Source organism: Setaria italica, chromosome IX (genome assembly GCF_000263155.2).
Source record: "Setaria italica strain Yugu1 chromosome IX, Setaria_italica_v2.0, whole genome shotgun sequence".
Lineage (NCBI taxonomy): Eukaryota > Viridiplantae > Streptophyta > Magnoliopsida > Poales > Poaceae > Setaria > Setaria italica.
Window position 1 is genome coordinate 39,103,284 of NC_028458.1, and position 66,981 is coordinate 39,170,264.

At 46.7% G+C, this 66,981-nt stretch overlaps 9 protein-coding genes and 1 long non-coding RNA gene across 16 annotated transcripts; 3 read left to right on the forward strand and 7 right to left on the reverse strand.

The window, feature by feature from the left end:
* The first annotated feature begins 17,361 nt into the window (after positions 1-17,361).
* On the forward strand, positions 17,362-18,540 carry LOC101781594 (expansin-B9). Its single transcript, XM_004983677.3, has 3 exons — positions 17,362-17,655; positions 17,789-17,973; positions 18,067-18,540. The coding sequence occupies exons 1-3, from the start codon at positions 17,362-17,364 to the stop codon at positions 18,389-18,391; spliced, it is 804 nt and encodes a 267-aa protein (XP_004983734.1). The 3' UTR covers positions 18,392-18,540.
* A 162-nt stretch (positions 18,541-18,702) lies between these two features.
* On the reverse strand, positions 18,703-24,275 carry LOC101758536 (U-box domain-containing protein 33). 2 transcript variants are annotated; one of them, XM_004986771.4, is made up of 9 exons: positions 23,967-24,275; positions 23,035-23,156; positions 22,815-22,936; positions 22,612-22,716; positions 21,939-22,365; positions 21,721-21,861; positions 21,106-21,654; positions 20,266-21,030; positions 18,703-19,276 (listed from the first exon to the last, which is right to left on the reverse strand). In XM_004986771.4, the coding sequence occupies exons 1-9, from the start codon at positions 24,226-24,228 to the stop codon at positions 19,079-19,081; spliced, it is 2,691 nt and encodes an 896-aa protein (XP_004986828.1). In that variant the 5' UTR covers positions 24,229-24,275; the 3' UTR covers positions 18,703-19,078. The 2 variants fall into 2 exon arrangements, with proteins under 2 accessions (XP_004986828.1, XP_022678590.1); XM_022822855.1 differs by lacking the exon at positions 23,967-24,275 and adding an exon at positions 23,650-23,929.
* A 663-nt stretch (positions 24,276-24,938) lies between these two features.
* On the reverse strand, positions 24,939-26,113 carry LOC111255825 (U-box domain-containing protein 70-like). The gene is made up of 2 exons (XM_022823190.1): positions 25,362-26,113; positions 24,939-25,255 (listed from the first exon to the last, which is right to left on the reverse strand). The coding sequence occupies exons 1-2, from the start codon at positions 25,788-25,790 to the stop codon at positions 25,073-25,075; spliced, it is 612 nt and encodes a 203-aa protein (XP_022678925.1). The 5' UTR covers positions 25,791-26,113; the 3' UTR covers positions 24,939-25,072.
* Positions 26,037-27,156, reverse strand: LOC111258467 (U-box domain-containing protein 70-like). The gene is made up of 3 exons (XM_022829747.1): positions 27,022-27,156; positions 26,222-26,848; positions 26,037-26,123 (listed from the first exon to the last, which is right to left on the reverse strand). Exons 1-3 carry the CDS (start codon positions 27,154-27,156, stop codon positions 26,037-26,039), a joined length of 849 nt encoding a protein of 282 aa, XP_022685482.1.
* An 8,951-nt stretch (positions 27,157-36,107) lies between these two features.
* On the reverse strand, positions 36,108-39,700 carry LOC101782006 (translocase of chloroplast 120, chloroplastic). Its single transcript, XM_004983678.3, has 2 exons — positions 39,506-39,700; positions 36,108-39,342 (listed from the first exon to the last, which is right to left on the reverse strand). Exon 2 carries the CDS (start codon positions 39,308-39,310, stop codon positions 36,395-36,397), a length of 2,916 nt encoding a protein of 971 aa, XP_004983735.1. The 5' UTR covers positions 39,311-39,342; positions 39,506-39,700; the 3' UTR covers positions 36,108-36,394.
* A 493-nt stretch (positions 39,701-40,193) lies between these two features.
* Positions 40,194-43,142, reverse strand: LOC105913607. Of its 4 annotated transcripts, none has more exons than XR_001163013.2 (4): positions 42,556-43,142; positions 42,047-42,288; positions 41,160-41,966; positions 40,194-40,484 (listed from the first exon to the last, which is right to left on the reverse strand). It is a non-coding gene; the product is annotated as an uncharacterized LOC105913607 (long non-coding RNA). The 4 variants fall into 4 exon arrangements; XR_002675878.1 differs by having other exon boundaries at positions 41,160-41,210; positions 41,292-42,288; XR_002675877.1 differs by having other exon boundaries at positions 41,160-42,288.
* A 396-nt stretch (positions 43,143-43,538) lies between these two features.
* LOC101783103 (U-box domain-containing protein 33) lies at positions 43,539-46,994 on the reverse strand. 2 transcript variants are annotated; one of them, XM_012842717.2, is made up of 8 exons: positions 46,112-46,244; positions 45,525-45,646; positions 45,224-45,345; positions 45,001-45,105; positions 44,826-44,916; positions 44,597-44,737; positions 44,087-44,491; positions 43,539-43,936 (listed from the first exon to the last, which is right to left on the reverse strand). In XM_012842717.2, coding segments are annotated over exons 1-8 (1,179 nt in total). In that variant the 5' UTR covers positions 46,113-46,244; the 3' UTR covers positions 43,539-43,744. The 2 variants fall into 2 exon arrangements, with proteins under 2 accessions (XP_012698171.1, XP_004983737.1); XM_004983680.3 differs by having other exon boundaries at positions 43,545-43,936; positions 46,108-46,994.
* Positions 46,995-47,369: 375 nt separating this feature from the next.
* On the reverse strand, positions 47,370-51,018 carry LOC101782682 (UDP-N-acetylmuramoyl-L-alanyl-D-glutamate--2,6-diaminopimelate ligase). Its single transcript, XM_004983679.4, has 5 exons — positions 49,121-51,018; positions 48,852-48,968; positions 48,578-48,753; positions 48,071-48,216; positions 47,370-47,764 (listed from the first exon to the last, which is right to left on the reverse strand). Exons 1-5 carry the CDS (start codon positions 50,940-50,942, stop codon positions 47,746-47,748), a joined length of 2,280 nt encoding a protein of 759 aa, XP_004983736.1. The 5' UTR covers positions 50,943-51,018; the 3' UTR covers positions 47,370-47,745.
* Positions 51,019-52,579: 1,561 nt separating this feature from the next.
* Positions 52,580-57,272, forward strand: LOC101783509 (branched-chain amino acid aminotransferase 2, chloroplastic). The gene is made up of 10 exons (XM_004983681.4): positions 52,580-52,863; positions 53,070-53,158; positions 53,289-53,463; positions 53,593-53,769; positions 53,869-54,000; positions 54,255-54,353; positions 54,831-54,947; positions 55,643-55,738; positions 56,314-56,426; positions 56,784-57,272. Exons 1-10 carry the CDS (start codon positions 52,756-52,758, stop codon positions 56,899-56,901), a joined length of 1,224 nt encoding a protein of 407 aa, XP_004983738.1. The 5' UTR covers positions 52,580-52,755; the 3' UTR covers positions 56,902-57,272.
* Positions 57,273-60,348: 3,076 nt separating this feature from the next.
* LOC101783908 lies at positions 60,349-65,779 on the forward strand. Of its 2 annotated transcripts, none has more exons than XM_012842775.2 (7): positions 60,349-60,785; positions 61,402-61,662; positions 62,150-62,205; positions 62,587-64,144; positions 64,219-64,358; positions 64,430-64,676; positions 64,778-65,779. In XM_012842775.2, the coding sequence occupies exons 2-7, from the start codon at positions 61,506-61,508 to the stop codon at positions 65,326-65,328; spliced, it is 2,709 nt and encodes a 902-aa protein (XP_012698229.1). In that variant the 5' UTR covers positions 60,349-60,785; positions 61,402-61,505; the 3' UTR covers positions 65,329-65,779. The 2 variants fall into 2 exon arrangements, with proteins under 2 accessions (XP_012698229.1, XP_004983739.1); XM_004983682.3 differs by having other exon boundaries at positions 60,351-60,785; positions 64,231-64,358.
* The last annotated feature ends 1,202 nt before the right edge of the window (positions 65,780-66,981 follow it).

Consider the following 66,981-nt stretch of genomic DNA (forward strand, 5'->3'; position numbering starts at 1 on the left):
GTAGATGCTCGAGTAGTCCTGGAGGCCGTGGTGAACGAGTATCAACATGCGCGCCGAGCCATGGGGGGTCGTTGCAGCAACGTTCTTGGCGGTGACATCACTTCAACGGCCTGCGCGATCCTGAACTTCCTGGAAAGGAACGGCAATCCGCGGCTTCCTGCCGATAGAGCCCGCTTGTTTCCTCGGAACCTGCGGCCTTCCAGTGACAGAGTCCGTATGCTTCCTCGGCCCGTCGCTTTGGCGGCGGCAGCGGACTCACGCCCTCCCGTAGGCCTTCCCCGTCAAGCTGAAGCAGGGAGTTCGATGGAGACCATGGAGGAAGGATACATTCGACGCCTGATAGAGCTGGGTAGGGCTGAGAGGGAGCGTAAGAACAAGAATAATTAGTTGTTGTATTTTTTATTCTAAGGGCGACTTAGTGTTTTGTCGGCCATGTAATCGGTCGCCCGTACCGAATGTAATCGGCCCGAATGAATGTCATCGGCCATTATGAACGTAATCGGCCTTTTTGGTCGATTTCATGTGAATCTTAAAACCGAGTTGTGTCGGTCATATTTGACTGTGTTTATCCCTTTAGGCCCCGACCCATATACTCGGGTAATATCTTTTTAAGTATCTCCCATTCAGGGCCCTAGTGAATTCTTCCCCCTCAGTTGTTTCCAGAATATACGCATTCCCTGGAGCGCACCTGCCGACTCTATACGGCCCTTCCCAGGTAGGAGACCATTTGCCGAATTTAGGATCCTTCGACCCAATCGGTAGTACCAACTTCCACACCAAATCTCCAGGAGAGAACTGTTTGGCCTTGACCTTTTTATCGTACCATCTGGCCACTCTCTTTTTATTCTCTTCGATGCTTATTAGAGCTCTTAGTCGTTGGCCGGCCAAGTCGTCAAGTTCTTCCTTCATCAGAGCTGAGTAGTCATCGGCCGACAACTGGTCCTGTAGTGAAATGCGCCTTGATCCTGCCCTTGACTCCCATGGAAGCACTGCATCGTGACCGTATACCAACTGATAGGGGGATAATTTGGTCGCTCCGTGACAGGCCATTCTGTATGCCCATAGGGCCTCGGTCAAACATAGGTGCCACTTCTTGGGGCATTCTTCAATCTTCCTCTTGATCAACTTGATTATTCCTTTGTTGGAAGATTCTGCCTGACCATTGGCTTGAGCGTAATACGGAGACGAATTCAGCAACTTGATGCCCATATCGGTCGTAAATTCCTCAAATTCTCCCGATGTGAACATTGTTCCTTGATCGGTCGTTATAGTTTGAGGGATACCGAATCGGTAGACGATGTGATCCCTTACGAAATCGGCCATGATAGCCGAAGTCACATTCCTTAGTGGGATTGCCTCTACCCATTTGGTGAAATAATCGGTGGCGACCAGAATAAACTTGTGCCCCTTGCTCGATGGTGGATAAATTTGGCTGATGAGGTCTATTCCCCACCCTCTGAACGGCCACGGTTTGATGATGGGGTTCATGGCCGACGCGGGTGCACGCTGGACATCTCCAAACTTTTGACACTCCTGACAACCCTTATAATATTTGAAACAATCCTCAAGGATCGTAGGCCAGTAGTACCCATTATTTCGGATCATCCACTTCATCTTATGTGCTGATTGATGAGCTCCGCATACCCCTTCGTGTATTTCTCCCATTAGAGTCTTGGCTTCTTCTGTCCCAAGGCACTTAAGAAGAACACCATCGATCGTCCGATAGAACAGATCATTTTCGAGCAGCACGTACTTGGTAGCGTGAAAGCGCACTCGTCGCTCGACCTTTTTGGAAGGATCTTCCAGGTAATCGGCAATCTCCTTACGCCAATCATCAGCTGCAAGTTCCAAGGCCATGGCGCCCGGGATTGGCCGATACCTAGATGCATGTTGAGCGAGTTTGTTTGCTTCTTCGTTGCGGTCTCTTGGGACGTGTTCGATCACTGCCGATCTGAATTCTCTCAACAGTTGTAAGCAATCTTCGTGATGGAGTCGCAATACGTCATCTTTACACTCAGCTCTTCCGGTTAGCTGATCCACAATTAGCATCGAATCTCCGAAGACCTCAACAGAATCGGCCTTGATCTCTCTCAATAATCGTAAGCCTTTTAATACAGCTCTGTATTCTGCTTGATTGTTTGTTGCGGCGGTTTCTATCGGCAGAGAAAAATCATATCTTGCCCCCCGAGGCGATATGAGGACGATGCCGATTCCCGATCCGGCTCCGCATGATGACCCATCGAAAAACAACTGCCAAGGCGCTGGTTCTACGAAGGCGGTCTCTGGCCCACAATGTTGGGCAACGAAATCGGCCATGACTTGACCCTTGACGGCTTTTGCCGATTCGTATCGTAGGTCGTATTCTGATAAAGCCAAAATCCATTTGCCGATTCTCCCTTTCAATATCGGCAGTGACAGCATGTATTTCACTACATCATCTTTGCATACGACTATGCATTCTGCCGACAGTAGATAGTGTCTGAGTTTGGTGCACGAGAAGTAAAGACACAAACACAAACGCTCTACTGGAGGATATCTTGTTTCGGCATCCAGGAGTCTTCTACTAACGTAATAAACTACCCGTTCTTTGCCTTCAAATTCTTGGACTAGAGCCGACCCAATAGCTTTGTCATCGGCTGATAAATATAGTTTAAACGGCTTACCCGTTCGAGGAGGAACCAGGACTGGGGGTGAGACCAGGTATCGCTTGATGTCTTCTAACGCCTTGCGTTGTTCTTCTCCCCATATAAATTCCTGGTCTGGCTTCAACTTCAGAAGTGGTGTGAACGCCTGAATCCGTCCAGATAGATTAGATATAAATCTTCTGATAAAGTTTACCTTGCCGATTAGAGACTGTAGCTCAGTTTTGTTTTGTGGGGCGACGATTTTGTTGATGGCCGCTATGGTCTTCTGATTGACTTCAATGCCTCGTTCGTGCACCATGAATCCTAAGAACTGTCCGGCGGAGACGCCGAAAGCGCATTTGTTGGGATTCATCTTAAGACCATGTTTTTTGGTGCACTCTAGGACCCTTCGCAAATCGGCTAGGTGTTCCTCGTGGCTTTTGGACTTGACCACAACGTCGTCGATGTAGATTTCCACCAGGCGGCCGATGAGTTTGTGAAAAATATAGTTCATGGCCCTCTGATATGTAGCACCAGCATTTTTCAAACCGAAAGTCATCACCACCCACTCGAATAGACCAAGATGGCCTGGACATCTGAAAGCCGTTTTGGGTATATCCTCTTCGGCCATAAGTATTTGATTGTATCCGGCGTTCCCATCCATGAAGCTAATAATTTTGTGCCCTGCGGCGGCGTCGATCAGTACATCGGCCGTGGGCATGGGGTAGCCATCCATCGGTGTGGCCTGATTAAGATTTCTGAAATCGACGCAAACGCGCAACTTCCCGTTTTTCTTGTACACCGGTACGATATTAGAAATCCACTCGGCGTAACGACATTGCCGAATAAATTTCGCTTCTATTAACCGAGTTATTTCGGCTTTTATGTCCGGTAAAATTTTAGGATTGCATCGTCGTGCGGGTTGTTGGTACGGCCGATACCCTGGTTTTATGGGTAGCCGATGTTCAACAATAGATCGATCTAATCCGGGCATCTCGTGATACTCCCACGCAAAACAATCCTTGAATTCTCTCAATAAATTTGTCAATTTACACTTGTACTCTGGATCTAAATTTGCACTAATGAAAGTCGGCCTTGGTTTGGTCCCGTCACCTAAATCTACCATCTCTAATGAATCGGCCGACGTGAACCCGTGTCCCAGCTTCCCGTCTTCTCTGGCGAACTGATCCATTTATTGCGCTTCTTCGGAGCCGACTGCTCGGATCGGCTGTAGGCCAAAATCGATGACCTTCAGGAAATCGGTTTCCCACACCCTACCTGATATGCACCTGACAGTCTCGCAGCTCCACTGTTGTGCGTCGGCTGCTGCGATGCTGTACGCGGAGTCGGCTTTGACCACTTCGATGTTATCGCCGATCCATTGTACAAGGCATTGATGCATAGTTGATGGGATGCAGCAGTTTGCGTGTATCCAGTCTCGGCCAAGAAGCATATTATAGGACCCTTTGCCATTAATGACGAAAAATGTGGTAGGAAAGGTCTTACTGCCGATGGTGAGGTCGACGCAGAGGGCACCGCGAGCGTTTGACACCTTGCCTTTGAAGTCCTTGAGCATCATGTCCGTCCTGGTCAGGTCGTCGTCGCTTTTTCCCAGCTTTCGGAGTACGGCATATGGCATGATGTTGACGGCAGCTCCCCCGTCGACCATCAATTTAGTGAGGGGACGACCGTCAACATGCCCTTTAAGGAACAACGCCTTCATATGTTGTCGTTCGTCATCCTCGGGCTTTTCGAACGTGGCCATCATCGGTTCTAAAGCCAACCTTGCTGTTTGTTCCTCTATCGCCGACACCTCCTGTTGATCAGCGGGGGTCATGAACTCCATCGGCAATATGAAAACCATACCGATTTCAGCTGCCGATTCGTCGCCCGCCGACTCGTCGTTGCCTTTGTCGTTTCTTTTGGGGCGCCATACCCGAGGCCTTTCTTGCTTTTCGTCCATCATGCCCTCTTCTTCTTGCTGTTCCCATTGGCGGAGGCGTTGAATTCTCCGTTTTTGTGATTTGGTTAAGCCATCGGGGCACCATCTGGGGTTTATTGGCCTCCCTTCTTTCCCGGCGCGTTCCCATTCTGGCTCGCGTCCTAACGGGTTCTCGTCTGTTACCCGCGCATCGGCCATGTCTTCGAGCCGGCTGTGAACGCTGGCTTTGCTACTTGATTGATCGCGGTGTTCAGTCCTGCCCCCCTGCCTATTATGGCCTCTTCCTTCTGACCGATCATATTGGTCGCTTCTGCCTCCCAGCCGATCACGCATGGAAGGGCGTTGATCATCTGAAATTCGCTGATTCCTGCTGATCGGCTCTGGCCTTCCGTCTCTAGAGCGAGACCTTGTGAACGGCCGATTGTTTCGATAGGGGCCGTTGCACTCTGGGCACGTATCAGCTGATGGAAGTCTGAGGTTATTCTCCCAACAGTGGATGAAGAATGGGCATCTCCAATGTTCCTCGTGCCGACGTATTGCTTCCTCTCGGGACCTTGATCGTTCATGTTGGCGCTGGTATTTTTGGAGCAGGAATTGGGAGGTAACGCGTGGTCCTTCTGGCTCACCGTCATCGGCCTCCATCCGTCGCTTTCCCTTAATGTCTTCAGACGTGACTTGATTCCTGGGATCGACAGCGCCACTCCTTTTTGCCGATTCGGACGTCAGCACTTTTGTTTGGAGGGGATTCTTACCCGTATCCACAATGTTGGTAGGGAAGGGATGCTGATCAATCTTCATTGGTTTGGCCGATTTCAACGGCACTTCAAATTTGAGTCTGCCCTGCTCAATGGCTGACTGTATTTGTTGTCTGAAGATTTTGCACTCGTTGGTATCATGTGATGTGGCATTGTGCCACTTGCAATATTTCATTTTCTTCAATTGTTCGGCAGAGGGTATCGTGTGGTAAGGTGACAGTTTGATCTGTCCCTCTTGGAGTAAAAGATCGAAGATTTTGTCAGCTTTAGTTGTATCGAAACCGAATGCTTCCGGCTCCTTTTTGCCGAATGGGCATGATATCGGCTTCTTTCCTTTAATCCACTCTGCAAGTCCGATTTCGGCGTCTTCTTCACCTTCTACTTCTTCCAGGAATGCTACTTTCTTCTGGAAATTCCTCCTTGGATCAAATGGACGCACCTCCTGCCCGGACAATCGGTGGACAATCTGGCTCAGGCTCTCGAACTCTTGTGAAGCATATTTTTCCTTAATATGTGGAAGGAGGCCTTGGAAAGCTATATCGGCCAACTGCGCATCAGTTAGAGCTAAGGAGTAGCATTTGTTCCTGATTTCCCGAAACCTCTGTATGTACGAGGGTATCGGCTCATCACTTCGTTGCCGGATGCTAGTTAGATCAGACAGCTTCATTTCGTGGACTCCAGCATAGAAGTACTTGTGAAATTGTTTCTCTAGATCGGCCCACGTGATAATCGAGTTTGGTGGTAAAGTGGTGAACCATTGGAAAGCCGATCCAGACAAAGATGACGAGAACAACCGTACCCGCAGAGCGTCTTGCGTAGCTGCTTCTCCGCATTGGATGATGAATCTATTCACATGTTCCACGGTAGAAGTATCATCCATTCCGGAAAATTTGGTGAAATCCGGAACTTTGTACCGATGGGGAAACGGCAACAAGTCGTATGTGGATGGGTATGGTGTTCTGTAGGTATAAGTTTGCACCTTCGGCTTCAAGCCGAATTGTTCTTGCATCACTTCCGCGATTTGCGCCGCCCAATCTGGTTGTTGCTGGGGAATAACTGGTGGCGGAACCGGCACATGTTGATAAATCGGAGGTTGAATAAAAGGGGATTGGTGAAAAGGTGGTATCTGAGTATAGGCCGGCGGTGTAGTAAAGGACGGCTGCTTGTAGGCACCACTCGTTTCATCATATAGCATGAGCTCTGATGTCTTGTTGACCTCCGGAGCGATAGGCTGGTATGGCGGTATGATCGGCCGAGTGGCCGTTTGGGAAGGTATCTGGAATGGAGGATTTCCTTGGCTGACCGATTGATTCAAACCGGCCGTATTTAAGGGTGCCCCCCAGGGTAAAGGAATGACTGGAGGGAGTGGTGCAGTTGACGGCTGGATGGAGCCGTATCCCAAAGGAGTTGATGACGTAGAAGCGCCAGATCCTCCGACGGAGGATTGGATCGGTTGTGAAGTCGGACAAGCCTGATTTGGTGGAATCGGCTGAAAATACGTGGGCCCCTTGTACCCCTGTGGTATGCCTCCGGCGAAGGAGTTGACAACAGCATTATGTACCATGTTTGAAAGTACCGGGGACTGGGTGATGAAGGCGTGGTGAAGAGATTGCTGAATCATATCGGACATTTTGTCCGAATCTTCTGAGATTGTGATCTGGCGGGGAGTAGGAAAAGGAGACTTTTTAATAGTTTCCCCGCTCCTGGAACGACTGAAGGATTTCAAGCAAGTTTTCCGGACTTGCTCCAAATACTGATTCAGATCCTCTTTTTGGTCGTCCTTCAGATCTGCTTCCGTCACTTCGATGACGTTATCTTCGGTGACTTCAGCAGCTTTCGACATGACAGTGGTTGTTATGGTCCCACCAGGCGTGCCAAAAGTGTGTTGGCGCTAGAAATCGGTCCAGCGGCCGACACACGACCCGGGAGAATCTGCTTAGCTCCTGTTCGGGTGAATGCCCTGGTGCGGTTCGCGCGGCGTGCCAGCCAATCTGACCTGTTGATTGGCAAGGAAGAACACGTGTCAAATTCAGTAACTACGATCGGCTAAGTTTCCGATCGGGAAAGCTTATCGGCAGATCGGCCGATTTACTGTAGTGGAGAAATCGGCTACTAGACAGCACGATCCCTGTAGCCTTGTAGATAGAAAAATATTAAAGTAATAGATACAAGGTATGTAGTAACAGTACTAGAAAAAGATCTAATCGGCAACAGATGGATCTAGCAACAGAAGGTAATGAAAGCCGATACTACCGATTCCTAGCGGGATAACTGGTGATAAAAGCTAGAAAAACAGGTAAAAACCTATGAATCTAGTTAATATCGATAACTGATGAATAAATCTAAACGAAACAACAGCGATGCGCCGGAAGTTAAAGCTTAGATATTACTCTATAAACGGAACTTACAGAATCGGCCGGAGATCAAGATGATGCAGCCCTGCCAATTCGTACGAACTCGTGAAAAGGAAAAGTGGTGGCGAAGTCGCCTGCTCGAAAGTAAGTATGAGGAATAAAGTAACTTGTTGTATTGATTGATTGTTGTGTTTACAGATTTACAAAGGTAGCTATTTATAGCCCCGTACAAATAATTTTCTTAACCGACTAGGACTCTATCTCTAATTCAAACAGAAAACAAATATCTACAAGCACAATCCGTGTTAAACTAACTACCCCACGCTTCGTGGGCTGAACTCCACCTTAATCTTTCCACCTAACCAAGCCCATACAGGCCCATTTTAGTCCTCCTTCCTGATCGGCCGATTTCTCATCAGCAAAGGATTGCCGATTGGGAATCGGACGTATTCACTCTGAAGTGAAGTAAAAAAACACTTGGCCGATTCCGCACTGTAGCTCCTTTTGACCGATTCTGTATTCCTTCGATTTCTTTTCTCTTTGACGCCGATTCTTCTGATGACGAAATCCGGCGTCAACACATTACAACATCTCTCAGTTACGGTCTTGCTTCAACCATCATAAGGGTAGATGCCTAGCTCTTCGGCATTCAGTCCTAGCCGGGCCATCGCTGCCTGCAAAATATCTTGGTCCACTGTCATCAGCGTCTGTCCCGGAGGAGCGACAAGTGGGGCCTGATTCACTGAGTTCTCACTTTCTGACTCAGGCCCGGGGTCACTCGAAGTATAGGAAGTGTAGGATGCAGAGGTACTGACTCCAGAATTTCCCTCCATCTCTTCGGGGTCTTCTTCTTCTTCCCCGTCTTGTTGCTCCGCTTCACCCCACTGCTGCATTGGCCCGTAGCCTTGTGGATCTAACCCATCGGAGTTTGCATTGGCCCAGGCAAATTGTTGATTTCCCATGGGAGCTTCACCCTGATCATCTTCCATGTCAATATCAAACCCTTCTAAGTTCTCATGAGCGTATAAGTCAATCTCGGGAGTTGCAGGTGGAGCAATATCACCCTCCACTCCTACAACATCCACCAACTGGTTTGCTTCTTCTGGGTTCGGTGGCTGGGGTTCTTCTGGTGGTGGAGGCGGTGGAACATTGACCATGTTCTGCGCAGGTATCTGGGCCTGCATTTCCTCCAAAGCTAGACGAAGTGATAAGATCTCGTCCAGCTGCTGGAATCTTTCTGCCTCGAGCCTATTAACATTGGACTCAGCTTCTTCTCTTGCCCTGTCTGCCATGCTCCTACTGGCCTCTATGAATCCTTGCATTACCCAGAGTTTCTCTTCATATTCATCTATTCTTCTGGACTGCTCTCTCATTATTTTCTCCATGTCGTGTTCCCTTGCTAATGTCGCCTTCTTGTACGACTCCTTATCGTGTCTGGCACCCATTAACTCCATCTTGGCATCTTCATTTTTCTTCCTCTGATTGTAATACTCTCTGATGCAAGATTGGTGCAAGTTGTACATGGCCGTCATGTATTCGGAAGCAGCAGCAACCAAGATGTCATGCTCTACACGAGAAGTGTTCTTCAAGGCTTTAATCCTTCTCTTCCAGATCCTGTCGTCTTGATTCTTTATAGGATAGAATCGAGCAGAGCTCGACCCTATCTCTACCTTGTGCTTTTCACATAAATCGGTGAGAGCAGTCATAGCCGCCCTTTCAATTGTGTCGTTGAACTCGAAGCCTGATTCCATCACTTCCTCTAGACGCCAGTTGGGGTTGGTGTCTTCATCTGGAATATGCACATAAACAGTGCAATACTGCTTGTGACTCGTGTCCTCCTTTCTCCAATAATATTCTGGAGGGTTATGGAAGCCTAATTCCTGCAGCGTTTTCCATAGCAGCTGCACAAACCCCGGCTTATCTAGGTAATGCCCTCGGGTCCATCCATCTTGGTCGGTGTAGCCTTCTTGGAACATCCTATAAAAGAAACGAGGTTAGGTCTAACGGCACTCACCAAACCCAAAAGTTTTTTTAACATGCTTATGCAACATGATGCAACGACTCCTACGCACTCACAGACCCATATACACACTTGTAGAAAAATTGGTGGCATCGTAATCTCTCTCTAATAATATATTACCGAATACTAGCGACACGCAGCAAACAGTTAGCATCTGCAAAACAAACAACCAGTTAACACTACTGCCACCTGTGACTCATGTTTTCTTTATTTTAAAAATAGAGTCTCGTTTTTAATAGTAATATCTGTTGATTATCCCAACCTACGGCTCTGATACCAGCTGTGGCGGAACCGTCCAACTTAAACTGGTTTAAATGCGCTTAATGCTGCCAACGCAGCAATTATCCGAAACACACTTAAAACAATATAAGTCTGGTCGTCCGTCGAGTGTCCCTAAGGACTCCTCGAAAGATCCACGTCGTGTCTCATAGCCATACCTCAGGATTGTATCCGCGATGGGATAGCATCAACAAATATTACATTTTTACATACATACAAGAGGTACGAGTTAATACAAGACATAGTTTGAAGCAAACTTAATAGTGCAGTGTTAGACAAAGTTCTAGGACTTAAAAACATAAAACGGCTCGGATGGAGATGAGCATTATGAGATTTCTTCTAAGGGTATTGTGAGACTCATAACAATACCCTAGGGTTTTGGAGCTTCCTCCTCGGTAGACTCCGGCGGTGCTTCTGAAAAGATAGCCACAAGAGATAACCCTGAGTACGGGGTACTCAGCAAGTCTTACCCGACTAACCAATATAATAGTTTTTCTTGGAAGTACATGATAGCCTTTTGTTCTACTTGGCTGATACATTTTTGCCGAAAAGCTTACTACAAGTGACACCTTAGTTTTATCTTTTATTTGAGTTAAGTTGTTACCTAACCATTCTAGATGATGAGAAAAGATTAATTGCGAACAACAAGGTATTAAGTCATACACCAATCATTATCAAAAGATATGACATTCATGAATTTATACTACGATGCTCAACAGTGTTCAAGTGCATTCATAACCGAGAATTGCGGCGATCCGGATCATATTACATCCTGCAGGAGAGTACCCTAATCACCAGTTATATACGACTATCCAGGTCGTACGTAACGACCTTTCGATTAGCAAATCCAATGATTGGGAATAAGACTACCCGGACCCAGGGACGCACCCCCACATGGGACCCCACGTCTGGCCTGATCACCATGTGAGTTTCAGGCTACGCCCCTGCCAATCTCCAGCACGTCAAGCGCGGGTACGAAGTATTCCCGATCAAAGAGTTTACTAACCTACTGGGCTTTACTGGTCCCATACCCAGTAAGTGATCAGATGAGTATCACTTGATCGAAGGTTAAGACAACGAATCGGGCCTTAACCAGATTAAATTACCAGACAGAACTACATCCTTAGCTTCTATCCGCTTCCCAATTTCCAAGTCATTTTTCCATAATTAACATGTATGACTCAAAAGTTTTCCTTAAGGTTGGTAAACCAAGCATTTAAGCGACTAAGCAATTCTAGACTTGGGTTATCTACTAAAGGTTGAACAAGTGGCAAAGATATCCTTAAAACAAGGTATGATAATGCACAAGAATGGGTTTCAAGCAACTCCTAGACTTAGTGCATACATATAGCAATTAGCTAAATACAGAACACATGAAATATTGCTCTCGAAATAATAGGTGTAATGCACCGGGGCTTGCCTTGTTCGCTTAAAAAGTTAGCACTGTCCGAAGGGTTGGCCTCGCAGGGGACTAATTCAAAGATTTCCTCAAACTCCGAAGATCCTTCTGAATATTCCGAGTAATCTCCTTCTGGTGCTTCGGTGTCTAAAACATAACATATGCAAGGGTTAGGAATGCAAATTTTTTAATACAAGACTGTACAACTTTCCTTCATGATAAAGTTGCAAGCCAACAAGGACTGTACAATTTATCATGATAAAGTTGCAAACCAACAAACAAAAACCCGAAAAGATTAGCCCACAATTTTTATTTCCTTCATTATCCTTACTTAAGGCCTTTCTTTTATTTTTTTGAAAAGGTTACAATTATTTTCGAACTTGAAAACCTAATTTCTTATGGGTTAATAATAATTTGTGATTATGAAAATGTTATTCCATATTTTATGCATTTTATAAAGATTAAGTATTTATTTAATTACCTTAAAAGAAAGGTATTAAATAAATACCCAAATTTTTATTATTTTTCTAGGGTATAAAAATTTTAATGCATAAAGGAAAATAAAACAAGCCTAACAAAATTGGTTTCACTAATTTTGGACACTTCTAGAAATTTCTGTGATTTAAATGGAGAGATTCGGATTTAAACTATTTATTCTATAAAGGAAATCTAATTTTCCCGAAAAACTCCCCCGGCAACTTTTCTTACGCGACCTTCTTCTACCCCCTCTCTCTTACACTGGGCCCGCGGCGCGGACCCACCTTTTTCCTATTCAACCTACCCGCCGGCCTATTTCTCCCCCGGCCGGGCCTTACTGGGCCGATTCTTCTCCTGTCTTCTTTTCTTTTCACCGGTGACAGCCCAATGGCCCACCTTTCTTTTTCTCCTTCCTCCGCAGCGCCGGCCTGCTGGATTCTCTGGACCTCCGGCCTTTCTCTTCCACCGGCCAACCGCACGCGCTCTTGGGCCTTCAAGACCGTGGCCCAACTAGCCTCCGCGTCCGGCCGGCCTCTACCTTTCCTCCTTCTCCCCTCTGACGCGTGGGCCCGCAGCACCAGAGGCTTCTTCTTCCTCCCACCAAAATCCCGAGCGCGACAGGGGCGGCGCGGCTCGCCGGCCGGCGCCCTACCGGCGGCGGGACTAGGTCGGGAAAGCCTCTCCGTGCCCTCATGCACCCGTGCGTGGCAACAGCTCCTCGGGAGATGGCCGGAGCCACTCCCTCCACGGCGGCGGGCGGCGGCACCTACGGCCGGTTGCGGCTACGCACGACGACGGCGCAACCTACCCCGACGACTACTACTACACCATCCTGGCATCCCAAGGACCTACCTACGACTACCCAAGAAGGAAGAGAGCAAGCGCAAGGAGGTGCTCACCGTGAGCAGGAGGTGCGGCGACGGCGGACAGAAACGGGGGCAAGTTCTGGCACGCCGGCGGGGAAGCTGGGCAACAAGTGGCTAGGGGTGTTGGTGGGGTATGTGTGGAGATGTAGACAGAGGGAATCGACGAGAGCGGCGGTGTGGTGGGGGAATTTTACCCGGCGGCGGCGGCTTGGACAGAGAAGCGGCGGCGGTGAAAAGAGCGGCGGTAAAACGGGCGGCGCGGGAGCGGTAGATATACAAACGTTTTACTGCACGCATGGGCGACACCGTGGTCTACTCGTAGGCTTGCGTGGTGAGGAGGTGGCGTAGCTGCCGCGCTGGCGGGCGACCGAGGACGGCGGCGGCGACACATCGAGCTTGCTCTGTCGCCCCTTCCCTTTTTCATTTTCTGACACTCGAACTTCAGACCTAAGTCACGGTCGATTTCCAATCCAACGGTGCACAAGTGTCTTAATCAAAGTTGGAGATAAACTTGAACTCTCCAAGTTTTATTTTTGCTCTGACCCGAGATAATCATCCGAATATAGTCAAATTTTGAATCCTTTCTTCCATTTGCCTGAATTCCTCTGAAATTCGGCATTCAGTTCGTCAGTTACATGACAGTGCCATTTACCTCACTTTGTGAATGAATTCAGTGATCCAAATCCCTTCCTTGTAGTCCAACTTCTTCCCATATGTGTTCTACAACATCTAAGGATTCCATTTTGCCCAAAAACACCTACACCTTTTGATCTACATTCCTCTGAAATCGGCTCCAAACTCGGCCATATATTGCTGTTTTCAGACTTAGCCATTTTCAGCAAGGCTGCCTACTGTGACAAAGTGCCGACTTTAGGCCTCCATTTGAAATGGTTCCCTCTACTATTCCTGATCAACAACACTTGAAGATTCTTGTCCAAAGTCCACACTTTAATATGGTATAGTTGTTTGGATCCACTTATTTGAAAATTTCAACAGAATTTAATTTCCAAAAAAATGAACTCTGTGCTGTTTTTCTGAAACTGCTGTTGTCGGACGGGGAACAGTAACCTTGTTTTTCATTTTCTTTCTTTGATTTTCTTGAGGTATTCAGGACCAATCCTTGTCCCAAATTTTGATCCTTAAGTTCTAATCACCCTTACACCTCCATTCCATATTTTTGCCAAATTTTTCTGAATTTCGAATTCAAAATTCAAATTTCGGTCAAATTTGACCCGAATTTGATTTTTGGCCAATTTCTTCTTCTTTTCTTCATGAATTGCTTCCATTTCTTTGGAGTTACTTTGGTGACTAAAAATGGTAGGTATTAACCTTTTTGTCAAAGAAACGACGCAGGTAGCTGCGTAGTGATTCGTCCTTTAGTTGCTTGACTTGTGCTAAGTCAATTCTATTACCAGAGCACTGCATTGCTCCCGCGTAGTTGCTTGTAAAAGCTTTCTTAAGGTCTTGCCATGAGTCGATGGAGTTTGGCCTTAATGATTCGAGCTAGGTCAGTGGTGTTGGTTCCATGCATACGGGAAAGTTGAGAACCTTTGTGTCGTCACCGCCACCTATGGCCTAGACTACTAAGGAGTAGCAGCAGAGCCAATGAACTAGGTCTTACTTGCTGTCATACTTGGTTATTCCCATGGGTTTAAATTTCTCGGGTAAGATAGCGTTTTGGAAACGTCTTGTGAAGGTAGGGAAGTTGTCGTTGTCTTCACCTCTGTAGTCTTGGTCAACTTCACGTTCGCGGCGGATGTTATTGATTACATTGCGTGCATCGTGATTGTTGTTTAGTTGATCTCTGAGGTCGATGACTACGCGCGGTTATTCTGGGTTATCTCTGGTGTTGCGTCCACCTCCCCCGGGGTTCGAGCGACTACCCTCAGGTATGTCTCTGTTTTGCCTTGGGCCCTCGACTAAATCTCGATTCTGTCTAGGTGCCTCGGTTTCAATTCGATGGTGCCTGGGTGCTTCAGCCTCGTTTCGCCAATGCTGGCTTCCTCGTGGTGTCGAGTGGATGGTCCTCCGTGGCCTCTGCTATTTTCATACTGACTTCTTACTGATTGTGAGTGAGACATGGATGGTCCTCGTTCGTATGCATGTTCTGCTATTTGCCCTATCAAGACACTATATTTGTCTTGGGGCATAATGTGGGAGAGCATGTTGATGGAGGCCACGGCGGTGAGCGGTGTGTTGTGTTGTCATCCTAGAACTGCTTCAAAAGCTCTATCCAGGTTGACCACTGGGAAGTTAGATGCGAGTAGTTGTTGTCGATGTGCTCTCTGAGCGTTTCTTGCCATCGTTGGGCTTTCTGGCTGCTGGTTTCATCTCCCAGGGCATTGGCAGATAACTCATCTTGCGAGACTTCGGTCGCCTGGTGGTTTAGTTGTTGGGGAGTCCTCTGTTCCTGGGGTTGACCGCTATTTCCCGCTCCATCGGCGAATGTGCGAATGTGATCATGGTGAAAAGTTCTCTGTCGGGTGAGTAGCTACCCGAGCTCGATGTGATGACTTTTGTGGAGCCATCTTCTTCATAAATTTGAGACAATGGGGTACCCTCTTGGTAAGGGAGGATATCCAAGTGCGTGATGAGGCGGGATTCGTTGTTCTGGTTGAGGAACAACGGCCTCATGCCTAGCCAGTAAACGACTTGTGAGGTTGATGTAATTACCAGGTCCTGCTGCGGTCTTGATAAAGGGAATTCTTCGAGGGAGTCCGAGTTGGAGTTGTGACCTTCAATCATCTCCAATTCGACTCGAGTTCTGGACAGAATTGATTGATGAGTTGAAGACATGTTTCGGAGTCCTAACAGAAGTTGTCTTGGAGTTGTATTCGATTTGCGCGATAGCTGGGTACTACAAGAAATAGACAAGCGGCGCCGAGGATTCAGAACAAAGCTCATGGTGGGCAATGCTTGGTTGCATGGCCATCAGCCTCCAGACCAACTGAATTTGTGGGGCTCGACATTCCTGATCTTCACATTGCCTCTTTCTCCTTGAGAATGAGGTGGCTATGGCTGCAAAAAACTGATTCCTACAGCCCCTGGAGGTACATGCAACTTGATTTCGGGCAAGATCATGTTCTGCAGCAGTTATTCCAGGCATGCATTGAGGTGCAACTAGGAGATGGAAATTTAGCATTATTTTGGACAGACAAACGGTTGGATCACTCATCGCCATGCATCATTGCACCAGAGCTATGCAACCTGATCAGACCAAGAATCAAACGCGGATGGACAGTGGCCCAAGCTTTACAACACAAGCAATGGATTCAAGACATTGCCGGACGGTTAACCGTAACCACCATTTCTCAATATGTTGCTCTTTGGCACGCCCTGCAAGGGATTCAGCTAAGTGCACGCGTAGAAGACACCGTCACTTGGAGATGGGATCTCTCCGGCACTTATTCAGCGAAATCAGCATACAAGGTGTTCTTCAAGACTGCTATCACATTCGCTGCAGATGAACCCATCTGGAAAGCGTGGGCACCGCTCAAAGTGAAGTTTTTCATGTGGCTTACGATCAAGGATCGGTTGTGGATGGCGGACAGGAGACAACGACGCAGATTGCAAGATCAAGCTGCTTGTGCACTATGTGACCAAGAACAGGAGACTGCAGATCATCTGTTCTCCAAATGCTCTTACACGCAGCAAGTTTGGCACGAGGTCAGCGGGTTCCTGAACATACAGAATTGCACTCTAGCACAAGGGGTCTCTCTACTTGATTGGTGGCTTCAGAAGAGAAGGGACATCAACACTCTCAAAAGAAGAGGCTTGGACTCCGCCTTCATGCTAATCTCGTGGAAACTATGGAAGGAACGCAATGATCAAGTGTTCAATCAATCGTCGGTCAAGAGCGTTGGACGTTTGGTTAGGGAGATTTCAGAAGAGGGGCAGCTCTGGTGTGCTTCGGGCGCAAAATATCTTGCCTCTCTAGGTTGGCCGGCGCCAGGTGGTTCGTTGGGCGAGGCATAGCTGTCTCTTGCTGTTCCTAATCAGTTATCTGGTTGTTTACATTTTCGTGCTATCTCTCATTTGTGACATTCCGTGTGCGTGTGACTGTTCGCCTGTGTTGTACAAAGATACGTAGCTCTCCAACGTATTCACGAAAAAAATTATTATAGCGTTACACCGTACGAGTTCGTATCTATATTCTATCCTACTCCTAGTTTGGATCGGCGATTTCGAAGAGCAGTAGTCGAGCTACTCTAGCGGTATGTCATCGATCCTCGCAATAGATCGAGAATGGCTTGAACTCATGCATCCCAGTGTCCCATCATCATGCATCTATGCCTCCGTTCCAAACTTCAACACGAGCGAGGCCGTACATCGGAGCATGGAGCGTTCGCGCGCGGGGGCGCACAGCCCAACGCCGGCCGGCCGCTCGCTCCACCCGAACGCGTGGGCAAACAACCGTCGAAACATCCCAAACCACGCACCGGCCGGCCGAAACCTGGGGCGCTCTCGCACGTCGTCCGTCCGACGCTAGCGGTCGCCCGGCCTGCGCGCGCGGCCGCGGCGTCGCACCCCCTACTGCTCCACCACCCGTCCCTCTCCATAAGTAGCCCGTCCCCGCACACTTTGTTTTGTCACAATCACAGGTCACAACCACACACAAGCACATTCGAATAACAGTTTGGCAGAGATGGGATCCCTCGCCAACATCGTGGCCGTGGCGGCCGTCCTGGCGGCGCTCGGCGGCGGCGGCTCGTGCGGGCCCCCGAAGTTCCCGCCCGGCCCCAACATCACGGCCAGCTACACCGGCAAGTGGCTCCCCGCCAGGGCCACCTGGTACGGCAAGCCCACCGGCGCCGGCCCCGACGACAACGGCGGCGCCTGCGGCATCAAGGACGTGAACCTGCCGCCCTACAGCGGCATGACCGCCTGCGGCAACGTCCCCATCTTCAAGGACGGCAAGGGCTGCGGCTCATGCTACGAGGTGCGCGCATTGCTTGCACATTGCATTGCGTGACGTATTCGCGTGCGTGCACAGCCAGCACACAGGGCGGTTCTTGAAATATACTAGATGTTATATATAATATATAAACTGCTCGTGGCGTTGCTGCATGCAGATCAGATGCAAGGCGCCGGTGGAGTGCTCTAACCAGCCGGTGACGGTGTTCATCACCGACATGAACTACGAGCCCATCGCCCCCTATCATTTCGACCTCAGCGGCAAGGCCTTCGGCGCCCTGGCCAAGCCCGGCCTCAACGACAAGCTCCGCCACGCCGGGATCATCGACTTGGAGTTCAGGAGGTCATTACATTGCTCGATCTATCAAAACTCATCCACGATCTGTGCAAGCCGTACGTGCAAAAGGTGACAGTGTATCAACTGTGCGGCCTGCAGGGTTCGGTGCAAGTACACCGGTGGGCAGAAGATCGTGTTCCACGTGGAGAAGGCGTGCAACCCCAACTACCTGGCGGTGCTAGTCAAGTTCGTCGCTGACGACGGCGACATCGTGCAGATGGAGCTCAAGGACAAGGCGTCGCCGGAGTGGAGGCCGATGAAGCTCTCCTGGGGCGCCATCTGGAGGATGGACACGCCCAAGGAGCTCAAGGGCCCCTTCTCCATCCGCATCACCAGCGAGTCCGGCAAGAAGCTCGTCGCCACCGACGTCATCCCGGCCAACTGGAAGGCCGACACGGCCTACCAGTCCAACATCCAGTTCTAGATTTCCTACCACTTGCATTGATCCGTGCCGCAGGAAGTGGTCGCCGATTCGCCGTTAACCATATTGACATTATTTCTGAATTCTGATTTGTAACCCTTTGATATATTTCTGACACAGGCTCACCTTTTGTTCGGGTCCATGAATTCCAAAGTGTGCAAAAGATATCTGTCATCATTGATGGACACTTGATACTGCTTATCTAAGCATCAAACTGTTCCAATTTTACTTGCAGATCGAATGTGAAAAGTGCAGTGCTTCCATATCCACATAACCAAAGCTTATCACATGGCATGGAAAACATTAGATATAAATTAATTTCTACATCTCGTGAAATGGTTCATCTCCAGGAGAACATGCTCTGGTTACAAAAATTTGATCTGCTGAATACTTGCAGTTCCTCCTGAGTATCTAACAAAGCACAACCCTCAATGCCGATTGAACCTGGAAGGCTGGAACACTTTTGTTCCAAGCACAACACTCATGTACAAATGAATTCAATGCAAGTTGCGGCTCGCTACGTTTCAGAAAGAAGATTTCTGATGGAACAATAGAATATCGAATCATAATTGTAACAAAGTTCAAGCTTAATGGACCAATTGTGGTCTTCTTGTCTGCTTCATCTTTGCTTCTCTTAATGGCATGATGCACTGATCTCCTGCAAGTTCTCGAAGAAGGAAAAAAAAACAATTACGATGGTGGCTTCTGCTGTTGCTTGAAATGTTCCTGTATGGCAGAATGAAGAGCGCGATTCGGGATGAGATGATGGTGTGCCAGAGGTAATTTTGTCATTGGGGACATGCTACGCCCACTGTGGAGCCATCCCTTTATGACCTCTGCTTCGTAAGTGTACCCATCAGCGGCAATATGAGGATTCCTCATGACCACCTACAATTTTGTTTCACGAAAAAAAATAGAACCAATTGTTAGTAAATCAACGTTATTACGACACTTCACATCACTATATGAATTTGTTTTCTACTTCAGCAAGCACAAGAATTCTCTACTTTAACAAGCAAACAATATTCGATAGCCCTTGCTTCCTGGCACCAACAAAAATCTGTAAGATGAAGCCAAAATAATAAATCTGGATGAGATTGGATGCAGTAACTAGTTTGACATGACTAACTTTTTGGTACATGATAGTGTGAGTTTGTAGGTTGAAGACCCCAGTACGAAGTTTACCCCTATGACCAACAAAAGCTACTATTAGTTGGAAATGATTTTTTCTTGGTTAACTTCAGAAAAATATGAGCATTTTGAATCATGAAGATAGGTGATGTGTTATATTAACCAAAAAATCCAAACTAATGGTTTTATGTTCTGAAAAAAAAAACTGCTGCCGTATCATATTTTTGTTTTAAAAAAACTCAACCACGGGGGAAGACTCCACCCAGGATTTGTTCTAAGAAGGTGTCGTGCTTCACCCGGGTCGGGGTGGGAGTTTCAACGACTCCCAGAGTTCAACGCTCTAACCAGTCCACCACAAGAAGCTTGGCCCGTATCTTAATTTTGACATATTGTTAGACTAAGAACACCAGAGGTCTATTTAATAAGTTAGAAAATCTAATCCAGCACTAAGCTCCAAGAAGAGCTAACACAAAAAATGACTTTCAGATGGTTTCAGGATGGAGAATGACACTCTTGGAAACTAAGAGAGTTTTGGGATGGGGTTGTATTTCTATAACACTCAACTGCAGCAAACAAAAACACTTATTGCTTACAGTTGAGAACTGCAATTTCTATGTTTTTTCAGCAGTATGAGTTACTCCGGTTGTCTTGAGCCCTGTAAATAAACTACACAACATTTTGGTTTTCTTATTCTAGTGAAATGCATAACTAAAGATACAGGCACAATAAATGGACATAAAACATACCTGAGAAATAGGACAAAAGAAGCAAGAAGGTGTGTGCCTCTCAACAAACTGATGTCCAAATGATTGTGGTGTGGCTGACAGTGAAGCTGACTTCACCAGGGGCTCAATCACGCACCAGACATCACTCATACGATAAGGACGCCTTCTTCTGCTAAGCTCTGCACACTGCAGACCAAGAAGCATCAGCTTCTTGGCTTGCACAAATGGCCACTGCCCAGCAGATTTGTCAACAAGAAGCTCCAACTCATCTCTGTCAAGTGCATCCTCCACTGCCCTTCCAATGCCTAAAGCTGGCTTCCCAGTTACCATCTGGAGTATGACAATGCCCAAAGAGTATATGTCAGACCGTGCTGTTAGCTCCCCGGTTGTAAGAAATTCAGGGTCCATGTAGGAAAAAGTCCCTCTTGGGCTTGTTGTTTGGTAGATGCTTGTGGACATTGTGCTAGATTTAACTAGGAGGCAAGATATGCCAAAATCACTGAGTTTGCTGACCAAATTGGCATCAAGGAGGATGTTTGCAGGCTTGAGGTCACCATGGATTACTGGGTGAGGCTTGTTAGAGTGAAGGAAGACGAGTGCAGAGCATATCTCACCAATGATCCTTGTACGGACTTGCCATGTTAGTGGAGGCGTGTCGTTTTCACAGGCTAGACGGTCTTCAAGGCTTCCGTTTGGTAGGAATTCATACACAAGACCTGAAGCTTCCGAGCAAGAACCCATAAGAGTTACGAGGTTTGGGTGCCTCACCCTACTAAGAACAACAACCTGCACAGTAAAATCACTTTAGTAAGACCAAACAGTAACATACATTGCATAATTCAAGCTTTTGGCTATTCTTACTTCTTGCCGAAATTGTGATTGCCCTTGTAGGTTATGAGAGCGCAGCATCTTAATTGCCACTGTTGTGTTGCGCAGGAAACCTCTGTAGACACGCCCAAATCCACCTTCACCAATTTTCACTGTGTCACTGAAATTCTGTGTTGCCAACTGCAGCTCTAACAAAGAGAATTCAGTATTCCATGTCAAACTTGAGTACGATACTGTCTTTTCTTTCTCTTTACGCAGCTCATCTGCATCCTTGAGTGCATTGTCCCTTTCATGCTTCAGTTTATCATACTCCAACTGCTGTGAATGAATAAGGGATTTACTTGTTGCCAACGTATCCTCAAGATCCTTGACAATGCCACCATATTCATCTACTCGTTGCTCCAATGTCGCCTTCTGTTCACTCATCTTAACAAGCTTATCAATGATGTCATCTCTGTCCTGTTTAAGTGCATCCATTTCTTGCTTCATCAATTCTATGACACCATTTGCCTTCGCTAGAGCTTCTATGACTTCTTTCCTCTGCTTGGCCTCGTTTAAAGATGTATCATCAAAATTGTTTGCCTGTAATCATCAGAACTTTGTGTCAAATTCTACATGGTTTTCATGCTAATGTGGTGAAGATTTTACCTTTCGGTGAAACAAAATCGGTTCTTCTTCTGCTCTTTGTCTCCTCATAGATTCATCAAATGTTTGTTTCTGATGCTTCTCATCCTCAGTGAAGGCTTCTTCAAGTTTATCAAATATGTCAATATTTGAATTCATGGCATCCTGTCATGCACCAGCATCTGATCAGATTAAGTCCCAACTCAACCATCTATTGCTTAATTTGGGTCCAAAAAGCAAACCTGTTCACAGTATGAAGCCGGATTTTGAAGATGACGCCCCTCATGCACAGAGGGTAGGATTTCAGAGGCATCATGACTAGGTGTTGAAAACGAGCTGGAGTCACTGAACCCCTCATCAGTCACAGTAGAGGATGTTTGGTGCGAACTTGGAAAACTTCCTCTTGGAACGCTATCCCAGGAATTGGCAGAATTATCTTCTATGCTTTGCCTGCTAAACGTTGTCCGCACAGACAATCGAGAAGGTAGTCGCAATGATGTTCTAACAGATGCAGCCACAACCTTTTCTGACATTGACCTCTGTATGTGACCATCAACCTCTTTGCTTGCATATCCGTTTGGTTGTCCACCCCACTCAGATAAAGTGGATATTGAACTTTTGCTAGCTGGGAGTGCTGCTGCATTGTGAGATACAGGAGCACCAGCCTCCCTGCTTAAAGTTAAGTTTAGAGAAAATAATTAAGTGCTTATAGGAAAAAAAACTGAACAGAAACAAAATGGTAGGATCTAAAATGTGATGTGCAGACAGGGACAAGAATAATCTTAAATCGATATGCAAATAGGAGGTCCAAGTTAGATTCAGTACAGTAGCATGGTTTGCACCCTGCTCATAGACAAACTCACATTAGCTAACATTATGAGATGGAGAATGTGCTGCGTTAATCGAAATTCTGACCTGGTGTATATCAAATTTTCCTTGCAAACAAACCAAATCTTGCATGAAGCATCAGCTTTCTGCAGGACAGCAAGTGCCGTCTTGGACTTAGGCATTTTCATTTTCCTGGAATTAGGAAGTAGGGCGTCACTTAGTAGGATTTATAATCCACAACAGTATAACCAGTGGATGTGAATGCTGAAGCGTGAACCTTTGCCGCATACCTAGAGTAATGTTTGTCAGCAGCTGCTCCCATGATGAGTTTGCTCACACCGTGCAACGAAACAAGCTCCACGATCCCTTTAGCAACATTGTCATTTTCAGTCACAAGTTTCTCACATTTGACCTGAAAAGGGCATAATGCTTCAATAAATGCCCTGGCCATGCTCATTTAACTCTGAAATGCTTCTCGCAATAGAAAGACCGAAATATTATTGGTTGCACCTTCATTTTGGAGCACTGGTGAATGTACTCATCCATGTGCTTCTCAACCTTCTCCCTCTCATACTGTCTGTAAGCACTGACCTGCTCTGGTCTCAGTTTACTTACATGGAACTTGCTCCCCACTGATAAGTAATGAGAAGATATTGTAAGTGTATATATTACGCAAACGAAGTATCTAATTATAACAATCATCACATTCATACTGCATTTCAGCAGGACTTAACAAACACAAAGCATAACAGTAGGGCGTCCTAAACAACTTAAATTTACACAATAGGACTAGGTATCTTCTATTAACCAGAGGAAGAAAATAAGATACTAGCACCCCAGCATTGGGGTCAAATTCCGGTTACTATTTTTCAACTCTGAATTAATCTCACTCCATGACTGCAAATCTGTCAGAGTTCTGTTCTCCAGGTAAGAGAGAATTTCCAGGTATAATTTGTTGTATATATGAAAACCGGAATCTAGTTAACAACCAATTCCCTCGCCAAAAAAAAAACAACCAATTGGCGAAGCAGACAAGCGAATACAAATCCCAACGGCGCGGCCTTTGCACAACAACAGTAACCGCATTACTCGACCCAAGCCGAAAGAAAAACCTTCAGTACAAACCTAGCGGATAGGTGGAACCCCCTGCGCCGGCACATGGAGATCCCAAATGTTCTCACCGGAGTGAGCCACCGCGCCAAGTTGTTTCCTCCGCCGGCGACGGCGACGACGGGAGCGCCGCATTTGGGGTTCCGGTAAGTAAACAAACCAGAATGCTAAACGAGTAATTCAGGGAAATGCAAGGGCCCCCACGCAAATACACATCAGCAACCGCGTTGGCGCGTTCTTCTCAGTCAGAACCGCGCGAGCCCGATCGGCCGATGCGACGGTGAGGGTACGGTGTCGCGCGAGCAGCGAGGAAGCGAAGCGAGAGCACGTACTCATCGGGATCATCTGCGCCGGAACGTGGACGTGGGCCACCACCACGGCGGCGCCGGCCACGGCCGCGACGTGCCGGAGCGCCCACGTGAGAAGGGACCTGCCGCTCTTGCTGTGCTGCCCCGGCACCGCCACGAACACCTTCTCCTCCCCCTCCCCGTCCTCCTGCTCCTCGAATATCTCCGCCGTCGGCGCGCCGCCGGTGCTGGAGGAGAAGGAGCCGTCCCCGCCGCCGCCATTATTCTCCTCTACCCACGCGTCCATGATGGGCGGAGCGAAATGGCGCGCGCGTGCGTGCGGGGCAAGTCGAGGCGTGTGGGTTGGATTAGCCCGCGAGTTGATGGCGATCGCTAGCGCGGGAATAAATATCGCGGGTGTTGTTAGTTCGACGAGGCATAGGATCCTAACCAACCAACTGAACTGAGCTTAGTTCGCTCGGGCGGGTGGACTGGTCGCACTGCCACGTGGCACCCCGGGACCAATGACGCTGACAGATGGCCTACGTGTATGTGGTGCCAAAAAGATTTGACGGCAGCCCAAGTCAACCGGCGTGGGGGAGGCATCTACTGACTTGGCGTGTATATTTTTTCTGGAAGAATTATGCAAATGGTAAAGGGTGCCAAAGGGTAAACCTCTAATTAATTGAAGTAATTTTCTAAAATGTCACATTTTGGAAACTAAATTCAATTAATTGAAAATATGGAACCAATTCGCACCCCTTCAGCAAACGTATATACTTCAATACTGCAATTCCAACAATCTGTAGTGTGGTTCTAAAGAAAACAATTTGTAGGTGCATGGCGACCTGGGACATGATCGAACTCCTTTAGTCCCTCTTCTATAAAACATCTGTCTTCTGAATAATTAAGGTAAAAAAAATGTTTGACGATCCATCTTTGAGAACTCAGAACTTGGCAAGTTACAAAAATTGTTCTCTTTCCAAATCACAACCAGCTATGCACATGTTTCAACAATTTGTAGGTGCATGTCAAAGAAAAGGAAAGTTTCTAGCTTTCTTGCATCCCCTTCAGGAATCAGGATTCAAGCAGACGTGAATCAAGAATCATATAGATGAAGGCATATAAACTCCCAAAACGAGGGGCCTGTATCACGGCCCACGCTGAAGATGTTCTTGAATGGCTGAGCGAAGAGCGGAATTTGGAATTGTTGAACGGCTGGGAAGTGCTAGATTGGTCATGGGTGACGTGTCACGGGCTTCAAGCCAGTCCTTTATTGCATCAGCTTCATAGGTGAAACCATCCGCTGCGATATGCGGATTCCTCATAATATTCTGAGCTCATCAACAGCACCAATGCGAATATGTCAGCACAATTTCATGACTGAAAGCAACTACTATGGCATGACAATCAGAATTCAACGTGAAACAACATTCCTACCTGCAAAATGGGGCATAAAAAGTAATGTGGCACGCTGCTTTCATCCTGAATTGATGAAGATGTTGACGGACACGATGATAAGGAGGCACTCTTCATCATCGGCTCAACCACCAGCCACACATCAGTGGCAAGATCCGCTCGGCGCCTCCTTTTCTCCGCAGCACATCTCATACCGATGCGGGCAAGCTGCTGCGCTTGCACAAAGGGCCACTCACCGGCGGATCTGTCAATGATCGTGTGCAGTTCATCGTTGATCATTGCATCCTCCACTCTTTTCACTATCTCCCTTGGGTGTCCCCCTGTTAAGAGGCGTAGGATGATGATACCAAACGAGTAGGTGTCTGATCCTGAGGTCAGCTCACTGTGGGCCATGTATTCTGGGTCTGAGTAGAACATTGTCCCAATCGGATGGTCAGTAAGGTGGACCATGGTACTGGTTTCAGACGGGACAAGAAACCGAGCGATGCCGAAGTCTCCAAGCTTACTCACTAGATCAGCATCAAGGAGGATGTTGGAAGGCTTAAGGTCACCGTGGACAACCGGCTTGGGCTTATGACTGTGAAGGAAGATTAGTGCAGAACAAATCTCACCAATGATCCTTGTTCGGACTTGCCATGTGAGTGCAGGGGTGTTACCCTTGCAGGAAAGACGGTCTTCAAGGCTTCCATTAGGTAACTATTCGTACACAAGAGCAGCCACTTCATCGCAGGCTCCTAAGAGATTGACAAGATGTGGATGCCTCACTTTGGTAAGGATCAAAACCTAGAAATATTAGCATAAATGACGAATCACTTTGTATGACCTTTTTGTAAAAATTAGTATCATGAGAAATTGAGAATACAACATACTACTTTAATTACCTCACGCTGAAACTGCAGTAAGCCCTGGAGGTTCTCATTATGGCGTAAAATCTTAATGGCCACTGCGGTGTCACAGACAGTGCCCTTATAGACACGCCCATACCCACCTTCCCCAATCTTTAGTGACTCGCTGAAATTTTCTGTCGCCAGCTTCAGCTCAGCCAAGGAAAACTGTGCGTGTTTTTCAGGATATCTGATTGTGCTGTCCCTATCAGACTGCAAACGGTCGTCAAGGGTGCGTCTGTGTGCTTCTAACTCATTTTCTAGGACATTAGTATCATAATCGGTATCAGAAACACACTCCATTGGCGCCAAATTTGGTTCATTTTTCTCCTGAAACTTTGTGAGGTATTTGTCTCGGTCGATTTTAAGCTGAATCATTTCCTCTCTCAGTATTTCCATCTCGTGTTTATCCTTTTCATAAGCTTCTGAAGCCACTTCTGACTGTTGGGGTGACATCTGCTCACCTGCTCGGCAGAGTTTTTCAAGATATTCATCACGCTGGATCTTTAGCAATTCAATCTCTTTTTTCAGTTTTTTTATCAAGTACTGATCTGTGGCACGAGCTTCCTCAATTTGTCTTGAACGTTGCGTATCTTTTAAGAGGTACTCCTGCAATTTCTTAGCCTGAAAATGTAGTTCCATTAACTAGATATCATGTATACCAAATGGAAGGAGCGTGTGCTTAGTAAGTGACTTGGTAATGGAGAAATACTTCGTTCATGGCATCACGTGATTTCCAACTCCATATGTGATTTAATAGATATTAGTGAAAAGTGAAAAAATGGTAAAGAAATTACTGTCTTGTGGATGACTAGGAGCTCCTTCTCAACTTGTTGGCGCTGGCAAGATTCTTCAAAGTTTTCCTTCTTCAATCTCACAATTTCATCAAAGGCTTTTTGAAGCCTATCTTGCAAATCAGCATTGAAATCCATCTCCGCCTATGAAAAAGTTACAGATGTATAACTAAGAATATTTGCACGGATTGATGACAACCACCAAAAGAATCAGTTCAGGCTAATATTCTAACAGAGTCAAGGAGTATGTTAAGTTGGTTTGTGCAAACCAGATCTGTGTTGGGTGCAGAACTCTGAACATGTTCTGTCCGGGTCATCTTCATATCATCTGAGAGAGATGACACAAGTTCAGACTTAGAGCCACTATGCTTTGTACTGCTATTCCCATGCAAAGACAATAAATCTGAGTAGTCCACTTCATCGGACAGGAATGATGATATGCTGAATCTTGAGCTAGCACCTGAAAAAAGAAAAATCACATCAGAAGCAGTTAGGAGCAGGAATTACTGCTTATCCAACCATCTGTAAAATAATCTAAAGGGAAAGATATTAATCGATAATATAGGTACCCAGTTAATCCACCCTAAGCTCTACAGCATTGATAAGGAGGATTGGTCTCTACCTTTCCATCCACACCACTAATGAAAAGCCGAAACGGAAGCAAGCGAAGTTCAGGGAGCAATTTTCAGTAGGTAAAAAGAAAGGTTGATTTCTTTTTTTTGAAAGGAAAAGGGCACGAGAGTGTGCTTATTTCATTGATAGAGGAGGGTTACAGCCGGCGAACCGGGCAAAAAAGGGGAAAAGGGGAAAAAAAGGAAAAATAGAGCGGGGAGGCGCCTAGAGTGTTATGTTTACAAAAGAAGGGCCGCTAGGTCTCTCGCTCCCGCTGCTAACCACAAGTTGGTTGAGGATTTGATTTTCGCCATTAGTGATGTCGTCGGGGAACCCTGGTGGCGGAAGATTCGGGAATTTCGCTCGTTCCATATTTCCCACATAACGAGTAGGGCGAGGCTTCTGGTCGCTTTGCGCGGGATCCCTGTTGTTGATGTGATATTGGTCCACCAATCTATGGCCGTTATACTGTGCTTCCATTGACCCGGTTGCAGGCTTTCTTGTGACAACCATTGGGCCACGAGTTTCTAAATTTGTTTTGTGTATCTGCATTCAGCTAGGAGATGGTGCGCAGTCTCCATCGTGCATCGGCATAGGGTGCATGTTGGAGTGTGGTCCCAGCCCCGTTTTGCTAATCTGTCCGAAGTCCAAACCCTATTTTGGAGAATTAGCCAGGCAAAAACTTTGCATTTTGCTGGTGCCCAGGCTTGCCACACTGTTGCAAGGTTAGTCGTCTTCACACTACCTAGGAGTTGAGCCTTATATGCTGAAGCGATGGTGTATTGACCGCTCTGGGTGAATTTCCATGTAATTTTCCGTCCTCTTGGCTCGGATTTAATTGGTACTGTTGGATCAGAGGCCATAGTGCTACGAATTAGTTCAAAAGGGTGTTTGTAAGGCCTGTTGTGTGTTGAAGATCTCTGATCCAGTCGTTGTTGTGGAGTGCCTCTCGCACTGTCTTCTTTTTCCTTTTGGTTTTTGCGTAGAGTTGTGGGGCGATGTCCTTTGGTCGCCGGCCTGCTACCCACGCATCCTGCCAGAAACGTGTCTTGTCCCCATTGCCGATTTGGATCGTCGTACATGCAGCGAAGAGCAGTCTATCCCGGTCGTCGCATGGTGTTTCGGTTCTGACCCACGCCTTGTCCGGGGAAGCCCATTCATGCCATAGCCATCTAAGACGGAGCGCTCTTGCGAATTCATGAAGGTCTAGAATTCAACGCCGCCTTGCTCTTTCGGTAAAGTTGTCCTCGTCTAGTTGATCTTGCATTTTCCCCCGGTGAGCTCGTTGTCTCCCGCCCATAGAAAACGTTTTCTTATTTTGTTGATGTCCTCTAGTACTTCTTTGGGCGTTCTGAGGGCCGTTAAGGTGTAGACGGGTTGTGAGGATAGGACGGACTTAGTGAGGCATAGCCGGCCGACCTGTGTGAGGTTCCTTCCCTTCCACTTTGACAGTTTGCTTGCCACTTTGTCGATCATTGGTTGGAAATCTATACGGCGTAGTCGTTCGACCGTTAGAGGGAGGTCCAGGTATTTTATCGGGAAATTCCTCTGCGCTACAGGGAGGTTGCGGAGCACTTCCTGAATGTTAGTGTTAGAGCAGCTTATCGGTGTGACGCTAGTTTTGTGGATGTTCGTCTTGAGGCCTGTCGCTTCCCCGAAATTTTGCAGGAGGTTCTTCAGATTTGTGACATCACGTGTAGTAGGCTTAATGAAAATCACCGCGTCGTCGGCGTACATGGATGTTCTCATTCTTGACGCACGGTTATTTAGTTTATGAAGTAGTCCCTTTTCCGTCGCGGCCGATAGCAGGTACTGTCGTGGGTCTATCGCTAGGATGAAAAGTAGCGGTGAGAGCGGGTCGCCTTGTCGGAGTCCTCTCCCATGTTGTATGTGTTCCAGGGGAATTCCATTGAGTAAAATTCATGATGTTGACGTGGTTAGGATAGCCGCGATCCAGTCTCTCCATTTTTGTGGGAATCCTCTGCGTTGCATCATGGTGAGGAGGTAGTCCCATCGTACTGAGTCGAAAGCCTTGGATATGTCGAGTTTCATAAGCAGGGTCGGTTGACTGTGTCTGTGGAATCGGCGTGCCAGGTTTTGGACGTAGAGGAAGTTATCATGAATGCTTCGTCCTTTGATGAAAGCGCTTTGGCAAGGTGAGACTAGTTGGTTCATGAATGGAGCTAGGCGCAGGGCTAAGGTCTTTGTTATGATCTTCGCAATGGCATGGATCAGGCTGATGGGTCTGTAATCTGCTATGCTCTCTGCCCCTTCTTTTTTGGGTATTAGAATGATTGTGGCTTTGTTTAGTAGGTTTAGATCTGCACAGCGAGAGTTGAAAAAGGAAGAGATTGCCGCCATGAGGCCGCCTTTGATCGTCTCCCAGCAGGTGGTGAAGAAGAGGCATGTATAGCCGTCTGGTCCGGGCGCTTTGTTTTTTGGCATCTGTGAGACGGCCCGCCGGACTTCGTCTTCCGTGAACGGGTTATCAAGCGTAAACAGATCGACGGCCGGGAAGGTTAGAGCTGACCAGTTTAAGTCGAGCGTTCTACGCGGCGGTTCCCGCATAACATTTTGGAAATGGTCTTGCACGATTTGTTGTTTGTCGTTATGGGTAAAGACCCAGCCATTGTCCTGACGTAGTTTTTGAATGAAGTTTTTCCTCCTCCTACCGTTTGCCTTTAAATGGAAGAACCTTGTGTTGGCATCTCCTTCTTTTAGGTATATGACTCTGGAGCATTGCTTTTTCCTGGCTCTCTCGATGACGGCCCATCCCATGAGTCTCTGTTTCAGTTTGCCCCTTAGCTGCGTTTCCACCGCAGATAGTGCTCTGGTATCCTGTGCCTCATCTAGTCGTAGTATCACCTCCTGAGCCATATGCATCTTCATTCTTGCGTCAGATAGCATTGATCTGCTCCAGCGTTTTAACGCCTACGACGTCTCATAAAGTTTATGGCCCAACCTGTGGAAAGGCTCCGTATGATGTGTCAGGGTATTCCAAGCCGTGGAGACTATCTATTGGAAATTTGGCAAGCGTACCCAGAAGTTTTCGAATTTGAAAGTTGTAGGGTGTCGGAGGGTGGCATGGCTGGTTAGTAGCAGAGGACAGTGGTCGGAGTGGGATGATGATAGCGTGTGCAGTAGGCAATTATCAAATCGGAGGTCCCAGCTTTGGTTGCAGAAAACTCTGTCGAGATGGACAAGCGTTGGTGTCCTACGTTCATTGCTCCATGTGAATCTTCTATTTTGCAGGTTTAATTCCTTTAAGCCGCAGTAGTTGATGGTGTTTCTGAACCTGTTCATAAGCCGTCGGTTGAGGTTCATATTGTTTTTATCTCTTGCGCGGTAGATTAAATTGAAGTCCCCTAGGATTATCCATTTTGTGTCGTCAGATGGTTTTAGCGACCGCATATGTCCTAGGAAGGCTTCTTTTTCGGGTCATCGCACCGGGCCGTATACCGTGGTTAGCGTGAAGGTGGTCATGCAATGCCGAATTGATACCTCCGCCGATATGGAATATCTACCAATTGTTATGTTTTGAATTTGTACCGCCGTGTCATGCCATAGTAGGAGGATCCCTCCTTTCGTGCCTATCGCCGGTTTATATGCAAAGCCGTTTAATTTTTAGGCTCCCAGAAAGGTGGCCAGGCTGGAGTCGATGGATTGTAGTTTTGTTTCTTGTAGGCATGCAATTTGGCATGGCATCGATCTCATCATATCATGTACGAATAGACAGCGTGCTGCCGCGTTTAGCCCTCGAACATTCCACGATAAAATATCCAGGTTGGTGTATGTCATAATGCAGTGTTTTGCCTCATGTGGTGTACGTCGCTGCAGTGATTTGAGCGATTAAAATCGTTGGCGGTTATGCATAAGGTACTGTTGGTGGTTGTTAGGCGTGGCCTAAGAACAACGTGGGTAGCAGGCCCCCATAATTGTAAGGCAGTTCGTAGGTTCATGATACATATAATTGCCCGAAGGTCGAAGCCAGCAGGGCGTGGAAGGTTAAAAGCACGAAGGTCGCAGCCAGCAGGGCTTTGCAGTACAGGTGGTGATACAAACAAAAGGACGAACGGTGCCAGTGGACGCTCAAAGTTGTTGTCGCCGCTCTAAGCTGTGGGGTCCCCATTAATCTGTTGTAGCTCTGCCGCGGCCGTGCCTGCGTGATTCATGAGTACTTCTCCTAGCATGTCCGCACCTTCATCGTCAAGGCCAAAGATGGCTGTCAGGGCTGCCACTATGTTCTCCAGGAGGGGTCCCTGGAACATTGACCGGAAGTCGTGAAGGATCTCGTCAATTGGTGCCATCTCTTCATTGGTTAGTCCCAGCTTTCGGCATAAGTTTCTTTGCGCCTTCTCGGCCACCGGGATGGATGGCTTCCTTGCAAGCCGCGCACTTCTTCGAACCGCCATCATGTCGAAGGTGCGGCGTTAACGTTGGCGACGCAGCCCAGGCTCCTGGAGCAGTGGTGGAGGTGGATTGCAGAAAAGAGATTTAATCTCTCTCAGATCCTGCTCTCCCTCCCTCTGCCCGTTCTGTGTGCTCTCCTGATCCACATGCGCTTTGAAGCCCATGCCAGAATTGGGCCTGCCTTGGCGAGCGGCGCCGGGTGGCAGGCCGACACCAACCAGCCCCCCCCCCCCCCCCTGCAGAGCTGGCCGCGTGGGCTGAAGACCCGGCAACGGGCGGGGAGAGTGCCCCCTGTGCCACCGGGCCGTCGTGTGCCGCCATCCGGACTGGCGTCGTTGGCGTGTGACCCGGTGTGGGGGAGTGGCCCAACGAGGCCCCGTTCACAGTCGGGCCACAAGCGTAGGCCACGCCCAGGCCAAGCAATGTGGACCGGTGGCCCAGCTGGGTTGTGTCCACCTCATGGGTTGATGTCACCTGGGCCGCTGGCTCGATAGCAAGTGGCCCATTCTCCATGACGTCGTCGCGGCCCACAGTAACCATGGCCTGCTTGATGCCGAAGGACATGGCGTCGAGCACTCGTTCGATGTCCGCCACCGTTGGCGATGGCGGCGTCGGGAGGAGTGCCGCCCGCAGGGTGCTGAAGACTTGGGGTAGTGAGATGGTTGCGGACCAGTATTTTTCCCCCGGGGATGTGTCGTCGAAGCCTAGGCGGTCGGTGAGCCAGGAGATCTTGCGTGTGTAGTCGTCGGTGTGAAGTCCCCTGTTCCTGGCTTCCAAAGCAAAACAGTTAGTTGGTGCCGTTACCTGGTTGTGCTTCATCATCGCGGTCGCCTGGGCCTGGAACAGAGCTCAGAGTTGAGATGGGTTGTGGATGCTCTGCTCCTGTGCACCCAGAGCATGGTGTCGTCCTTGTGGCGGCGCGTAGTTGCGGCGGGGCGGTGACCTGGTGCGGTCGCGGCGCCCAGCATCCGTGCAGCCCCAGTAGGCGTCGCCGTATTTGCGCCCGTGGCCTGGGTGGTCATAGTCGCGGTGCTCGTCGCCGTCGTCGTCGTCCCCGCGCCGGGGCGGCCAGACAAAATCTCGCTTGCAAGTTTGTCCAGCCGCCCGGTGCTTGGTTCGGCTCCTGTCCTCCTGGCGAGCGTGTCATCCCCGCTCGTGTCCGCCACCAGCCGCGTCGCCTTCGCCGGAAGCTCCGCGCCCGGCGCCAGCGGCACCAGAGGCACCGTTCCTTCCTCGTCGCTGGTCTTCCGTCCTTCTGTCGCCGCGGTCGCTGTGGGTCCGTGGTTCAGGCTCTCACGGCGGTCGAGGCAGCCTAGCTGGGAAGCGTGACCTCGCGTCCGGTGGGGCACCATCGATGAGGCCATACCGCCATTCATACCGGCGACGAAGCGGAGTAATGTTCTCCGGGTCATTGACGGCTTGCTGTAGATTGCGCACCGCCGCTGTGTAGTCCTCCAGGAGGGGCATATGGATGAAGACCTCATAGCGGGCTCCTTGCTGCCAGGATGTTAGGGGAGGTTCGGCCGACATAGAGAAGGTGGAGGATTTGGTCGTCGGGCTGTGGACGAAGGCGAGCCATACCTTCTTCGGGATCTCGCTCGGGTCCACCGTCCACGCCCAGAGCTCGATGTGTCTGGAGTCCGCCGGCTGGACGAGGTCAGTGATGATGTGCTGCAGCGCACACTTGTGGCCGATGACGTGCTCGACGATTTCCGGCGTCCAGGCGTGGCTCGGGATGCCGTCGAGGCAGAGCCGCACCCTGTAGAAGATGCGGAAGCCGAGGGCGTGGGTGAAGCTGCGCCATGGCCGGAGGCAGATATCGATACCCCCGCCGGTGAAACATCCACGGCGCCGTGCCTCCGCCGCCTGTGTCGCACTGTTGAAGCGGATGAGGTAAGGCTCCGGTTGATGAAGCGTGACGTTGACTTCGCCGGGGCGCAGGTGGAGCTCCCTGCTGATGAGCCCCGCAATGTCCCAGGCTCCGGCACCCGGCGGTAGGTGTAGCGCCCATGGGACGAGGGCGCAGGCCTCCCATTCCCTCGCGTCGTGCTCAAGGTGGAAGGAATCGGAGATGAAGATCGTTTCAACCTCCGGTCGCGTGTGAGGGTCGCCAATGGCCATGCTGCTGGCTGTTTTGTGGCTTGACGGTGGGAGTGGGGTAGCTGAGGTGGTCGAGGTGCACGGCGTGGTGGCGACCGGGGCGTGGTTGCGTGGGCGGGGCGTGGATGTTGGGCGTGGCGTAGGGGGAACGGGGCGGTGGCTGGTGGGGGCTTTGGGACGGGTTGCAGAGGATGCGGCGGTCCTCGCCTTGCAGTCACGCTCCTTGTGGCTGAAGCGCCGGCAGCGGAAGCAGCGCACCGGGTCACGGTAGGAAGCAGCTCGGTGGTCAGGCGCAAGGCAAATGAAGCAGCGCCCCGCAGTCACACGGTTGAAGGCGAGCAGAGCTTTGGTGGGTGGCTTCCTTGAAGAGCTCCTGTAGTGGCGGTCATCTCCGCCGTCGCGTCGCGGCCTCTCGGGCGGCGCACGCTGCCGCGCCCGACGGCGCATCACTGGCTGCCACTCCTGAGCTGGTTGACGCGTCTGAAGTCCCGGTGTCGTGCCGCGCTTGGCCCGGTAAGCTGCTGACGCCGTGGTGTGTTGAATGCGTCGTAGAGCAGTCGCATCGCCGGAGTTACTGCCCCATCCTCTGGCAGGGCCACGGTGGTCTTCTTTGGAACGCCGGACGGGAGGATAGGTGGAGGAATTGAAGGCCCCCCCTTTGACTGCCTCTGCGTAGGACGGTCGCCTGCCAGGGTGGCGCTCCGGCACCAAATCCGCCGTCGGAGGCCGTAGATCAGGTGAGGGGACGCGCGGATCTGGCGAATCCGGCACCCACTCGTCGTCGATGGGCACCGGCCGGCCATCACGGGGAGGCGGAGGCGGGGACGGGGAGAAGAACTTCTCCCAGGAGGAACGCGCGCGTGGGGAGGTTGGTGGTGGGGGGCACGGCTGCAGGGGTGCTTGTCGGGGTAGCGATCTGCGGAGGAGGCGCAAGGGCGAGGGAGGTCCGGTCGTCGCCGGCGAGGGGCGGGGCGGCGATGGGGGGCGAAGGTGGGCGCCATTGCTACTTAACATTATTTATTAAGCTCATGAAATCCATGCTGCCATAGAGTAGTCTGCACCACAACCCGAAAGGTTGATTTCTGGAAGAACAGTAAGCAAGACCATCGCACCACACAGTCTGCAGAGCCTTTGCCTATGCCCTCTAAGGCTCCAAGTAACAAGCATCTAGTTCAACGCTGTTCATCCATGCAGTGAGTGAGCCAGTATAAGCAGTTCAGAGGCTGCAATCTTTCAAAGGAGCTGAAGAACCGATAAGAGCACAGAGCTCGTAAGAATTTGGCGCACCCTCACTAGTTACCTTCTTGACAAAAGCTCACTAGATTCTGTGTAGCTTAAAAGGCAAGAATCTCTGAACAAGAGCGTGGATCCGCAGGTGGATAAATAAAACCTTGTAATAGTAGTTACCTTGGCGACGACTCATCCGCAAGACCGCAACAAGACCAAAGCGACGAAACAGGGATGGAAATTTCTGTCCCCGCCGAAACGGGGAATCTTGCCAAGCAGAGCTGTCCCTTTTCTGCTCGTTGCCGCTCTCCAACGCCTGCAGAGCGCCGACCCCGTCCAAGGAAGGAATCAGCTACGCCCCGCCCTTCCATGTCAGCATCAGTGCGTCACCCTCCCAGGCGGGGCCATCTTATTCTTCTCGAGCTGAGTAGTAGGTCAGTTACTGCTGCGCCAGGGCAATAGGAGTAGTACAGAAGGGTGATTGCTCTGAAAAAGAACTGAAGAAAAAAATATCAAGTGCACTGGGCCATCAGACGTGCAGTGCGGAACGCGGAGGCCGTAGACCATGGCTTGGTGAGACTCGTTGTCAAACCCTCTTTAAAAACGTTGTGCGCGTAAAAGTAAAACGTAACAATTTGACTGGTTCAATACTCCAGATCGAGTCACAAGCTCTGATATAGCATGGCTGGAAATTCACTAACTGAAACATTTAAAGACTCGTATATAATACACTTATCCAGAAACTAGAACAGCAACCTGCAACTGTGATTCAGATGTTAGATAACAGTAATAAGCCGACGAAATCTGGCAAAGTAGAAGGATGAATTTTGCAATCCAGCTTCACCAGAAAGAGCTCAATGTTGCATTGATGTGTTATGCTGCAATTTTCACCAAAAACGAGCCCAGAAGAAAGCATAGTTACAAAGTTGCCAACGAAAGAACAAAATAAATAGAAAGTTCTAATTTATGCTAGAGTTGCCCTATGACGCTCTCACTGTCTTTTTCAGGCCTATATGTAAATCAAATACTAAGTAGATTCAGAGTAGTTCTGTAACAGCTTTCTGATGTTCTGGAATATAGGCACCAGGGCAACAAGCGCAAGCTCAAGATGCTCCGAGCTGTTCAGGCGAATGCCGACTTGGCCAGTCCCCTTGTTGCTTAGATTCGCATGCCCAACCAAGTTGCTAGCTCTTCCAGCAGGGATCTGAGACTGGATGTTGCAGCCGATCGCCAGATCCCCATGCCAATCCACAACAGATAATGCAAGTGTGGAAAGCATCCGCCCGATTGGGTAATCTTTGTCCCTCAAAGTTGCTTCGAGGCGGCCTCCATAGGCCACGTCACCCCTCCCACTCATGGCGCCACCGCCTACCAGGACCCTGAGCTGCTTATTCACTATCAGTTTGTCTTCAATCTTCACACCAGCTGATACGGAATCCCCAAGGAGCGTAGCAGATATCCCAGCAGCTGTGTTGTTGCGCCTAAAGTTCTTAAATCTTGACTCGCCACGAATTGTGTATGCCATATCCTTGCCAACAGACTGCAAATCAAGACCAAGTGAAGTAGTTTTTCCCTCAGCATGCTTAACTGAACTTGCAACCTCCATTTGCATAGAGCAATCCTTCTTGTCCTTTGTTAGTTGCCCAGATATGGACAGAGGAACTTTCCCTTTGACAGCAAACAATCTTTCGACATTAAGTCCCTCATAACCAACATCATGGTCCCAACCCTGGGTTTCCAACACAGGTCTCACAAGCCATTCACTTGGTGTATCCAGAAAACGATAACGATGGCTAGGATTATCTGAATCAAAAGATGAGGGCAGTACCATGTCAGGCATAGGCACTGCAACATTGGTTGGAGTATTAGGATCATCTTCGGAGTTGCTGTTGTTAAAATCATTTGCTCGAGTGCTGGCTTCTGCCGCCATTTTCTTCATCAACTTACGCCGCATCCTTTCCTCTTTCAGCTGTTTTCTGTAGAACAACTTCTCTCTGTAATCTAACTCCTCAAGATATGCCTTCTGCTGTGCCTTATTCAGCTTGGAAAGCTGAGCTTTTGTGAGGCGCTTGAAAGGAGGCAAATCGTCATAATCTGAATCATCATCTGAATCACAATCATCTGCTGAATCATCTTCAAGATCATCATCATCACCAAACTGCTCCTCTGGTAACTTCAGTGGGGCCCGAGACTGAAGAAGGGAAGAGAGGAGGAAAGGCAGCGGAGGAATCCTCGTACGAGAAAGTTTACCAACTGGATTACTATCCTGCAACTTGAGGAGTACATTAGCCTCTGCTAATACCTTCGAAGCAAAACAAAGAAGCAGCAGCTGTGGCTTCCAGACCTGTCCATTTGGTAAAACCCGCTGTCCAGCCCTGTTTGTCCTGCACGCTGCGTGATTTTCCACCAGGGATACTGGATTCATAAGACGGATATCACCAGCAGCTTGCCTTATAGCTTGCTGCACTACATGAGACCTCTGGGTGACAAACATCTCATAGCTCAGAGGAATTCCATTAAGCCCATCTGGTGGTGCAGATGCAGCATGAGTTAGCACGACAATGGCATTGAACCAGACTGATGCTCCAAACACTTTTGTGATGGTTTGCAACAGAGGGACATCACCATTGTCCCTGCTCTGCATATCCAATCTGTCAAAATAAAGAACAATATCGGGAGGGTTTTTGCTAATAAGCCTCTTCACAGAGTTGAGAACCTTCTGGTTGTGGTGTTGTTCTAAAGATGAGCATGAAAGTCCAGGTGTATCAATCACTTTTACTCTGATTCCCTCAACTGTACCAACCACTTCTTGAACCTTTCTAGTACTGAAATCAAAAGCATTTGTATCCAACCTGGTATCATCAAAAATCGAATTAATGGTAGCACTCTTACCAACCCCAGTTTTACCAAGAACCAAGATGGTGCATGAAAAATCAAGGGGCTCATTTCCAGCAGCTTCAAGACGTTCTGCCATCTCTCTTGCCCGGTCAAAGCTAAATGACCCATTAGCAGTCGTTCTTCTAAGTTGTTCTGCCAGTCCAAGGCGGTACAGAACCTGTGAAACAACCATATTATGAGGCGTTTGCCCGAACCTGTGAGCAAGACGTAAAAACTTAACCCGGATCATCTGAAGCTTCTCATGAATTTCATCATTCCCATCTCCATCATCCTCAGCAGACTCAGTAGCCAAAGAGGCGGATCCATTGAAGCGGACCTGTTGAACAGGACGAGCAGGAGGCTGCAACAAGGAAGATGACGAACCAAGCCCAGCAGGACGAGATGGCAACGAGGGACCATTGGAACGACCAGAAACAGCGCTATTAGATTGTGCAGGAGTAGAACTACTGCTTGTGGATTGTGCAGGAGGTGCAGAGGTAGCTGTATTCTCATCATCTGAGGAGCTCAAACCGTCCAATTCCTCAACGACAACAGCAGGCTCAGCTGAAGATTTCATGTCCTTCTCTAACCTCTTCCCCTTTGTACGATCAGCCAAAACAGCTGCAGTCACATACTCCCTGATCGCTTGCCCCATTGCATTCTCATCTGCACTCTCCTGATTCACATCACTGGCAATGCTTTCCTCGATGTCGATCTCGGCACGAGGACTGGCCTCATCCCACTTCTCCGCGGCACGCTGCCCGGTCTCCAGCACCACTCTGGTGTTCGGCGTCACCACTGGCTGGTGATCGCCGGTCAGCGGCGTCCCGGCCGCGCCCGACTCCACGGCACCGCCTCCCGGGCCCCGATTTTCTTCCCCAACCTCATCCCCGTCACCATCCTGCGCCGCAACCGCATCGTCCCCGCCCTCCACCACCACGTCAACACCGCCCTCCTCCTCCGCCGCCACTGTCTTCACGGCGGATTCCTCCGCCTCGGGGACTCCGCCGTTCTCGCCCGCCCGATCCTCCGGGCGCCCCCCGCCGACGACGCCGCCGTTCTCCATGTAAGCACACCCGACGGCGCGGGAGCGAAACCCTAGTCCGACACGAAGAGAAAACGGGACGGATCAAACGACAGCAACAGGAGGAAAAAACAAACGAACAAACGTACAATTACAAGCGAACAGAGACTGAACAATCGAAGAAAAAAGAAGCGAAGATGTGGTCGACGGATCCGGAGGGAGATGGTGGGCACCAACCTGCGAGGAGGCGGAGGCGGTGATGGCGGCGGCGAGGTAGATGAGATCGCCTCGCGCGGCGAGGCCCCGGCCAGGAAAAGGAGGGAGAGGAGTATGGTCAGGTCAGGGTCAGGTCCTGGGGTTGCGGGGCTGCGCCTACAGCTACAGAGAGAAGTCGCGAAGGCCGGATGGATGCCTCCGCCGTTTTTGCTGGGCTAGGCTAAAACCCTGCAGATCTGCTGTGAGGCCGGTTTTACCGGTGGCCTGCAGCAAAAGGCAGCTAGTTTACGGGCCCGGCTTTTCTAAAGTAAATTTGGGCCCGTTAATTCAGAGAGAAGGACCGAATAAAAATTTTAATTTGCTATCTGAAAACGGGCTTGGAACTTCAATTAGGGCTAATTTGGAAGGTCATGGCTGATTAGCCCCGGGAAGAGGAATAACCTCAATGGGGATTATATGGACTTCGCAATCCCCCTCCACCAGCAGAGCAGTGCTGCCCCCTCCCCCGTCGCTGTTTGGAGAGACAGGGCAGGGGCAGGGCAGTCCTGAGCTCCTGACGCAGGGCGCCAATACCAACACATGCTCTCTTTTTTAAAAAAAAAAGATACCAACCAATAATACATGCCATACAGAGCATCACTTTTATCTTGCACATGAGCAAACCATCAGATAGCAATGTACATGAGCAGCTCATTTGAGATGGCATGCAGATAAAGAAGCAAGATCTACCACCAAATCATCAGGCCATTGCAATGGTACACCGTATGTCTACAGCAAGTCATTTGACCACAAATTGAAAAAAAAACATTTCCATAACTGGAAGACAAATGAGCACAACATTGCCTCCAAAGAGTTATCATACAGAACTTCAGTCCTACATAACCCTTCTTGCCCTAGATGATGCATAAGAATTGATGGCTACTACACTACACAATATCATATGGTAAAGCACATGGCGTTTTCTTCATACCACCGTTGTCAGAGATTTGCCCGAGGAAACCTATAAATCAGAGGTTTTGAACACAAGTTAGTCAAGAGAATTCAAAAAAAATACAAACTGGTATTTTAATCAGAATAACTTGTCATATTGAATGTTATGGAAGAAAGGTATAAATCGAGGGTCTGATGCAATCTTCACGTGTTGAAGATTTCGACTGCACTGGAACCCAAAAAATAAAGCAAAGGAGAACAATCGAATGCAGTCAATAACTTTTTTCCTTTCTTTCAGGTATCGCATATCATATCTGAATGAATAAGCAAAACCAGCACAACTACTAGCTAGCAGCAGTTCTGGAACCAACAATCATTCATTGAGCTGTTGCTTTCAAAGAGATAGTACATGAACAATCAAACAAATCCATTAATCAGTGGTTAACATAATCAGTTCTAAGAAAATGAAAAAAGAAAACAGACTCAAGCTGCAGTTTCATATCTGAACCTGGCTCATTAGGCTAAAAAATTGTGGAACAAACAGGTTGCTGCAACGCACAACTTCTCTATTGTAGATTAAACCTTTTCTACCATTCACATAAACACAACTGGGCAGATAGCATATTACCAATGGGCTTCCAAACAAAGTTTGAACTTAATTCAAGGAAGAAAAAATAACATGTTGCTATCTACAAATGTTGGTGAAAGAACCTGCTGGGTAAAGTACCAATGTTGGAGAAAGAACCTGCTGGGTAAAGATGTTGCTCTTTCGGGTGTCATGTACAGGACGTGGAATCTGCCATTCTCAGCATCTCCTTGTAGTTAGCTAGTACCTGATAGGATCGGACATAACCAAGGCATACTGTAATGACAGTACCTGATTAGAGAAGCGATGTCCTCGACAAGCTAGTCAATCCTTCAAGAATCCCCTCGTTGCTGTGATCCCTAAGACATCTACAATTAGATAAATAATAAAAGATCATGACAATTGTGCACAAGGTAATATTAGGCAAAAATGAAACACCAGTTCTGCAGATAACTTATAGCTGTAGCGTCTAATGACTTTTTAGAATAATATAGGAAGTGCTGGCAATGGTCTAAAACAAATCAATTGATGCAAATATATACCCATATGTGAAAAACAACAATGTACTGAAGGAAGTCACAACACCTCATTCAAATAGCGTACAGTGTAAGCAAAATTTGTTTCACTGATGAAAAAGAGTTGTTTAACTACTTGCTGCAAATTTCAGTTTTTCTACCTGCTACCTCTCTCTTGGCTGAAACCAATGCTCTCTTTTTCTTTGTTTCTTCACATATGCAAAATTGGTGCAAAGTTTGCAGTTGTACCTCAAATCCTGATCTGGTCAGAGACACTACGGCTGTACCTCAAATGAGCTTACAAAACATGTTTTGTGACTAGCATTACAAAGGTGCTACTAGGTTTGTTCTGACGAAGACCACAAATTGTAAAAAAGCACAAGCAAATATTTCATTGACGAGCAAACAGCAAAAATCTCCCTCCCATTTGCCTTCCTCAAACTCCTGTGCTCTGTAAACAGCAAATATCTGAGAACAATTGCAAAGACCATGCGAGATAAACTCCGGAGGAGAGATGGCGTAGAAGACGACCTTTGAGAGCTGGAACTGCCGGAGTGGTAGATGAGGAAGTCGAGGTGGAGGTGCATTGGTGAGTGATGCCGACGTGGAGATGTCCCTGTAGATCGAGATGGGGAGGGGAGCGGCGATATTGCAGTCACCTGGACGGAGATGGCTGAGGCGAGCGGCGGTGTTGTAGACGGGAATGCGGAGCCGATGTGTCGCAGGTCGAGATGTCCACGGCGGCGTTCAATAGCACAATATCTTGATGCCAACTAGGAATCAGGAGAGACAAAAATTAGTCTACAACTCTGCATATACATCCTGATGCTAGTGAAGGACCGATGCAACATCGGTGGTCAATGAAAAGGTTGGATAATATTCATATATCTTCACATCTTACTGAAATGATAATTGAAACAAGAAAAAAGCAATAATAAGGTATGCATACTTAACAGTGAATTCGGGAACATGATCTAGTCTGCAAAAAGGTCTACACGATGAACATTGGTGAGGCTTGAGGAAGTGAATTCGGGAAATACCAGGGAAATTTAGCCTGGGAACGGAATTCGCGTGGAGAGCCCACACAGGGAAATCACAGGAACCCGGCGGGATTTTCTGTTCCCAAAGGAGCCCTTAGGGTTTTGCAATTAAGATTACCACAAATGGAGTTTCGAGGGTGACCAAAATGCTTGCCTTGGCACTTTCTTTTATTGCTCTGTAGACCTGAAGCCAGGTGATTTCTGCATCCCAAAACACAGTCTGATTAGTATGCTACTCTTCCATATTGGTCGGCAATAACCCTGACGGATCCTACTTTGCGAATGGGAAAGGAAAGGGAAAAAGGAGTGGCAACTGGGAAAAGCAAAAGGAAGATAAAGGAAAGAGGGAGAAGGAAACCAAGAAAGAGAGCTCATCGGTTTGTCCGTTTCCGTCGAGCCGCGCGCCTGACACGTTGGAGGCTAACAGTGGTCCCACGTGTAAGGGAAGATCAATATGGTGTAGGGCCCACGCCATTGCCGCGCGAGTTAGGGGGCATTTGGATATCATGTTAAACTTTAGCGCTGTCACATCGGATGTTCGGATGCTAATTAGAAGGATTAAATATGAGTTAATTACAAAACTAATAGCAGAACTTCTAGGCTAAATCGCGAGACAGATCTATTAAACCTAATTAGTTCATCATTAGTGAATGGTTACTGTAGCACCACTTGTCAAATCATAGACTAATTAGGCTTAATAGATTCGTCTCGCGATTTAGCCTAGGGGTTGTGCAATTAATTTTGTAATTAGCTTATATTTAATACTCTTAATTAGTGTCAAATATCTGATAGACAGGTACTAAAGTTTAGCCCTATCTCCCAAACACCTCCTTCCTCGACGTATCCCTCCCTCTGTACCCAACTTCGATGGCTTTGAGAATTGATGAACGAAGACAGAGAGGGTTGTGGCCTCGTGGGGCTGAGGTGTCGCCTACCTTGCACGCATCACAGAATTAGTGAATCACACACGAAACAGGCAAAGAGAACACTGAACACACAGAATATAAGGGTTTCCTAACCGAAGCCAGAGCTATTTTAGCGTCACATATGTTGTTCGTCTTATTCGGTTACCCCCACCTAACACACTGTATACAAGCCTGCAAAAGGGTATATATGGCCACGAAATCTGAAGCTGGCACTAGCAAGTGCAGTTCACCGGTGGGGAAACAAAAATCGAAGTGCAACAGCGTCACGAGAATCCGTGCTGCCGCCGCCGCCTCATCGTGTAGTCTTGGATCACGGCGCCAAGCGCGAAATTCGGCGCGAGCTCACGGTGCGCGGTCACGGGGGACGCGTCGTTCCTTCCGTCGAGCCAGCCTCTGATGGCGCCGGCCTCGTACGTGAACCCGTCCGCTGCAACGTGAGGGTCCCTCATGGGCTCCTGCAAAAATCAACGGAACCATCTTCAGAGTTCAGAAACTCTGTTGCAAAGTGCCACAGATTATTCCAGATCGACATGCAGGTTGTCACAATTCAGAAATCATCTGAAGTGATGTGCCTTTGCAGTGTTGTGTTATGAGGATGCAGTCACCTGAAGGATGGGGCAGAGGAAGTAGGAAGGGACGCACTCTTCGTCGTACGGTGACTGTATGACCGACGACGGCGAGAATGCGGTCAGCTTGCTTTGGCTGAGCAGGGCCTGCAGTTCTCTGCCACCAGCGTCAAGATCAGTCTGTATGCGGACATGCTCCTTTTGTGGTTCAGTGTCTTGACCAGCTGTTCCGAGGACGTCATCCATGCCGAGGATGCGCCATTCGAAGGTCAATTCCTCTGACATTGCCTCTTGGAGTTCGTCAGGGAATGTGTTCTGCTCATCCATGGGCAGGTGGTTTGCTTGTTTTAACTGAGCGATTTCCCAGTTTGCTCTTGCAAGAGCCTCTTCAAGCTCTTCGCGCTTCCTCACCTCCTCCAAGTACAACTCCTGGTATTCATTTGCCTGGAAGATTCAAAGTTCTGATCAAAATCTAAAAAAATATATGCAACTAGAATAGCTTATTTCTCAATGAATTGGTATATAATCATATAGAACAAGGAACTATACTTTCTGAAGAGCTGAAACCACTTCGTCGTCTGCCTTTAGGCGCCTAGAAGATTCGTTTAGAGCTCTCTTCATCAAGTTCTCAGCTGCTATGCATGCCTCTTTGAGCTCATCATATAACCCCAATTCCGACTGAATGTCATCCTACACAACAGCGGTAGAAAATAAAAAATATAAGCTCATCGTAATCTTCAGAACCAGGAGATGCCCTTGCATTCTCTCCGTCACGCACCTCTTTCTGGTAAGGTATTAACTGCAGAGCTTGGTGATCAAAATCAGGAAGCAAAGGTGTAGCTGATGGTGCAGGCTCCACTTCCTTGCCCCTATCATAGAAAACTTGATCAGAAATTTGGGAGTCCCTAACTCATTAGATACCAGATATCCAAAAGTTACAGCTCAGACTGTACCTGGTACATATTAGATGTCCCTTACAAGTAAACCAAATCTTGCATGACGGATCAGCTCTCTGCATAATTTCTGTTGCTGTCCTAGACTTAGGTTTGTCCATTTTTCTGAAACCAACGTTGACAGATATAGTTTTGATACATGCTGGCTTTACAACTTCCTAAGTTTACCAGAAACAGAATTTAAATTTGAAAAAAAAACAGGATTTAGTTATGTCAGATTTACCTTGAGTATTGCCTGTCTGCAGCAGCTGAAATAACTAGCCTAGTGACTCTATGCAGGCCAATAAGTTCAACCAGACCAGCTACCACATCTTCCTTCTCAAAAACTAGTTTCTCACATCTTACCTGAAAATTGAAATTTACAAAACATTAGGGACCTCAGCCACCCTGTCCCATTTGACCTAATGCTAATTTTGAAGCTGTCAACTGCAAGCCAAAACCACATGGAGAAGGATAAATGTACAAGAATATGACACATCGGCACAGTATATATACATGAACTTGAGGAAGAACCAAAATAGCACCTTCATTTTCGAGCACTGATGAACATAGCCGTCTAGCTGTTTGTTCGCCTTTTCACGTTCCATCCTTCTGAACAGTTTCACTTGCTCCGGGCTCAGTTTACTAGAATGAAATTTGACTCCCACTGACATAAAAAAGATAGAATTAATAAAATTATCTAACCACATCAGGCACATGTCGAATTAAAATCTCTGCAGCAGTTACAGGTACAGTTCGCAACATTCCATAAAAGAAATCATAGATTAGTTTTATCCTAAAGGCAAGGTAACGTTATTGTTCCCAGCTTACAGGAAGAGTTAGGCAGATGGCTAGGCTGACACTTCTTTTACCTTCACAGTCCAATATTTCACTAGCATATATTCTATTTAATCTGATATGATACTACTATAATTTTGGATTGCACATGATTCACCTTATTGGTACACGAGTGAGCAAACTGCAGGAGTTGGCCCACAACACATCATGATCAATTCATGGTGGCCGGTGGCCTCAAATTCTAGTGGCCATAAGCCCACAATCATCGAACAAGTATTTGCAAATTCCTTCAGCAACAGAACAGAGCATATAAGATCAAGAGACACGTACTCACTGGAATCATCTGCGGCGGAACATGCACATGTGTAATCACAACGGTGGCTCCGCTGCTACCGAAATGGCTGAGAACCCACGACAGCGTGGACTGCCCCGCCTTGAACTCAGCCGGCAGCGCAACGAACACCTTCTCCGTCGCTGCCGCCATCCTCTTCGCAGAGTTTGCCGTGAAGCCTTGGTTTAAAAGATCCCCTTGTATGGTGGCATAAGAAACACGCAGACGTTGGACTTACGATACAAGAGACTATGGACGCGGGACAGTGACACCATGTGAGGAGGAAGCCAACAGCAAGCGACAGTGACATACAGAGGTGGCAAGGAGGAAGTTCCCAAGCTACCTGCAGTTCTGAACTCAGTGTGATCACTTGTCACATCAGACCAAAAAATTCTCGTTTCATAATGCCCTGTTCAGTTGACTGACTCATCCAGTCATCTATGAAATATTTTGATGGCTCAAGTTTCAACTCATTGAGAGTAAAGCACACGGCATGAAGCTATGAAATAGGAAGCATCAATAAAGAAAACTAAAAGGAAATACTGCTATTAAATACATGATCAGATGGACATGTTGGAATATCTGGTGCTAGAATATTTAATTACATAAAATTGTACATGTAGAATGGCAGAATATCAGTCTTGTATAATCTTAAAAGTCAGAAGATTTGCTACAGAGGCCGAGAGTGCACATAGATAAGAAGCAATCATGCAATAAACAAGCCTTATCATATCACTGAAACTTCAACACAAAACATTTACCAGATTAAAAAGGCCAGCTGTTACTTTACTAGGATCAAAATAGTCCACATAGTATGTGGAGCTGATTTTTTTAAACGCAGCATAGACCCAGCGTTTTTTATAACCAGAATAAACAACATCGTGATAGAGTGCAATAGGACACATGGCTGGTGTATAATGAACGTACAGGCACTGCAAACTACTATTCATGAGCTTATATTAAGCATGCAGCTGACTTAATAATGCAGCGTAAAGAAGGCACAGGAACTAGATCCCGTTCATGAGCATATTTTAAGAGTGCAGATGATTTAATAATGTAGCACAAAAGGTAGGCACAGAATAAGAGCTACCAGGAGCCGAAACTCTATCTGAGATAGATCACCAATAAAGATAGATTGACTAAAAAGAGTGATAGTTATAGCTATGAATAATTTAGACAAACTGTCAACTAAAAAAAGGAAACAATCTAGATGAATTGTCAACTAAAAGGCATTCTGTAAAACTCAGTCTAGATGGCAAGATAACTTCCAAAAGATCTTATATTCGCTGCCATTGGACATGCTGTTTTGAAATTGTGACGCCAGAAAGCCCTTACACTCTGTTTTGAAACCAGGAAGCTTCACCAATCCGCCATCACAGCAACCACAATTTACTGGACGGGAAGTTCCATGGACCATCTGGTCATCTACATAAGTATGGCAGTACAACAGAATAACTGATAAGCTAGTTTTTTGTTAGCTGTTAGCACTTTGGTTAGAAAACTTGGCACTTGCAGAAGTAATTTTCTTGCAGGGCTCAGATAGCCTATCTTTGAAAAGCACATCCTAGTAAAACTGGGAATCTGATGTTGCTCCTTGTGTAGATAAACACGACTCAACTATCTTGACTAAATCAAAATCAGTGGCTTTCTGGTAACCTGTGACAACAAAGAGAGCAAGATAATAAATTGGTGGTTTTCATGTGAGTTATTTTATACAAATCAGTATAGGTGAAACTCACATATAATCTGCATGTGAAATCACTAAATGCGAGGTTGTTATCAGGAATTCAAGTTCCAAAAATTAATAGGTTATGATTTCTGGGGGGGGGGGGGGGGGGGTTCAGTGAGCTTTTCTGTAATTGTGTAATACTTGAAAAATGTTTGAAAGGGCTCAACCATCTAGCAATAACTCTAAACTCACAAGAAGAAGACCTAGTAACCAGTGATTTAGAACAAACATACCGCCAAGGGAATTCTGAGGTGTCTATTCCAGCTCGATGCAATTGATCAACGTATTGTAATGCTTCTCGGCACTCTTCCCTGTCATCAAAAAACTCACTTTTATCGCCTTCAATCTGATAGGTGTCATTCCCTTTGCCAGTGATAACCTGAAGGGACAAGCATAGCTGTCAGGATCATGATGAACCAAAAGGTGAACACTACTGCATTATAACTGGCATGGTTTAAAGAAATAAGATTACTTTCTCATCACAGAATTAATGTAGCACGATTACCACTTTCTAGATAGTGATGCAATAACAGTAACATAGGAGTAATTTACTTGTCCTTCCACTACTCATCTAACAGACAAAAGAAAGCATCGAGTGACTAATGAGACAGGGACTATATTTTTTAACTCCTGTATACATGATTATTAGTCTCAAAATTTCTTCACAACAGTGTTATTTGATCAGAGGCTCAGAGCTACAGAAATCTTCCTGATAATGGGAACCTTCGGAGAAAACGTACCACCACATCTCCTTGTTCTCCCATTGCAACAGCAGCTCGTACTGCAACTCTTCTAATATCATGTAGGAAGAGCCTATGTCCATTTGGAAGGGGTGGGTAATAATCGTTAGTACCATATTTCAAGTATTCTTCCATGGTCCAGCCTACACCCGCCAACATATCATCCAGGATATCCACTGCTCAGAATAGAATAACAAATTTGTGAGAAATTCAGCACAGTTATGAATTTACCTGACATATGATCTAAATATTAAATATTAATTGCGAATCATACATGGATCTTCATTTGCAGGATTGTCTGATGTCAACATGACAACATCACTTTTATCAGCCGCAACCTTTGTCATAACTGGCCTCTTCCCTCTTTCTTTCTCACCGCAACATCCAACAACTAAATAGAACAGCATAGCAGGAGGTTCAGTTCAAATACTATAAACAGAATAAATATGACACCACACACAACTAATCAACAATTCAAGACTGATACAACTCTCTGTAGGCAGTGTGCATTGTTAACAATAGCTGCAAGAGAAATTATCATACCAGTGATGATCCGGCGTGGGCCCAGCTCCCTTACACCATCCAGAAGCCTCGACAGAGCCTCTGGTGTCCTCGCGTGATCAACGATCACCCCAAATGCTTGCTCCTCATCAATTAGCTCACACTGGCCTGGGATAGCATCCACCTCTTCTATGCCCCTGACTATGTCCTCCAGTGGTGCGCCCACTGCAATGCCAACTGCCACAGTTGCAAGGATGTTGTAAATGTTGGCCCTTCCAAGCAGCCCTGAGGATATCTCAAGGATCCCATGCGGTGTCTGTACCAAAACCTCCGTTTCAAACAGGGAAAGCTGGTATTTGAGAGTGTACACATCAGCCTTCTTGTTCTCAAACGAATATGTCACCACCGGGACATCAAGCCCCCCTTGTGCAGCGAAGAATGGGGCAGTTGGATCATCAATGTTCACCACTTTACGATGGCGCTCAGGGTCCACCATTCTGGAGAACAGAGAGGCCATGCTGCCCATATACTCCTCATAGGTCATGCCATCCTCCCCATCAGTGTGCTTAACATTAGTCAGCACAGCAATATCATAATCTATCTCACTGTCCACTCCAGATGGAGGCATCTCATCAGTGGCTGTCTCCAACACAACTGCCTCAGCACCATTGTGTAACATTGTTGCCATCAGCTTCTGCACAGCAATGGGGTCACCAGATGCATCAGGTCGTGCATCAAGCTTGTTGCTGCCGAAAGCATAGGCTCCAAGAACGCCCACCATGCCGGTCCTCACCCCCATGGCCTCGTACATTGCTTTGACGAGGTGAGTTGTGGTAGTGACGCCATCCGTGCCAGTGACACCTATCACAGCCATGTCCGTGGACGGCCGCCTGTAGAGGCAGGCAGGGAGCACGCGGAGCGCGGCCGCAATGTCGTCCACAATGACCAGCGCGCGGCAGGCAAGGGTGCCCTCAATGTTGACGTCCTGATCGGCTACGACGGCAACGGCCCCTCGTTTGTCGGCCTCGGTCAGGCCCGCGAGCCCCTCCTCTCCCACGCACACAAAGAGGTCACCCGCGGCCACGAGGCTGGCGTCGTGCTGCACCCCCGCAAGCGCGACATCCTGGTCGCCCGTCACCGCCACCGGGACGAGCTTGCTCTCATCGAGGAGCTCGGCAAGCGTCATGCGGAAAGCTGGCTGCCGAATCCTGGCCCCCTCGAGGCCGAGCTCCTCGGTCACATCAAAGCCTTCCTCATCCTCGTCGAGCGGCAAGCCATCGTCTCCATCCTCGTCCTCGGCCCCCTCCGCCTCCTCGTCCTCCTCATCCGCCACGGACACAACACTGAGTCCCTGCAGCTTCCGAATCTCGTCGAGGTCGATCACCTCCTCGGGGGAGAGCTCGTCGGCGAGAACCTCGTCCTCGGGCTGCGACTGCGACGACGACGGCGGCGAAGCAGGAGACGGCTTGATGAGCCCGCGCCGCGTGAACTCCTCCCTCTTCTCTGCGATGGCGCGGTCGATCTCGTCGAAGAACTCGTCGTCGGGGTCGTAGCTCCCGCCGCCAGCGCCGCCGGCCTCGGATGGGGACGAGAAGAGCGGGTGGTCCGGGGTGATCTCGGGCTGCCGGCTCCGGGCGCGCTCGACGCTGCGCGCAAGCTGGTCGTAGCGGTTGAGGCCGTGGGACGAATCCTCCGCGGCCTCCGGGGGCTCGTCGTCCGCGGTTGGCGGGCGGAACCGTCGCGCGGCCGCGGCGGCGAGGCGCAGAGGGAGGCGGCGCGGGGCCGGCGGGGCCAGGGTTCTGGGAGGAGGGGGGCGGCACGCGGAGGGGAAGGGGAGGCGGAAGGCGAGGGGGGCCGTGGCCATGGGAGGCTGGCTGGGGGTTAGTGCTTGCTGGCACACTGTGTTGGTGGGGGGTTTTGGATTGGGGGACTGGGAAGAAGAAGAAAGAGGGGATGAGGTAGCGGGTGGTGTGGCCGTGTGGGGTTTGTTTGCGTTCCCGAGCTGCTGCTGCTGCTGCTGCTGGGCTGAGTTTTGAAATTTTGTGACTTGGATGTTGGTGGACCGTGGACCTGTGAGCTTTGGGCTGGGCTAAATAATTTGAATTTTTTATATTATATATTTTTTATTTTAATGTTTTTAAAAATATATGTCCTAATAAAAAAAATGAAAATATATTCGCATATGGCCGTTTCAATAGCCAACTGAAACGGCGGAATATATGTTAGGCCCACCTTATCTCCAGTTGAATCAACAGAATTTATATGAAAGTTGTAGGTATCGATGAGATCTACTATAGTTCAAACTTTTTATTTGGAATTATTTTGGTGGCTAAAATTTGAATTTTAAATCTGAACATTGTGTCGAATTTAAATATGAACATTGTGTCAATTATTTGAGCACTTCAAATAACAAAAGTTTGAACTACAAGGTTGTATATCTCGTCGAGATCTACAATTTTTATATAAAATTAATTTTCAATTAAGTCAAAAAGTTATGATTTTTATAAGATGTGCTGCCCAGATAAGGAAAATTCCGCCAATTCAACTCGTGATAGGCTGGGTCCAATGCATATTCCACCGTTTCAGTTGGCTATAACTATTTCAAACAACTATATGCGTATAGATTTGCAATTTTTTATTAAAATATTTTTTTGTAAAATACTGAAATAAAAATAAAAAAAACCTATAATTTTTTAAAAATAGGTTCACTCTAATCCAATTATAGGCATGAATTCTCACTTGGATGAACCAGTTTAAAAAGATTTTCTTTTTGATAAGGACTAGCTTAAAAAGGTTTTCTTTTTGATAAGGATCAGCTTAAAAAGTCTATAATTTTATATGCTCATACTGAGGACTATTTGGACGTGGATATGAAATAGACAACATGAATTTATTCTAGGACTTAACCGCATGCTATTTTCTCAATGGTGGACAGCTCATCAACAGCGAGGCGCTAGCAGTGATTTCGTCAATCTCAAGTATTTGTCGGCTTAGTTTTTCGAAGGTGCTCATAGGGTTGGGTTGCGGGCGTGTGTTCGTAAAGCGAGTATACGTACGTGTATATGAGTGTATGCATATGTACTAGTATATGATTCTAAAAAATGCATAATTATTTTGTTGTCCAAGCAATTTTAAAACAGTGGCCATCATACATGAAACGATAAATATGCGTAATTATTTTGTTGTCCAAGCAATTTTAAAACAGCGGCAATCCTACGTGACACGATACCATATGGCTAACAGGAGGAATTCTTGATGCTTCTCAGTCCCAAGGCACGGCAGCCACAAACACAGGAAAGCGCGAGCTCATGGGCCCATCCGCAAGAAACCAATGTGGATAAAACGTTTTCAGCTGCTGTACTACTTGGCACCCCTCTAATTCGGTAACCAATGGTCCACACATCCGGATCCAAATCTAGCCACTGAGCCGTGGGCCCATACAAAGGAGGGCCCCGTAGGTCGGTCAGAGATACCCTGATCAGGTGAGCGTGCAGATCACTATCCGTGCTGTTAACCCATTTGGCCTCGCGAAAAGCAATTCCAGCACCGATTTGGACGTCGTCTCCTTCCTCCCCTCGCCCCCCTTCCGCTGCCGTCCCAGCCGCCGCCGCCGCGGCGAAACCCTAGACCCCACTGAGAAAGCCCACGCGGGTCGCACTGCGGTAGCTTCTCTGTAGATGGAGTACGGCGTCGCCTCTCACGGCGCCCTCCTCGCCGCAGCGCCTCTCGCGGGCCGGCGGCTGCGCCTACCCCTCTCGCCGTCACCACCACCGCCGTCCATCCAGGTCGTTTTTGTACTCGTATCTGTGTTGTGCTTTATGCACTGAGATGCTTTTTTCTTTTAGTGGTGTGGATTCGTCGAATCTGGCGATCGATCGGGAGTGGAAAAGTGGGGAATTTTGGGATAAGAGGAATATGATGTGTCATTGTAGTGTTCACTTCTTTATGCCCATGTGTCCAATAATGTAACATTTGGTGCTTCCTGGTGCAGATTCAGAATCGTCTTTATTCCATATCGTCACTCCCACTGAAGGCTAGGCCAGTGAGAAGATGCGGAGCTTCTCTAGCAAGTAACTATTCGTACGTGGTCTCCACTGCAAACTGCATGTGCTCATTGTGGCGATTTGCTTGCGCTGAATTATCCACGATGTTTTGTTGGTGTCTCGTTTAAGTAATAACCTTATGATACCATACTCTTACTGCTTAGCAGGCAAACATCTGAAATAGTTGATTTGGACTGGGAGAACCTTGGTTTTGGGATTGTCCAAACTGACTATATGTATGTTGCAAAATGTGGGACGGACGGGAACTTTGCCGAGGGTGAAATGGTGCCATTTGGACCCATATCACTGAACCCATCTTCTGGAGTCCTAAATTATGGACAGGTTAGTAAGTGATATAGAACTTTTTGCTTCACAAATTCTGATTAGTTGTCAAATATGGAAAAAAGGGCCTTTTGAAGGCATAAATACTCTATGGTTGCAGTAAATTGATGTTGATAATTTGGTTCGTAGGGATTGTTTGAGGGCCTAAAAGCATATAGGAAACCTGATGGGTCCATCTTATTATTTCGCCCGGAGGAAAATGCTTTGAGGATGCAAACTGGTGCCGAGAGGATGTGCATGCCTGCACCTTCTGTCGAGCAATTTGTTGATGCTGTAAAGCAAACCGTTCTAGCAAATAAGAGATGGGTGAGTTCACTGCTAGAAAGTCTGGGTACTTTTGTAGTGCTATTCCCATTACTTATGCTCATGTTTTAATTGGTTCTTGAATATCTTCTAAACTTTCAGGTGCCTCCTACTGGTAAAGGTTCTTTGTATATTAGACCCCTGCTTATGGGAAGTGGGGCTGTTCTTGGTCTTGCACCTGCTCCTGAGTATACATTCATTATATTTGTCTCTCCTGTTGGCAACTACTTTAAGGTTGGTAGAGTCCTTTTAGACACATGCTTCCACTATTTTCTTTAGATATTCTTTGTAAATAAATAATTGTTAGAATCTAGTGACATATACTTACAAACTGTGTGCTATGTGTCCTGTGACACTGCATTAGGGAGTAGAAGTTATTCAGAAACCAGAATTATGGTTATTGTGGTACTTTTGTAGGTCGATAACCTATGAAATTATCGACGAATCAAACTGAGTGTTTATTAAAAACATTACCTGGTTTTCTGCAGGAAGGTTTAGCACCGATAAATTTGATAGTTGAAGACAAGTTCCATCGTGCCACTCCTGGTGGAACTGGTGGTGTGAAGACTATTGGAAATTATGCTTCGGTAATTCTGCTTTAGTACTTTGTTGCACAAGTAATTGAAGCTGCAGGACTACTAATTTTGAGCTTTGCTGTCTGATATTTCTCTTGCTTACCTACTACTGTGATTATTTTGTGCTTCAAATATTCAAACACAAAAGAAGATGTTCTTGAGATGATTCAATAGAATATGTAATAAGAAGAATTCTTAAGAATATAAATGATCTCTACCATGTTGTGAAATGATAAAAGCCAAAGCTCAGATGGAATGCTATCATGGACTAATGGAGAATTCCAAAATGTGACATGTTGCAACTCATAATATGCATTCCATGCATCTTGACTATTGAAACCCATTGTATCCCTTTCTTTTTGGTAAAACTGTAGCCAGCCTCATGGATAATTGCTATCTACATTAAATATTGCTATTTTTCTATGCCACATTAAATATTCTTGTATTATTCACAGTGGCTTTAAATCATGTTTTCTTGTCATTGCATAGGTGTTGATGGCACAGAAAATTGCAAAGGAGAAAGGTTATTCTGATGTTCTCTACTTGGATGCTGTTCACAAAAAATATCTTGAAGAAGTTTCCTCATGTAATATTTTTGTTGTCAAGGTAGGACCGTAATATATTCCACACCTTTTATTTTTGCTTGAAGCTTAATTTAGTAGGTGCACTAAGGGCTTTCGAGTTCTGCAAGCTACTAATAAATCAAGCTTGGTTATCAACCTATTAATTCAAAAATGGCTAATCTCACCCTAATATATGTCTGCAACATTAGATGGCTTGAAAGTCATAACCTTGTCATGAAACATGTCTTTAGGAGTAGGTAATTGGTAGCTGCATCTGTTGGTATCTCAAGCATGATCTTGTAGTAATGTAGGATAAGAGATTTTTGTGCCACATACTTTTTTCATCTAGAGCTCAGTCGACTGAACATTTTGACCTTCTACCATGCATAAGCCTTTTGTGGCTAATCACCTTATTGAAAACTAGAAGAATGTCTGTAACACATTGGTTGTAGATTGGTCTACGGCTAAGGTCTATTTTAAACAACAAAAAGATAAGGTTTCTCTTGCAAGAATGGTATGGCTGTTAAATAGTACGTAGTGATACCTGGTTGAGCTCTATCTGCTACCTAATAGATTTAGCCCTACTTGGCTGCTTAGCACATAGCAGTACTATATCGTCGCCTTACTAGTGACTGGTAAGCTATTGCTGCATGCTTTTAAATTTTCTGCTGACTTGATCAAGGATATTCAGCTCAACAAATTAATGGCCTACCTAATTTCTTGTCATGTTTGCACCAGGGCAATGTTATTTCTACTCCAGCAATAAAAGGAACAATATTACCTGGCATCACAAGGAAAAGTATAATAGATGTTGCTGTGAGCAAGGGCTTCCAGGTAAATTACTCGTCAATCCTATGGTTCCAAAAGCCTCTTTGCAGAATTTAAAAGAATTTTGCAAGGGTTAGGCTGTCTAGGAATTGAGATCTCCTAGGAATTCCCTTCCCCAGACACCACCTTGTGTGGGAGCTTTCATCACTGGGTACGCCTTTTTTTTAATCCAATGGTTAAAAAAATGAGCAGGTTAACTATCAGTGTACATGAGGATATCACTTGCCTGTTATTATAAACTTAAGTAACTTTGCTTGATAACTTAGCGCTAGTTTTGGATCCTAAGCAGTGAGCGTAGTTTTTGGATCATAAGCTGTGAGCCTGGTTCCAAAAATGAGCTGGTTAACTATCAGTATACATGAGGATACCATTTGCCTGTTATTTTAAACTTCAGTTCCTTTGCTTGATAACTTAGCACTAGTTTTGGATCTTAAGCAGTGAGCACAGTAATGGATCATATGCAGTGAGCCTATAGGTGCTAACTAGGTGCCTATGTCATATGAATTGTCACTGAGAAGCATTGCGTATGTTCACAAATGTTTGGTGCAATCTTAATTTAATATATTCTCACTTCTTGGAAGGTTGAGGAGCGGCTTGTGTCAGTGGATGAATTGCTTGATGCTGATGAAATCTTCTGCACGGGAACTGCTGTTGTAGTGTCTCCTGTTGGGAGTATAACTTATCAAGGGAAAAGGTGAAACATATATATCTTTGCTTGAGACTTGAGAGCTCACTTGTTAATTGAAATGTATGTGTAGTTGCATCAAATTTAAATTGTTCCTAACAAAAATTAGCTGACACCTATATCATGTATATCTGCTTAAATACATGAGACATACTATTAAATATGCCCCGTATGAACCTTATGGTGGGCAAACACCTCAGTAATAGTTGCTTTATGTTCTACTCCCAAGTATTCCTTTTATGATTAGTTCTTTATATCATATACAAGGAGTTTTAGTGCTAGGAATACTGGCCTTTCTGACCTAGTTTTTTCCTTGCATTCTTTGCCCCTTTTTTGTCGCTACATCCAATGGATTTCATCTTGCAGGGTGGAATATGGGCACCAAGGTGTTGGCGTAGTGTCTCAGCAGCTGTATACTTCGCTGACGAGTCTCCAGATGGGTCAAACAGAGGACTGGATGGGGTGGACTATGCAACTGAATTAGCATAAGACCATCACCATATTATAGAACCTGTGTTCCTCGCAAAGATGGGTTCGCAAGATCTCCATCTAGATGATATGGTCGTGTAGTTCTGTAACCTTCAGTTTTGTAGCATCTATCGGAGTGCGGGCTCCTGCTGTATATTCCGTAGGTGTTGGCGCATGGCGTCAGTTTATTTAAACTATAATTGCGTACCCTTGAGTTCTGTTTTTGGACTAGCATTGCAGTGGCATAAAAAGAATTATGTACTGTGTAGTAGCATTTGACATTCAAAAAGTCATAGCGCCCCACTTTTAGCAAACCTGTGTATACCATTCCATTGAGAACTGGAAGCAGACATTGTCCTCAACTGGAACGATTGTGACTACTGCCTAGAAGTCTTGAGCAAATTTAGCCCAACAAAAAGTTTGAGCAGACATTGTCCTATAGCCTATTTCAAGTCGGTCTGGGAGCGACTGGATAGACATTTTTAGTCGTTCTTAAAAATAATGCAATTCTTATTTAATATTAGTCATTTTTCAAAGTTTGATCAAGTTTATGAATAACTTGAGAAGGGTGTCAACATTTATAACATCAAAAGGTATGATTAAATTTATTATGAAATATATTTTCCTAGAATGTCAATTTGATATTATATAAATATTGATACTATTCTTTATAAATTTAGAGAAGTTTAAAATGGTTTAATTTAAGATAAAATTATAATTGCATTATTTTTAGACGGAGGGTATGTTTGGCCGTGATGAAAGTGATTTTGGTATAAATTAAGGGCATATTTGGCAGAACTTCAAAGCTTTATTTAGACTAATTCCGTTGAATGATTCTCATGAATAAACTAAGATGTTGTGAACTGAATAGGTTCATCTGTAGAGTTTATCCAAAATAATCGATTTCAACTACATAATCACTTTTTTTTAAGAGAATCACTTCATATACGAATGAGAGCAACAGGAGCTTTACCGAACATACCTTATTATCACGGGTTCCCTACGCAGAACTATGGGCAGGCCCAAAATGATCTGCATCTTCCCAACTGGCGCGTGGCCCAGCTCCAGCAATGCTCACGGCCACCACCCTAAGGTCTCTACCGCTACATCCTGCAGCGTTTATGATCTTGACGCGTCTCAACCAAACAGGCCTGCACATGTCGCATCAGAATTCAGAACTCAGAAGGATGGTGCCATATGTGCACGGTCGCCTGCCTCCGATCTCGGGCATGCCGCAATTGATGCCGCTCGGCAACTTGCTCTCTCGCCCACCCACCGCACCAAACCGGCCACCGCCACGCACCATCTAGCAATATGCCCGCGATAAGGAGCCATGCTTAACACCAACACCAAGCTATCCCCGCGATAAACTAACGCATCTCGAGCCGTGCGCGCGCCTCATGTGTCTCTTCTGTTTTCTTTTCTATATGGTGGCGTGTCATAACGGTATAGCATAATGGCATGATTGCCTTCATCAGGAGTCGTCAACATGTTGCGAGCACACGGAAGGTTAGCTGCTATAGTATTATTCTAATTCCCGCGGTTTGCTTCGCTAACAGAGCAGTGGTATGTTTGATTCGGTAAGGTTGCCCTTGGTTTGGGAATCGGGATGATCCCGATCCTACCTAACATGCTGACAAAAGCCACCGCGTTCCACGGCCCCATTCAACACGCGCTGCCTGGCGGCCGAGAGGTAAAGGCAATAGTCAATAGAACGGAGGGTTACGGCGTTCGGCCATTTTACCTGTCACGGTATGCTGCCTGGCTGCCTTGCCGCGTCCAGGATGCGTCTAGGCAGGACTCGGGAGCCACGGGCATCATCACGTGATCACCCTTCCGGCCGACACTCATCCAACCTGCCGCGGAGCAATATAATAACGGTTTCATCGAAAGGCAGAAGACATTCGGAGCAAGTCCAAAGATTGTACTACCATTACCAAAAACCGGTAACAACATTTCACATCCACAAAAGCTGCAAATGCCACGAGAGATCACTGCAAAGACGGGCAAAAAAAAAAAGAAGGTTGAGAAATGCTGACACTCGATTTTATCGGATACTGTAGAAAAGACGTTCCAAGACGCCGTCCCCCCCATGCCTCACGGGATGAGAAGAGCATCGGCAGTGCTCGAAAGTCGAAACGAAACCCAAAGCCAGACACGCTGATGGCGACTGCACTGCTGCCGCAGTACTGACGCCTGACGGCAACTGCGTGCTCTGTTTCTTGCATGGCAAGGAGTGGCGCGCGCTCATGATTCAGGGCCATATCCTATGCCCCGTATCCATGCAAGACAGACAGCCATGATGGCGCCTGTCTCAAGCACGCACGGAAATAAATTTGCCTTTTCTGACAATCTCTTTAACTGCCTTGTCACTCTGCAATAGCCAACAAGCAAAGAAGCTTTTACCATTTAGGGGGTGTTTGGATACGAGGTGTTAAATTTTAACAGTGTCACATCGGATGTTCGGATGCTAATTAGGAGAACTAAACATGAGCTAATTATAAAACTAATTGCAGAACCCTGTGTTAATTCGCGAGATAAATCTATTAAGCCTAATTAATCCATCATTAGCAAATGGTTACTGTAGCACCACATTGTCAAATCATGGACTAATTAGGCTTAATAGATTCGTCTCGCGAATTATACTCCATCTGTGCAATTAGTTTTGTAATTAGCCTATGTTTAATAATCCTAATTAGCATTCAAACATCCGATGTGACAGGTGTTAAACTTTAACAGGGTGTTCCAAACACCCCCTTAGCCAGCAGAGAGAAGCAGCAGAGAGAATTAGAAGCGTATTATTGTTGGAGATCCGGTTCGGAGCCTTGAAAGGTCTACTAGCGTATTTAATTTTTGTCGACGGAATTCCGTTGCATTGAAAACCTTCCTATGATCGCAGTATTCATTACTAGCTCGTGGATCCAAGAGGACCAAGACCTCCCACGGAAGCAAACTTGAGAGGATTTGGAGGCGAGGATGCCCCCGTCTCTTTCCCGGACGAACAACCAGTGGTTTGTGATGGACAGGTAACAAGCTCTCGATGGCCACTACTCGCTGTCGATGCGCGGCTCTATCTAGCACACATCGAGCCATCATCCGGGTCTACGAAAAAAGTTGCTCCCCCCCCCCCCCCCCCCCCCCCCCCAATCTCCGTCTCAGACATTTGACAGATGACACGCACGGGCAGCTTCTCTCAGGCTCTTCCTACCAGGGCCATAAAATATGAATGTAATTCTATGATAATCTCAGATTATCCCTCCCAAAAACGACCTCATTGCGCCCGTCCTTTTTCCTGTGCGTCCGCACAGGATTAATTCCGGCATCAACGACGCACGCCCAGGCTTAGCACGCAACCATGAACCCCAGTTAGGTGACTTGATTGCAGCCATCGCTTGCAAACTTTTTCCCTGCAAGTGGAAAAAGGCTGGCGCACTTGCCGAAAGTCCATTAGCATACTGGTGCATGTGGTGGGCTGCTGTGGTGGTGCCGTGGCCTGCCTGCCCTGTGCCCTCTGGTAGTCTGGTGCGCTCCGCTCATTCATCCTCCCAGTCTTCCACAAAGCAAAGCGAAGGGGAGGAGGAGAAGAGGAGAAAAGGAGAGAAGAAAAGAACAGCAAAGCAAAAGCAAAGGTGATACTGACCAGGAGGACCTGGATTAGGCTAGCTAACCGCGGAGGAAGAAAAGCCTCCGATTCCTTACGTCCTCGCGGAAAGGATGGACAGCGCAGGGCTGCGGGCTCCGGCGCCTATTCACATGGCCGGGGAGATGCTGTGAGGACGGAGGAGTTTGGATGGGTGTTTGTCCCTGTGTCCAGAAATAATAGACGGCCGAGAGAGAGGAGGGGGATACAGAGAGACCCGCCGTTGAAGCTTCGGTCCATGATCTCTGAATCCCCGTCAGGTAGGCTTGTTGCTTGGAACTTGGGAGTTTTTTTTTTCTTTTGGTAACTAACTTGGAAGGTTTAGCTGCTGCTGGGTCTATGTCTTGGTTTTGCACGTTTCTTTTCTTTTCTTTTCTTTTTTTTGGTTCGCTATGATTTGTATGAAACTTTTAAACTTTTCTTTTCGATCCTTGTCAATCTAGGGAGTGGAGGTGGCGGATCGATGATTGTAGTTAGGCAAGTGGATTTATATTTGTTGGGGATTTGGTACTTGATCTTTCTTCTTCTTCTTCTTCTTCTTCTTCTTCTTCTTCTTTTTTGGAAAGATTGGGTGTATCACCCTAAGTAATGTTTTGATATGGTTGCATCAAATTCTCTGCGGCGTTTTTTGGAAGTTCCTTTCTGCCCTCGTTTACTGTTCAATTGATTACCTGGATTGATTGCTTAGAAATTTATCAAGAGTAAAGACAATAGAAGCTTGGTACCTGGCACCATAGGTTTTTCAGGCCAGCTGTTTGCATTGCATCCACCCCCCTTGCTCTGAATCTGGCATCCTGCAAAAGTTCGGTTCTTCTGTTTGGCATCTCCAGGGAAATTTTGCGTCCTTGCTGATGACTAATTTTCATTTAAGTGCAGTATTCATCGGGTCCAGCTGCTTGTGATCTCCCCCCATGAACTGAGCAATCAATAGAAGAAACAAAAGGGTCATTTCTGCTACAGAGAGAACAGATCATCTGAAAATGGGAAAACGAGGTCACCGGCGGTCTGCATCGCAAGACGAGGACAATGTGGGCTGTGTGTGGGGCCTCATGCGCATGCTTTATTTCCGTCGTGACCCCAAGTTCTTGTTGGATACCAAGCAATTGAGCGGGAGGCATGCGTTCCGGGAGATCAATGGTAAGTTTTTCTTCACTGACCACAGTTACCATGATATTTTTTACTAGTAGACCAGGGTTTTTGTAACAGTATGGGCATAGCTATTTGAGCTCCACTTCAAGTCCAAAAGATGTCTAGTAACTTCAGATGCTATCACTCCGTTAGATTCACTTCATCTTCCATGAAAATGCCACAATATGCTATCACTATGTGTTTGTTCGCATTTGTTTGGTTATGCTGATTGGATTGTTTCAGCATATTATATTGACAATTTATAAGTACAACCTGCACAGCTAGCAGCATGTATTCAATTCATGAATTACTCCAGTCATTGAGTTAATTTCTAAAGCTAAATAAGACCAAACATCACATCTAATGTATGATCTAGAATTAGCCAACGGCGAGCATTAATATAGTTCAGAGAAAAACAATGTACAGTAGAACCTTTTTTTTTTTGCCAACTTGGGTGTCAATGGACAATTGTTCTGATCGGCCGTGTATTGTGCAGAGAGGGGGCACTCAACACAGAGGTCCAGGGATTTTGATGAGATAGAGGAAGATGGTGTAAGTTGCCGGAACTGAACATGTAGCGGTTCGAGGAGCAAACCTAGTTATATTTACTCATTACCAGTCTAATATACACAATGGTTTTAACTTTTATCCGTAAAAGCTGCATTTTTCTAAACAAAGTTAAGACTGTAAAATATATCTGTAATTTATCAATGGGGAGGCCGTGAACCACTGATGTTGAATAGACTTGTTATCTAGTCCAGCGCATCGATTCAGTGTTATGCTTGAGGGGCTTCATTGTCAGAACTAGCTCGATTAATTATATTAAGCAGCCAATATAGTTTCTATTACATCGCAATATATAGTTTCTGTTACATCGCAATATATAGTTTCTTCAATACAACATCTGAGCATTTTTTACTATTTCTTTCTCAGATCATAGAACAGTGCACTTCGCAGAAACCAACAGTCAAAAACCTTATGGAGGATGAATTGGGGAAAGTAGTACTGAAGAAAATTCCAAATGATGAGAGAAGATTAGCTGACCTGGAAAATGGTGTATCTCTTGATGAGAAATCAGAGCATACAAATAAATTAACAGAGATCTCATATCATCAGACAGGTGTCTCTGCGGCTTTCACTCCACTAGTGGATTCTGAGGTCTTGAATCATGCTGAAGAATATGATCTTGAATCTGTCCTGGCAGATTTCCTAGGTGAAATCTATAGTTGCCACAATGAATGCCCACACGGTGATTGCAAGAATAAGAATGAACTGTGCCCTTCGTTGAAGTCCCTAATCCATAAAAAGGTCAATGACTTGAATAATCTTCCTCGCAATATTGGTCGTGGGCAACCTCAACAGAGCAATGATGGAAAGCAATCTGAGCAGAATAATCTTTTTAACACTATGGCAGCTCAATCCAAACAGTTCAAGGATGCATTGGAGATACTGGGTTCAAACAAGGAACTTTTCCTGAAGCTGCTTCAGAAGCCAAATCCACAAATAGTAGACAATATCCAAAAGCACCAAAACAGTAAGGTGGCTTCTGGGTTAGAGCCCAGCAACATTCCTGGACAGACCAATTTTGGAGGGAGAGGAGGCTCAAATCAGCATCTGTTGGCTACAAAAGAGCAGGCTAAAGAGAGAAAATATATGTTCTTCTGGAGGAAGGGTAAATCAAATAGAAGCCAGATGCCTGAGGCAACTAATGGACCTCAGACAGTTAGCAAAATAGTTATTCTAAAGCCCAATCCAGAAAGAGGGATTCATCAAAAAGCCATTATTAGTGCAAGACCTTTACATCAACAATCATGTGCATCGGATGCTCCTGAATGCAGTGGAAGGGAGACCTCAAAGTTTTCAATTAAGGAAGTCAAGAAAAGATTCAGAATTGTGACTGGTGAGAGTAGAACAGAAAGAAATGTGCCACCTGCAGAAGAGCTCCGAAGAGATCCACGTAGGCACAAAGACTCTGTTATTGCAATTAAGAAGGATTTTAGACATGGACCAGAAGGCAGCTTGGCAGACGCATCTGCATCAGGTTTTAAGAACGGCACCATACCTTTCAACAGCAGTAAGCAAAAGCAACAAAATGGCAGCATAAGTGAAATCAATGGCCGTACAGTAGCACCAAACGGTGCATCTATCTTCTATGAACAGGCCAAGAGGCATTTATCAGAGATGCTAAACGATAATGACCGATCTGTAAACCATCCAGCAGTTCAAGTCTCAAAATCCTTGGAAGGAATACTTTCTCTCCCTCATTGCAATGTGTCAACCCCTAAGAGTAGCCCAATGGAAAAGGGCTGCCTTGACCTCTCACCTGATGAGACAGATGTTTGCCTGGCATGCAAGGTTGAGAGAGAGGAATGCACACAAGAGAGATGCCAGTCACAGGACGACTTAGGAAGCATTTCATGTTGTACTAGTGCAACAGTTGATGATCAGGTGACAGTTCAGGAAGGATATTGCATGAATGAAGCACAAAATGGTAATTCAGTTAATGCCATCTTTTTTTTATAATTGAATGGTACATGTTTATTCTTCGTATACAAGTAACACCAGAATTTTGCACAGGACTCAAAGATGTTTCTGATGAGCCGGACAACATGTACATTGAAGGAATTGACAAATTGGACTGCTGTGAAAACACTTGCAGCATGCAGTCTGTTCCAGCAGAACAAAGCATAGATGATGAACATCAGGTAAGCTCAAATAAATTCATGTTTGTTGTTTTTGTTATTATTATTTTAAATTTATCATGTTTCATCTGAAGGAAATATTAGAAGAATCAAAACAAGAAAAAGAACATTCTAAAGTGACCCCAGACTCTCCTGAGAGCATAGTTGAAAAGTTGGAACAGCAAGAGCCGGAAACACCAGAAGCAAGAGCATCAACCAAATTAATCTCAGATGGTGGTTCTGAGCAAAGCGAGGAAAAGCAAGGAAAGCCCAGTCCGGTATCTGTTCTTGAGTCATTCTTTGAAGGTTTTGGCAGTCCTGACTTCATAAACAAGAAAGAATGTAAGTCCAAGTGGTACAACTTAGTTTAACATTATTCTATTCATGGGTACAAAATAAAATGCTCTACATATCTGTATGATTATTTTTTTAATGGCATACAGGTGAGCTGCATGAAGATCTCCAAAGAACCCTATGTTTTCCAGATGATGAATCAGATGTTAAGGTCATTTGGGAAGACAAGAATGTCAGATTAGATTACATAATGTTGGTGCTAGAGCTCTCAGAATTATGTGCAGAACAAAATTTAGAGGTATGGTACCTAGAGGATGAATTAATCAGCCCCTGCTTGTTTGAAGAACTACAGAATCAAGGTGATCAAACAAATGATCTAAAGCTTCTGTTTGACTGTATCTGTGAAGCTCTAACAGGGATCCAAGAGAGATATTTTAGACTCTCTTCTTGGTTATCTTTTCTGAGACATGACATACGGACGCCTCCAATAGGAGAAAACCTTATCATAGAAGTCGATAAATATGTCTCTGGGTATATCCAATATAGTCTTCCCAGCACTCTAGAACAGATAATTAAGAGGGATTTGGATGTTCAGACATGGATGAACGTTAGGTCAAAGACTGAAGGGATCATTATGGAAATATGGGAGTTTGTATTGGATGAGTTGATAGATGAGACTGTTTTTGATTTGTGGATTTGAAGTTCTGGTTAGATCGCTTGTCGATGATACCTTATGGCGAGTACAGTGAGTAGGTAGATACTGAAGTTTTCGTGCTGACAATAACCCATTCTATGCGGAAGAATAACATGGGCTACAACTAGTGTGTAACTGCAGTGGAATCATTCTCATTCATGAAAGCAAAAGTTTCAGTTCTGCAGATCTCTGAGTTGTGTAGTTTGCGACTTTGTGTGGATGGAGTTGGGCAAGCACTGCCAGACTGTCACAGAAATCACAGCCATGCCTCTGAACAGTGAATTGTACGGCAGCCTGAAGTGCATTGCAATTTTCCTCTTGTCCATTGAGAGTTTGTGTGCATATGTGTGAGGCATACACTTTCAGCGGGATCAGACCACGCTTGTATATGCTTGTTTTTGTGTGTAAATGTGCAAAAGTAATCATACATGATTAATCAAATAACACATTTTCTGTATGCTTGGAGCACTATTTTATTCCTAATAGATAGATAGGCTTTACCTATAACCATTCACATCTGCAGTAACCGCCGTGAGATCGCCATGCGCAGCTCACAAGTCGCTGCGCGATCCCCAGTCCCCTTAAATTCTCCCGGCACCACGCCACAGTACTTAATTAAACCCTAAATATACTGCGCGATCGCCCAGATTGCGTTTAAACCACCGAAAAAAAATATAACGACGCATCATCCGCACCGAAGGATGCGTGGTTCCCCGAGATATTTGAGCCGGGCGACCTCAGATTGGAATTCTACACAAGGGAAATTGGCCACTACGAACTGAAAATCTCCGCGAAATCTCCTTACAGATGATTCGAGGCCACCCCAGGCCGAAATGCCTGATCAGATTCTAGCATGCTGCGATCAGAAGAGCAAGCGCATCGGAAACTTGGGGGGCTAGGGGTGGCCTGTGGTCGGCGCGAATCGGCGACGAGCACGAGGAGTTCTTCCCCGCTCAGTTTCGCCGCCGAGGTTCGACGGGCGCGAACTATCGAAAGCTGCGAAACAGTGGCAGTCTGGCAGAGAGAAGAGGAGGAGTGGGGGAATCGTGGAGAATTTTTGCAATGATGGATCCAGCCCGTATGGCCCAACTATAAATAGGATGAGGTTTGTAAAGGGGTCCGTTTTCTTGATCTGGCCCGTCTTTGCCATGGATGGGCTATGGGCCCTGGAGTGTGCATCTCTGAATAAAAGACCAAACTGAACTGATTAGCATTCAATTTGTATGCTTGTATGCTTTTTTCTTCTAGAAAGGAGAGGGTCTTTAACTTTTTTTTTGAAAACTGTACAACGGGGAGGCCCCAATGGAGAGGTCTTTAACTCATGAAACTATGAAATGATGAGGTACACAATATAATCCATATGATAAGGTTTCTCCAAATCCAGAAAGATTTGTGAATCGCCCACAGACCTAATTACCGGGAGGGCAATCAAAACGAAATGCACACAAAAAACAGGCCGCGACAACATCAAGCAGAACGCATCGCCATGCGAAATGCAATGCTGCAAGGTGGATTTTTGACGTATCCAAACCGTGCAGGAGGTGTTGACGAGACATTTTTTGCGACGAACTTAAAATATTTTTCGACGAACGTGTTGCCGAGACATGATTTCAGCAGTCGGCAGCCAGCAACCCTTTTCGACGAACGTGCTTCCGAAGG

Excerpts from the sequence above, each read along its gene's own strand:
- LOC101781594 (XM_004983677.3), top strand. The coding sequence starts at position 17,362 with ATGGGATCCCTCGCCAACATCGTGGCCGTGGCGGCCGTCCTGGCGGCG. Across the intron at positions 17,656-17,788 it reads GCTGCGGCTCATGCTACGAG|ATCAGATGCAAGGCGCCGGT; the intron begins GTGCGCGCATTG and ends TGCTGCATGCAG. Across the intron at positions 17,974-18,066 it reads ATCGACTTGGAGTTCAGGAG|GGTTCGGTGCAAGTACACCG; the intron begins GTCATTACATTG and ends TGCGGCCTGCAG.
- LOC101758536 (XM_004986771.4), bottom strand. The coding sequence starts at position 24,228 with ATGGACGCGTGGGTAGAGGAGAATAATGGCGGCGGCGGGGACGGCTCC. Across the intron at positions 21,031-21,105 it reads AATCACAATTTCGGCAAGAA|GTTGTTGTTCTTAGTAGGGT; the intron begins GTAAGAATAGCC and ends TTTACTGTGCAG. Across the intron at positions 19,277-20,265 it reads TCTTTTGTCCTATTTCTCAG|GTGGTCATGAGGAATCCTCA; the intron begins GTATGTTTTATG and ends ACAAAATTGTAG.
- LOC111255825 (XM_022823190.1), bottom strand. The coding sequence starts at position 25,790 with ATGGTCCACCTTACTGACCATCCGATTGGGACAATGTTCTACTCAGAC. Across the intron at positions 25,256-25,361 it reads TTTTATGCCCCATTTTGCAG|AATATTATGAGGAATCCGCA; the intron begins GTAGGAATGTTG and ends TGATGAGCTCAG.
- LOC111258467 (XM_022829747.1), bottom strand. The coding sequence starts at position 27,156 with ATGGATTTCAATGCTGATTTGCAAGATAGGCTTCAAAAAGCCTTTGAT. Across the intron at positions 26,849-27,021 it reads TCCTAGTCATCCACAAGACA|GCTAAGAAATTGCAGGAGTA; the intron begins GTAATTTCTTTA and ends CTACATTTTCAG. Across the intron at positions 26,124-26,221 it reads TACTGCAGTTTCAGCGTGAG|GTTTTGATCCTTACCAAAGT; the intron begins GTAATTAAAGTA and ends TAATATTTCTAG.
- LOC101782006 (XM_004983678.3), bottom strand. The coding sequence starts at position 39,310 with ATGGAGAACGGCGGCGTCGTCGGCGGGGGGCGCCCGGAGGATCGGGCG.
- LOC101783103 (XM_004983680.3), bottom strand. The coding sequence starts at position 46,261 with ATGGCGGCAGCGACGGAGAAGGTGTTCGTTGCGCTGCCGGCTGAGTTC. Across the intron at positions 45,346-45,524 it reads ATCAGTGCTCGAAAATGAAG|GTAAGATGTGAGAAACTAGT; the intron begins GTGCTATTTTGG and ends TTCAATTTTCAG. Across the intron at positions 44,492-44,596 it reads TGGTTTCAGCTCTTCAGAAA|GCAAATGAATACCAGGAGTT; the intron begins GTATAGTTCCTT and ends TGAATCTTCCAG.
- LOC101782682 (XM_004983679.4), bottom strand. The coding sequence starts at position 50,942 with ATGGCCACGGCCCCCCTCGCCTTCCGCCTCCCCTTCCCCTCCGCGTGC. Across the intron at positions 48,969-49,120 it reads CCCACGCCGGATCATCACTG|TTGTTGGATGTTGCGGTGAG; the intron begins GTATGATAATTT and ends TGTTCTATTTAG. Across the intron at positions 48,754-48,851 it reads TCCTGCAAATGAAGATCCAT|TGGATATCCTGGATGATATG; the intron begins GTATGATTCGCA and ends TATTCTGAGCAG.
- LOC101783509 (XM_004983681.4), top strand. The coding sequence starts at position 52,756 with ATGGAGTACGGCGTCGCCTCTCACGGCGCCCTCCTCGCCGCAGCGCCT. Across the intron at positions 52,864-53,069 it reads CACCACCGCCGTCCATCCAG|ATTCAGAATCGTCTTTATTC; the intron begins GTCGTTTTTGTA and ends TTCCTGGTGCAG. Across the intron at positions 53,159-53,288 it reads TCTCTAGCAAGTAACTATTC|GCAAACATCTGAAATAGTTG; the intron begins GTACGTGGTCTC and ends ACTGCTTAGCAG.
- LOC101783908 (XM_012842775.2), top strand. The coding sequence starts at position 61,506 with ATGGGAAAACGAGGTCACCGGCGGTCTGCATCGCAAGACGAGGACAAT. Across the intron at positions 61,663-62,149 it reads TGCGTTCCGGGAGATCAATG|AGAGGGGGCACTCAACACAG; the intron begins GTAAGTTTTTCT and ends TGTATTGTGCAG. Across the intron at positions 64,145-64,218 it reads CATGAATGAAGCACAAAATG|AATTTTGCACAGGACTCAAA; the intron begins GTAATTCAGTTA and ends AAGTAACACCAG.